This window comes from Heterocephalus glaber, unplaced genomic scaffold, assembly GCF_053883595.1.
Source record: "Heterocephalus glaber isolate CG9 unplaced genomic scaffold, H.glaber_assembly_v1.0 deba00001497, whole genome shotgun sequence".
Lineage (NCBI taxonomy): Eukaryota > Metazoa > Chordata > Mammalia > Rodentia > Bathyergidae > Heterocephalus > Heterocephalus glaber.
This window is the reverse complement of record NW_028258320.1, coordinates 13,234,681-13,295,628: the sequence shown is the minus strand read 5'-3', so window position 1 is coordinate 13,295,628 and position 60,948 is coordinate 13,234,681. Positions and strand designations below refer to the sequence as shown.

At 40.1% G+C, this 60,948-nt stretch overlaps 2 pseudogenes; both read left to right on the top strand.

Moving 5' to 3' along the window:
• The first annotated feature begins 7,490 nt into the window (after positions 1–7,490).
• On the top strand, positions 7,491–27,496 carry LOC101726747 (centromere protein H pseudogene; annotated as a pseudogene).
• Positions 27,497–33,238: 5,742 nt separating this feature from the next.
• Positions 33,239–34,126, top strand: LOC101725251 (eukaryotic translation initiation factor 4E type 2 pseudogene; annotated as a pseudogene).
• Positions 34,127–60,948: the final 26,822 nt, after the last annotated feature.

Here is a 60,948-nt window from a genome sequence, read left to right as displayed (position 1 = left end):
TTGTGGCTTCACATCTGTGCCTCTCTTGGAGCCACTCCTGGGTCTAGTTAAAAACCTCCAGAGGAGAAGTCTGGTTGTCTAGGCTGGGGACACATTCCTAACCTTGGCCCATTGGCTGTGCTGAGGAGGTGAAGTATGGCGATGGGTCTGGAGGCACTGCTACCCACTCTCATTTGTGGTTAAAGTGCTGTCTGGAGAGGATGCCACGCTGAGCAGGTGGAGGACAGCTAGGAATATGGGCACTGGTGACACGTGAGCCATGCTCACAGGGGCACTAGCTTCCAACATGGGTGATCCCAACCCACAGTCATGTTTGCAGCCAGAGGACAACCCATTTGTATATTATTTTTGTGAACCAGAGAGCCTATTGCAGAGTTTTGGCCAAAGTTCTACATGGGTGGCTCCAGCTGAGACTGGGCTAATGTTCCCATTATGGCTTAGATCTGGGGTGTCCTCTGAAAGCCTCACTTGATAGGAAGATGATTGGATCATGGGGGCCCTGTACTCATCCATGGATTAGCAGCCTGGGAAGGTGGATCTCTCTCTGGCTCCTCCAGCACTCTCTCTGCTTCTTGATCCCCATGAGGTGAGCAGTTATTTGCGCCTAGACCTTTCCGCCATGCTGCTTCTGCCTTGGAGCCAGCTGACTGTGGACTGGAACCTCTAAAACCTGTGAGTCCAGATTAACCTCCCCTCCATTTAAGTTGTAAGATTTGGATATTTTGTCTCAGTGAGGAGGAGAGTTACCAAGACTATTCCCCACCCAGGACTGAGTAGGTGAGACCAGGCCAAAGCAGAAAGACCGTGTCTGAGCTGGGGGCCTAGAGCTGCGTGATTATAATGGGACCTGGGTGCAGATGAGGCTCATGCTGGTGGGTACCGTGCTGCCCTGTTATGAAGAAGAATTCTGTTTATTTATTTATTTATTTTTGTGGTACTGGGGGATTGAACCCGCGGCCTTCACACTGAACTATGTCCCCAACCCATCTAGTTTTTATTTCGAGACAGGGTCCTGCTAAGTTGCCCAGGCTGGGTTGAAATTGGCAATACTCCTGCCTTAACTTCCCAGAGTGCTGGGATTATAGGTGAGCACCACCACACCCAGCACCCCCTGGAGAATGCTTGAGCCATTGATTTCTAAACAGGGGCATCAACAAGTCACCCAGTGATGAAGCAATCTCCTTCCTAAGGGCCCCAGGGCTTCAGTCCCACTGAGCTTTCCCTTCCTTCTGATTGGCCTGACATGGGTCACATGACCATCCCTGAGCCAATCATCTTAGGCAGGAAGATGGGATGAAATAAATGACTGGTGGTTCATATGTCATTTGCAGTGGCCAGGTATCTCACAGGTATCTAAGGGCAAGAAGTGGAGCAACCCGGCTGCAGGGGATAGGAACTGGCAAGTCAGGAATTGAAGCTATGCTGTCTCTCTTGGATCTAACTGGTATCTCATATCTACCCCTCCCCACTTCCTCATTCTTTTGCTCACCTTTGAACATTGGAGAATCTGATTGGCTGCAGGGATAGATGTTAAATACTGGGCTGATTGGCTGCGGCAAGGGTTACAGTTGTGTAGCACAAATGTGGCCTCTGCAATCTTTCCCTTCATCAGACCTAGTACTTGGGGACCAGGAGAACTGTAAAAACAACAACAACAACAAAAAGCAAGCCGTTGTCTCTGGCCTCAATCTAGCAGCTCAGGCAAGATGGTCTTCTGGGCTGGGGGGTCCTTGGCCATGAGAGGAGGGCAAGGCCAGTGTGGGCCAGGGCAGATGAGAGAAACTTCCTGTAGGCGGTAGGAATGACTTGGCCTTCCAGGTGTGCAGAAGGAAAGGGAGAGGCGCTCTCCAGTGCAGAGCAGGTGTCAGTAGACGGAGGCTTTTCTCTCATACTTCAGCTCGCTCAGCTGCACCAATGAGCAGAGGCACTTGAAGAGGCATGTTCACTAGGGGCGCAGCACTGGCCTCCCCGACCCCTTCATCTGCTTCCTGCCACTCCTTCTAACACCTCTGTGCTTGGGCGACCTCAGCATGGCTTTTCTCCCCTCTGCTCACTGTGTTTGTGTGTACATTGTTGGGCTTTTTTCACAATTTTATGGAAAGTTAAGTTTCTTTTTTCCTCAAAAGCCAAAGAATAGGGGAACCCCCTCAAATATCCCCCTCAATGAAACCAAAAAGTGTTGAAGGAAGAAAGAGAATGAATAACCTTTGCACTTGGAGAATATAAAGAGATCTGTAAGAGCCTTCAGGTGAGAACTTCTGTTCTCATACTGAGGTCCTGGAAGGTTCTGAATTTGCCCCATCTCATGGCTGGGACTCGAACCCCAGCTTCTGGTCACCACCTTGGGCCCTTCCATGTGCCCTCATTGGTTTTGGGGAGTGGGGCTGGAGGCAGGGATGATCCCTGTGTGGAAGGAGGGGGTATTGGTTCAGCCCAGGGAAGTGGGGCCCAAAGCAAGTCCAGAGAGTGTCACGAGGGTGCGGCGTTTGTTTCCTCAGGGCAAGGGCTGCAGGTCCACTCAGTTGTCTTATCTGGGCAGATTTCGTTTCCTGGTGGAGGAAAAGGAAGAGATCTTTGTGTTTCTCTGCTGTTTTTTCCCTTTCAGACAGACTAGAAATCAGATCCCATCTGATAAGTTCAGCTGAACAGAAAGAGGCCCAGCCCAAAGAAAAGGGGCTTCTTGCTAAAATCATGCAGGAAGACACCCAGAGAGACCCTCTTTGTGAAGAGATGGCAGGAGGGGGCTCACTGTCCCCCAGAGCATGGCTTTAGACTTTCCAGAATATTTCTAAATGAGCTGAGTGTGGTGGCACACACCTGTAATCCTAGCCCTTGGAAGGCTGAGGCAGGAGGATCATTGCAAGTTTGAGGCCAACCTCGGCTACATAGTGAGTGTAAAACCAGCCTGAACCACACAGTGAGAGCCTGTCTCAAAAAAAAACAAAAACAAAAATAAACAATTCCAAATGAGGTTCTACACACAGTCATTGTATTATTCTTTTGCATCCAGGAAAAGCCACCAATTGCTGAGTGTAAACTTCAGGCCATTATGGTTCCTGTCGCTGATGTGGGGTCTCCTCATGGTTTCACACAAGGGGTGCCTCACCAAATGGAAGTGGCTCAAACCTCACTTGACCTTGGAGAGGCCCTGAAGGCAGCCACAGGAGGCCCGGGGACTCAGGGTAGGGGAGAGGAAGGAGGGGAAGGAGGCAAGGCCACAGGGAGGGGACAGCAGGAGGGACTAGGGGGAGAGGAAGAAAGAGAGGAGACCCCAGAGGAAGAGGAGGGGCCCTGGGGAGGGCGAGGGTGGGTGTCGGTGAGGGGCCACTTGTCAAGCTTCTATCTGCACGATGATTGATGCGGGCCCGGGTTTTTCTGTCAGCCTGTCACTGCGCAGGAATGTTTAATGTTCTCATTATTGGTTACGCTGTTGTGTATATTTCTCTGTCAGCGCCACGGACCCAGCTGAACTGGCAGAGCACTTCAAAGGCCTGCGGGTCATTCATCATCCCCATGACGCTCCAGCAAAGCTCGGCTTCAGCTCCGTGCCAGGGATTTGTTATGACTTGAGAGCCAGCTGACAGACAGACAGGGACATGAACGCAGGCTCCAGCCCTTTTTGTCACTCTCAGCCACACCAGTGCCCCTGTACCTGACTGCAGGGTGGGTTGCAATGGGTCCAACCAGGAGGTGACTCCGGGGGACAGGGTACCCCAGACTCCTCTGCCTGCAGTCCCACCCTGGTCCTGGCTGGTGGCTGCGTCCACCCGCCAAAGTTGCACCCAAAACCCGGATTGGGGGGGCGTGGAGAGCAAAACTTGCAGCCATCAGGGTCCGGGGAGGGGTGGGCTGGGGCTGGGGTGCCAGGAGAGCCGGAGAATATCGAGCTTTGTTTCCTTTCCCAGGCCGTGACATGATTAATCGTTTTCTTCTGATCTAATTTTGGAACATGAAAAACAGCACATTTGTCTTGAAGAAAAATGATGTGCCGAACTGCGCAGATGGAAATTTCGAGCAATGAGAAAGATTAAAGTGAAACCCCACTCCTTAGACCTAATCATGAGTTGTAGATTATTCTGTCGGCCCAGCCAGATGGTAGCTCTGATTCCACAGCCCCTTCTTATATTAATGAATACTAGACTGTTATATTTGACTTAGGTAAGTGAAATGTCTATCAGAGCTAATGGACTGCCAACCAGCATAACACATGTTGTACCGCTAAGGGTCCTGGCTGCATTTTTCATGTTTTATACTAATGTAGAACATTTTGTTTCCTACTGTTTTTCATCATTGTCACTGTTTGCTAAATATTTTCACATGGAAGTGGGGGAGGGAGACGAAATCATGGGGAAAAAAAAAAAGAACCCCCCTCCCTCCAAACTTGTGTCCAAAGCTAATTTCCTTCCGTTGGGCTTGGCTGTAACTCTACAAGTAAAACAGTCACCCCAAGCAATGTGTACAGGAACTCAATAGTAACGTGATTAAGTTCCTAGTCAACAAGACTACGCTCCCCTGTATGTTAACAAACCTAATTAGAGGCCCGTGGTGATAGATTGGGAGGGGTCCTTGCTGCACATCTCTAAGGTCATGTCCAGAAGAGCAGTTGACCTTTTGTCTCCAGGGAGAGAACCGTCCTGGAGAGGTGGCCAGCTCAGTATGGGGGATGGGCTGTTCCTCCCTGCCCCAGCTGTCTAGCCCTTGGGGACAGCAGGCAGACACCAGGAAGCATTTCAGAGCAGAAGGACAAAGACATAAGTCATGGACGGTAGGCCGGAAGGATGGTGGCTTCTCAGCCGTTGGTCCCAGGGTTCCGATGTCTGGGAAGCCAGAGTCTCGTTAGAGCCCATTGGTTCCGGGGCTGATACTCACCCACCCCTGGCCCAGGAGAGGTGGCTGGGAGATTCCTTTCCTCCAGACTCCTCCTCTGCAGGCAGGGGAGACCCCAAGGAGCTGGCCATTCCCAAGGAAGTCCCAAGTTGCTTCTTTCCAGGGACCTCAAGCCTGGTTGGGGATGGCATCCTGGAGAAGGACCTGGAAGCTGGGGAGGTTGAGGGACATCTTTAAGGAGTGGTGTCTGGAGAGAAAAATGGAAAGAAATCCACTCACAGATCAGAGTTCCAGTCAGGAAAATACATGCAGACAGATGGAAGGAAGAGAAGAATTCAGAGAAAGAGACATAGAGGAGAGGAGATGTGGCACCAACTGAGGAAAGGGCCTCTGGGTGCAGGTGGGCCCAGCCCAAATGAGCTACCTACGCAGTCGCTTGACTGCATCTCTCAGCTGTGATCCCCCTTGGAGTCAGTTCAAGGTCTTGGCTACAGTGGGTGACCCACTCCATCTCCCCCAGCTTACCTCTGCCATCCCATTTCACACCTGTCCCCACCTGTGAACCTTGAATTTTTGCTACATGAGTCTTCTTAGTGTCCCTAAGAACTCTAGCTCTTTCAGGACAATGTGGTTTTGCCTATGTTTATTTCTGTTTCTCCCATTCCCCTGCCTTCTCTGTCTGGCGAACTCCTACACATCCTTCAAGGCCCAGCTCCCATGTTTCTTCTCAGTGACCCTCCCCAGAAGGCATTATTCATCCTCTGGGCTGCCTATGGTGTTTTTCTCCATATCCCTGTGAAATGTGAAAATGCTGGCCAGGCTGTGTTGAAAAATGTTAATGTTTACAAGTCTCTCCCTCTGCCCCTTCCTTCATCTACAGTCACTCCTCTCCTCATTTAAGAAAGATGTTTTGAGAACCTACTATGTACCAGCTATTGCTCTAGGCACGGGGGATTTAGCAATGTACCAAATTCCCTGCCCTCTTGGAGGTGACCTGTTGGTAGCTATATGTGTGGGAGTATTAGTGAGGATTTTTCATGGTAAGGAACAAATCCACTCAGCCTAGCTCTAGGGGTGGGAATTGTTTTAAGATGGTGTCAATAAGGAAGGCAGATCCCATGGGGACCTAATGGCCCCTGTACAGCTGAGTCTTTTGACTTTTGTAACTTGTTAATGGCTCAGTCATGGTCCCTCTTATCCTTTGGAGACTGGATCTGGCTAAATTGCCCAGGCTGGCCTTGAACTCTTGATCCTCTAAATCCTCCTGCCTCAGCCTCCTAAGTAGCTGAGATTACAGGATCATGTTGCCTTTCATTATGTACTGTACTAACAATCTCTGGATTGGTCAGCACCTTGGAGGGCTGTGTGTGCCACCACACACCATTCTTAATGCCATTTAAAAAGTCTGCATACAGAAAAGTGCACATATCATAAGTACATAGCTCCATGAATTTTCAAAAACTAACACACAACAAGGTCAAGAAACATAACATTCACTACCACTCAATTCCTTTTTTTTTATTTTAAAAAAATTAATTCCCATTCCAACTTTACCTCCACTGTATATTATAATTTGTTTTCAGCGAGCTTATTTTTTTCTTTTTTTTGAGACAGGGTCTCACTATGTAGTTCAGCTTGGCCTTGAACTGACTATGTAGCCCAAGCTGACCTTGAATTCATGCAATCCTCCTGCCCCAACCTCCTGAGTGCTGGGATTATAGGCATGCACCACCATACCTGGTTCAGTGGGTTTAAAGACAGCTTTATTGAAGTAAAACCTACATATCATAAAACCACCCATTGTAAATAAAAAATTCAATGATTATTCATAAATTTATAAAGTGCAACTGTGACCACAGAGTAGTTTTAGAACATTCCCAATGTCCCCCCAAATCCACTTCAGCCCACTTTCCATCAACACTTAGTGCCAAACAGCCCCAGCTCCTGGCAGCCAGCTTTAAGATTTAGATCATGGTCCATTAAAAAATAAGAGGTATACTTTGTAGTAGACTATAAAGTCTACACTTTAAAAATTTAAAATTTTGTCATTTGTAATGTATTCACAAAACTATGCAAATATCCCTTTTATCAATTCCAGCACATTTCATTGCCAAAAAGATACCCCATACTCATTTGTAGTCACCCTTTATTTCTCCTTTCCTCTTGAGATTACTAGCAACTTTCTATCTCTGAATTTGCCTACTCTAGAGATTTCATATAAATGAAACCATAAAAATGTGGCTTTGTATGTATCTGGCTTTTTTTACTCAGTATAATGTTTTCAGAATTCATCCATATTGTAGCATTTATGAGAACTTCGTTCCTTTTTTACAGCCAAATAACATTCCATTGTATGAATTCACAACATTTTGTTTATCTGTTTATTAGTTGTTGGATATTCAGGTTGTTTCCACTTTGGGGCTGTTGTGGCAAAATGGAACAGTTCAGTGTCACAGCCAAGTGCTATAGCTCAAGTGCTACAGCTCAACTGCTTACAGCTCCAGCAATTTGAAGACTCAAGAATCTGAAATTTACTCAAAGAGATAGAGAAAATCTTTATTAGCTGGCTGACTCAGAGAAGTTTACCCACTCTGATTTCTGAGCCTTGAGTTGAAATGGAAGCAGGCTTCTATAGAGATCTATGGGGTGAGAGATGGGCCCATATGTGGGGTAAGTACGCTCACAGAAGCAGGAGGGCGGAGTTACAGAACATTCTTGAAATATCTGTAGGAACATCATGCAGCTCAAACAATTTCATTGCTTTGATATATTAGGCAGGAGCACTGTGCAGCACAAATGGCTACATTTCTGGAACAGAACATCTTATGGAAAAAAAAAAACACGGAGGGGTGGCAAAGGCTTGCCCTGTTGTGTATTATTGCTTTATCAGGGCTACTAAGAATAATGTCACTGTGAACATTTCTGTACAAAGATTTTGTTGACATATTCTTTCTTTCTTTCTTTCTTTCTTTCTTTCTTTCTTTCTTTCTTTCTTTCAACTGTGACCCATTTGGAGTTAATTTATGTGTATGGTATAAGATAAAAGCACAAGTTTATTTATTTATTTTTGCATATGGATGTCTAGTAGACTCAGTATAACCTTTTTAAAAAAATTCCTGAATGACACTGAATTTTGCCAAATGTTTTTTCTGCATTTATTGATGAAGTATGGGAATTAATAACTGTTATTGTTGAATTATATATTTTTTCTTTCAATTCCATCAGATTTTGCTTTATATATTTTGGGGCTCTGTTATTAGGTGCACCTATATTTATAATTGTTACTTCTTAATGTAGTAACCATTTTCTTACTATAAAATGTCCTTCTTGGTTGCTAGTAATATTTCTTGTCTTAAAGTCTATTTATATGACAGCAACAGCCATCTCTCTTGTGGTTATTTTTTGCTGGAGATGTCTTTCTTCATCTTTTTGCTTTTGATCTCTTCATGTCTTTGACTCTATGATGTATATATCTTGTTGGTGACATTTGGCTGGATCTTTTGTTTTAAATCCAGTCTGATAATCTCTGCCTTTTGAATGCAGTTTTCAGTCCTATCCCTTTTTTCTTTTCTTTCTTTTTCTTCTGGTACCAGGGATCAAACCCAGGACCTTGTGCTTACAAGGAAGGCATGGTGCCACTGAGCTAAATCCTGGCTCCTGTCCCTTTTAATGTGACTATTGATATGTCTAGAATGACACTTGCCATTTTTCTGTTTGTTTCATATATTTTTATTTTTTCTGGTTCTTTTTATGGACTTATGTTAAATATATTTTTAGTTAAAAATAAAAAATAGACTCCTGTCTTGATTTTTTAAAATTATATTATTTCAAGCAATTTTCTTGGTAGTTGCTCCAGGAATTACAACTGCACTTAATTTATCACAATCTCTTTCAGAATAATAGTATTTTAATTCCAGTAAAATATAGAAACTTTGCTCAAGTATATTCCTTTTCTTACCTTCTCCTTTATACTATTATATATAAATATACATATACTATATATACACATACATTATACATATATAAATATGTGTTGTGAACCCAAGAATACAGTGTCATAATTATTTCTTATTATAAACTTGTGTTTTTTTTTTTGTTTTTTGTTTTTTTTGGTACCAAGGATTGAACTCAAGTCCTTGCTCTTTCGAGGCAGGTGGTGGAACCACTGAGCTAAATCCCCAGCCCATAAACTTGTGTTTTTAAAAGAAGTTAAAAGGTGTTAGAAAAAATATACACAAAGTCTTTTATATTTACTCACATATTTGTCATTTTTGGCACTTAGTTTCTTTTCATAGATTCATATTATCTTCTGGGTTACTTCCTTTTAACCTGAAAGACTTTATTTCATATTTCTTATAAGGAGGGCTGCTAGCAACAAATATTGTTAGTCTTTAACTGGGAATGTCTGTTTATTTCCATGTTGAGGGATTATTTTAGCTAGACACAGATCCTTCCTCCTTTTATTAGTACATGTTTGAGATTAATTCTTTTTTGTTTCTTTTTCTTTGAGACAGAGTCTCACCATGTGGTCCAGGCTGGACTTGAACTCACTCTGTAGCTCAGGCTGGCCCTGAATTTGCAGCAATCCTCCTGCCTCAGCCTTCCAAGTGCTGGGATTACAGATGTGCTCCAACATGCCTGGCATATATGGGCTATATTCATCATGGGGGAATTGTTATTTTACATATCTCATCTTGATTTTTTCTATTCTTCTTTTCCTCTCCTCCCTCCTGTCTTCCCTCATCCCTAGATCCCCTTCCTAATCTTTCAAAGAACTCTTTGATTTGTTGTTAATTTCCACTCTGATTTTTATAATTTCTTTTCTTCTATTAGTTTCAGATTTGGATTTTCCTTGTTTTTCTAGGACCCTGAGATGCATTATTAGGTTATTTATTTAGGATCACTCTATTCATTTTGTGTGCACATTCACAGCTTTAAACTTCTTTCTTGGAATTGCCTTCATTGTGTCCTATAAATTTTGGGATATTATGTTTCTATTGTCATTTGATTCTAGAAACTTCTTCTTCTTTGATCCATTGATTGTTAATAATGTATTATTTAATCTCCATGTGTTTGCATAGCTTCTGTGGGTGTTTTTGTGTGTGTGTGTGCTGTTGACTTCTAGCTTCATTCCAGTTTGATCCAATAGTATGCAAGGGATTATTTCAATTCTTTTTTTTTTTGGTACTGGGTATTGAACTTGAGACTGTGTGCTTGCAAGGCTGGCGCGGGAACCCCTGAGCTAAATCCCCGGCCCTTCAATTCTTTTGTATTCATTTAAGCAGCTTTATAGCCTCAGGTATGGTCTGTTATAGAAAAGGTTTCATTGCTCTGAGGAAAATGTGTATTCTGTTACTGTAGATGAAACACTGTTAAGTCCATTTGTTTGAAGACCATTTGTTTAACTTTGAGTTTCTTTCTTGATTTTTTGTCAGGTTGACATGTCTAATTTTGAGAGGGGGCATTGAACTCCTTCACTATGATTGTATTGGTAAGTGTCCTTTGAAGTTCAGTAGTTTTTGTTTCAAGAAGTTGGGTGTGTTGACATTTGGTGCATAGATATTTACAGTCATTATCTCTTTTTGTCTCTTGATCAGTCTTGAAGTTTGCTATGTCTGAAAATAAGATAGCTACTCCTGCTTGTTTTGGGGTGCCAATTGAAAGGAATGTGGTTTCTTACCGTTTCACTTTCAGTCTATGTACTTCCTTTTGGATGAGGTTTGTCTTTTGTAGGCAATATATGGTTGCATTTTGTTTTATTTTAGTCAATCTACTAGTCTGTGTCTTTTGGGGATTTCAGACCATTGACAATGAGAGTTATTATTATAAGTGTTTACTGAATCCTGTCATTACATTTTTTTCAAGTGCTGGGTAGTTCACTTTTTTCCTTTTATTTAATATCTCTTCTTGTCTCAATCCTGCCTCTCTAGGTGTGTGTGTGGGGGGGAGGGTTACTGGGGCCAGAATCCAGGGAGCACTGACCTTCATCTCTAGTCTATTTATTTATTGTTTGAGACAGGGTCTCGCTGTGTAGTCCAGGTTGGCCTTGAACTCACTATGTAGCCCAGGCTGGCTTCAAACTCACTGTGATGCTCCTGCCTCAGTCTCCTGAGTGCTGCATTACAGATGTGCACCACCACTCCTGGTGTATCCTTTTTATTTTTGAAACAGAGTATTGCTATATTGCCCAGGCTGGCCTGGACTTGTGATTCTCCTGCTCCAGCCTCCTGAGTAACTAGGCATGTAATACCATGCCCAGTCTAACTCTTGCTTGGTTTATCCTTCCTGTGTCGAGTCAGTAGATACTCTAGTGTTGAATAGAGGTCCCCACATTTGTTTCTGTAAGTATTCAAGCAGAATTTGTTCACCCTCTTTGTGTCAGATGGTGTGCTAGATATGGAGGATGTGGTGAACAAAGTCCCCCTGCTGCTTACCTTCCTCACAGAGCTTACAGTGTACTAAAGGCCAGGGATTCTTTCAATACAAAGAATGAGAATGCCTAATTTTTTACTTTTTAATTTTTTTGAGACAGGGTCTCCCTATATAGTTCAGGCTGGCCTTGATCTCACTATGTAGCCCAGGCTGGCCTTGAAATTTCAGTGATCCTCCTGTCTCACCCTCCCAAGTGCTGGGATTACAGGTGTGGGCCACCAAGCCTGCCTTCTAAATTTCTATAGACAGCTTGCATTACTATTTTTTGGTCTCTGGGAAGAAAATGTTTTGTTTATTAAGTAAATAGAATAGCATAAAAAAGATTGTGGAGAATATGTTTAAACTATTTAGAATAACTTACTGTGTCTAAAATCTCAAGTATTTTGTCAGTTTTCAAATTAATCTTCCAAGTTACTAACATGTATCATTATTCATTAAAATAGGCCAACAGAGAATTCTGTTTTAGCAAACTTGGCTATTAGTGAAAATATGATTTTCAGGTATGTAGTAGATGCTCTGTTAATTGACCTTCAATTTGATATTTCTGTTTTTTCTCTACAACAGATATGGAGTGAATCGTTCAGTACAACACACACTATCTGGTATGCTACTTTCTGTGCCCAGAAGTTGTGCTGTATACTTACTACAAATCAAAAGTGTGTGCTCCTAAATCTGTTTATGATAGTTGTACTTGTAATTTTAATTGCATAATTTATTTAAATATAACACAAACCATTAAAGTTTGACTATAACAAGAAATACACATTTTCTATATTAATGAAATGGAATGTTTGGAAAGACTGAATAAAGACAAGCAGCAAAATGAATTGGAAATGCATATAAAAACTAGGAAAGATTGGAGGGGAAAAAACTCACAAATGACCTAAAGAGGATTTTTATATTCTACTTAAAATTTATTTTAAAATTTTCAATGTACCTTAAAGAATTAAAAATTAAAGTTCATAGTTGATCAACTAAGGATTTAGTTTTATAGGAAGAATATGTAGAAGTCCAAGTGGTGAAATTGTGAAGGGGGAAAAGTGGCATTAGCTGTAGATTAAAAGATTGCTAAATAAACGGATAATTGTGTATTTTAACTTAAAATGTGTAAGATTATGTTTTATTTTCTGCTCCAACTCACTTTAAATATTTAAGTAAACTATTAGAAATATTTTCAAAATATCATATTATCATATATTTTATCATTTTGAGTAGGAGTCTTCCTCATTCCTTTTCATAGAGGATGCAAATGATGTCAGTTTCTTGTACATTTTTCCATAGGATCTGTGTTCAAATAAAATAAAAAAGGCCCCTACCTGTCTTGTAATAAACTAATGGATATCTTTGATGAACCAACCAAATACAAGTCTAAGTTATATGAAATATGAAGGGCTCGAGTGTCTAAAGCAGTGGTCCCCATCTTTTTGGCATGAGGGACTGGTTTTTTGAAAAATAATTTTTTCCATGGACATAGAGGGTTTTTTAGTTTCTTTAAAAAATGTTTTTGATACATAATAATGACATTCCCCAGCACTACCTCAGCTTTACCTCATATCATCAGGCATTAGGTTTCCACGAGGAGCTTACAACCTAGACCCTTCACACGCACAGTTCACAGTAGGGTTAGCCCTACTGTGAGAATCTAATGTTACTGCTGACCTGACAGGAGGCAGAGCTCAGCAGGAAATCTGAGTGATGGGAGCAGCTGTAAATACAGATCAAGCTTTGCCGCTCACCTACCGCTAACCTCTTGCTTCAGCTCCAGTTCCTAATAGCCCTGGGGGTTGGAGACCCCAGTAAAGAGCAGCATTTGATTAAGGAATTTTATACATATTGTACAAAAAAGTATTACACACATTACACACTTTCTATTTGACAAAAAATATCTATTTTGGCAAAATGCTCATAACATACAATTCACTACCTTAAAATTTAAAATTTTGTTTTGTTTTTGAGGTATGTATTCCAGGCTGGCCTTGAACTTTCAGTGTAGGCCAAGTTGGTCTCAAACTTGCAATCATAGTGCTTGAGCTTTCTGAGTGCTGAGATTACAGGCATGTGTCACCATGCCCAAGCATTTTAACCATTTGTTTTCTGGTAAAGGGAATCGAACTCAGGACCTTGTGCTTTCTGGGCAGGCACAGCGCCACTGAACTAAATCCCAGCCTGCATCTTAGCCATTTTTAAGTATACAGTTCAATAGTGTTAAATACATTTATATTGTTATGTAACTTTCACTCCATTCATCTCCAGAACTTTTCTCTCATAACTAAAACTCTGGATCCATCGAACAGTGTCTCCTTATTCTTCCCCTCCCTAGTACCTGGAAGCCACATTTTACCTCTTGTCTCTATGAATTTGACTGCTCTAAGTACCTCAAGGAAGCAGAATCATGCACTAGTTATGTTTTTTGATGAAGTCCCTGAAGTTCTGTTCATTTTTTCCCTATTTTCTATCTACTGTTCAGACTGGATAATCACTACAGTTCTATATTCCAGTTTGCTTATTCTTTATTCTGCCCTTCATTCTATTGTTTTCCTATCCATTCAGCTTTTTTATTGCAGTTATATTGTATTTTTTCATTCTAATATTTCCTTTGGTTTTTCCCTATAGAGTGGTACCTCTGTTCATGCACTTAATTTGTTCCACGATTCTGGGGAAGATGGTGACGTTCATGTTCATACAGGGAAGATGGCTGTGGTTGTCTTCATTACCCAATGTGGAGTTTGCAAATGGAAGCAAAATTTTGTCAAATGCTTCTGTCCACAAGCCAAACTGTTCACGAACAGTAGTATTTGTGAACCAAAGTATTATTGTATTTTCTATTTCTTGGCTGAAGCTTTTTTTTTTTTCTCATTTGTTTCAGGAATATTTGTAATTGTCTATTGAAGCATTTTATTAGGGCTACCTTCAAATGAGTCAGATAATTAAGAAGTGAGTGAACTTCAAACAGAATAAACACAAAGAAATTCAAGCTAATTAATTAGATTATAATCAAACTACTGAAAACTAAAGATAACAGAAAGATATTGAAAACAGATAAAAATACTTTACCTATAAGAGAAAGTAATTTGTGTGGTGGTAGCTTTCACGTCAGAAACCATAAGGGTAAAATAATTGCAGTGATTTGACAGAATAGGATATTTCTATAATCATGGCCTCACAGAAGCAGCAGAAGCATCTTATCCTAAACTTTGTGGAAGTCTGGGAGTCCAGTGGAGAATTTCTAGCACTCCATTGAGCAAAACAAATAAATAAAAACAAAAAAAGATATTTATTTATTTATTTGGCACCAGGGATCGAACTCAGGTCCTTGTGCTTGTGAGGCAAGTGGCGGAACCACTGAGCTAAATCCCCAGCCCAAAAAAAGATTCTTTGAAAGAGGTAAGAAGAACAGTTTCTTATCTTTTTTTCTTTTCCTTTTTGGGGATGGGAGACAGGGTCTCACTATGTAGTTCAGGCTGGACTTGAACTCACAGTGAGCCTCCTGCTCATCCTTCTAAGTGCTGCGATTACAGTGTGCCACCAGGCCTGCCAAGACAGCAGTTTCATTTTACTTGTTGTATCTTCCTGAGGTTCTGCTGTTTGGGACAGAGAGATCCTTTAAGTCTGTGACTTCTCAATGGGGGAAAGTGAGAGCACAGTGAGTGAGCACCTGGTTCCCTTAGCCATTTGGGCTGCTGCCCAAGCATCCCACTTCTTGGGATTCCAACCCAGAATACTGAGGTTATCAGCACATTTGAATGGTTGGGAGAGGATGGGAGAAAGAAAGAAAGGCTGCAGATTCTTAAATACTCTTTGGACCCCACCAAGGAGTCTGGCTATGCACCACATGAGAGTCCTTGGCTGTGGTCCCCAGTGGGCCCCTGCTGAAGGCACTACTTCCCCATGCTGGCTCCTGGAGTGTGCCCTGGCAGACAGCAAGTGAAAGTATTTTGTGCTGAGAGTGGGTTCCAATTGCAGTATTTGGGAGAAGGTATGCAAATGAGCTTTTCAGGGCATTGGCATAGTTAAAAGAAAGAGGAGGAACTCAGCACCTGGTCTGGCTTTGTAGGCTGGAGAGAAGGTATAGTCTTAAGACTCTCCACCGCCCCAAGAGGAACAAGAGGCAAGGAGTGAGGTTGCCTGTAGAAAGGGTCCGAGAGAGCCTTAGAATACCTGCTTGGGCTGTTTGGGTGCCCAAAGCCAGTCATTAAGAAGTTGGGGAGGGAACAACTTCTGCGAATATGAAGATGGCAATGCAAGACTTCAAAGAACTTGAAGACTCAAGGAAAGAAGACACTGTCAAATAACACAATAACATTCCAGTAATCAATCCAAAAGACATAGGGATCTAAAAATTGTCTGACAGTTTATAATAATTGTTTTAAGGAAGCTCAATGAGCTACAAGAAAAAATATATAGATAACAAATCAGAAGTCAGCCATGGTGGTACATGCCTATAATCTCAGCACATGGGAGGCTGAAGCAGGAAGATTGCCATAAGTTCAAGACCAGCCTGGGCTACATAGTTTGTTTAAAATCTGAACTACATAGTAAGACCCTGTCTCAACCAAAACCGAAGCAGACCAAAACAAATCAGAAGAATAATATAAAAACAAAATGAAAAGTTCAATAAGGGGAGATAGAAATCATAAAAATGTACCAAACAAATTCTGAGGGTGAATAACACAATGAAGGAATGAAAAATGCAATAGAGTTAATCAAATAGAATAAAAAAATCTATGAACTCAGATGAGTAATTTGAAAATATCCAGTTAGGAGAGAGGGAGAGGAAGAAGGAAGAAGAAGAGGAAGGAAGAGGAGGAGAAAAGAAGAAAAAGGAAATGAAGAAAGCCTGTGGAATATATGAGACACCAAGATACCTAACATTTGCATTATCAGAGTCTCAGAAGGAGAAGAGGGAGAGAAAGGTGCGAAAGCTTATTTAGAGAAATATGACTGAGAACTTGCCATATGTAAGGAGAGACACGGACAACCAGGTATGTAAATCCTAAAGGTGTTGATCAGATTCACCCCAAAGAAGAATTCATCATGTCACGTTATGATCAAACTGGTGAAAATCAAAGACAAAGAGAGAATTTTGAAAGCAGCAAGAGAAAAGAGGCTTGTTACATACAAAGGAAGCTCATAACACCACTATCAGTGGATTAATCAAGAGGAATCTTTCAGGGCAGGAGAGAGTGGGATGATATAGACTCAAATTACTGGAAGAGAAAGAAAAAAATACCAACCAAGAAAGCTTTAATTGGCAGATGTCTTTCCAAAATAAAGAAAAGAAGAGCTGGGCATTGTGGTACATGTTTAGTCCCAGCTACTCAAGTAGCTCAGGCAGGATTGCTTGAGACCCAGAGTTTTGGGATAGCTGGGGGGTCATAGTGAGACCCCACCTCTTGAAAAAAATGAAGGTAAGACAGAGACTTTCCCATACAAACAACAGCTGAAAGAATTCATTACCATTAGACCTACCTTATAAAAAAATGCTAAGAATAATTCTTAAAGCTAAAATGAAAGGATACAAATAAGTAAAATGGAAACATATGAAAGTACAAAATTCACCGATGAATGTTAGTCTATAGTCAAATTCACAATAATACTATAATGGTAGTATGTAACCTTCCAGCATAAAAGTTAAAAGAAAAATATTAAAAATAACTCTCACTTTAATAGTTTGTTAGTGGATGCAGAATATAAAAAGATGCAAACTGGGACATCAGAAACATAAAATTTCGGGGGGTGCAGTGAAAGCATAGAGTTTTTTTTTTATTAAATTCTTTTATTGGTACATTGTAGGTATACAACACAATTACATTTCTCATTGGGAATTGTACCTTTACACAATGCATCTTGGTTCTTATTTTTTCCCCATTCCTAGCCCTCCCTTCAAGCCCTCCACCCTTCCCTATTTACAAAGACTTTATTTCCATTTTTTCCATTTCTCAGCATTTTTCCTTTCCCTTCTTTCCTTTCCCCTACCCCTCCCACTACCCCTACCCCTTTGGACCTTTTCTTCCTGTTTTACATTATCGATTCTTCATTCTAATCATTGGTACATTTTAGGTATACAATATAATGGCATTCATCATTGGAAATGTGCACCTTTACATAGTCTCTCTTGGTTCTTAGTTTTCACCCTTGCCCAGCCCTCCCTTCAACCCCTCCATTCCTCCTTATTTACAAAGATTTTGTACCTATTTTTCCATTTTCTCATATTAATCCCATTCCTTTCTATCCTTTCCCCTAGCCCTCCCACTTCCTTCCCCTTTCCCCCTTTTCTTCCTATTTCACATTACCTATTATACATTTAGTCCTTATTACACTTTCAGTTTCTCACACCAAAGAAACTATTCGGTATTTATTCATGTGTGTCCTATTTATTCACTTAAGAGTATCGTCTCAATGTGCATCCACTTAGCTATAAGTGTCTCTAATTTCTCATTTTTTATGGCTGAGTAGTACTCCATTTTATAAAAAAACCCCACATTTTCTTTATCCAGTCTCCAGTTGATGGGCATTTGGGCTGTTTCCAAGTTTTAGCTATTACAAACTGCGCTGCTATGAACATGGGTGCACATATATCACTGTGGTATGATTCTTTTAATTCTTTGGGGAAGATCCCCAGCAGTGGAATAGTGAGGTCAAATGGGACTTCCAGTCCTAGTTCTTTGAGGTATCTCCATACTGATTTCCACAGTGGTTGCACCAGTCTACACTCCCACCAGCAGTGGAGCAGGGTTCCTCTTTCCCCACAGCCCTGCCAGCATTTGTTATTGGTTAATTTCATGATAGCAGCCATTCTTTCTGGAGTGAAGTAGAATCTCAGCATTGTTTTCATTTGCATCTCTCGAATGACCAGTGATGTTGAACATTTTTTCATGTATTTATTTGCTATTTCTACTTCTTTGTGTGAGAAATGTCTGTTCATTTCAGATGCCCATTTTTGGATTGGGTCTTTAAATTTGGGAGGTCTGATCTTTTTAAGTTCTTTGTAGATTCAAGATAGTAGACCTTTGTCTGAGGAAGAGCAGGTGAAGATTTTTTCCCACATTGTGGGTTGTCTCTTCACACTGCTGGTGGTTTCTCTTGCTGTGCAGAAGCCTTTTAATAAGAAGAGATCCTACTTGTTGATTGTTTGTGCTAGTTCATGGGCAACTGAGGTTTTGTTCATAAAATCTTTTCCTACACCGATGTCTTCAAGGGTTCTACCTAACCTCTGTTCCAACTGGTTCAGAGTTTCTATTTTAATATTGAGATCTTTAATCCATTTTGATTTTAGTTTAGTGCATGGTGAGAGATACAGGTCTAGTTTTAATCTTTGGCAAGTTGAAGCCCAATTTTTCCAGCACCATTTATTAAAGAGGCTATCTTTCCTCCAGTGAGGGTGTTTGGCTCCTTTATCAAGATGAGATGGCTGAGTGTGTCTGGAGTTGTTTCTGCATCTTCTAATCTGTTCCACTGGTCCTCAAGTCTGTTTCTTTGCCAGTACCATGCTGTTTTTATCACAGTAGCTTTGTAGTAGAGTTGCAGGTTGGGGATTGTGATACTCCCTGCCATGTCTCTGTTACCTAGAATTGCTTTTGCTATTCTGGGTCTCTTCTTGTTCCAAATGAATTTGTGGATTGTTTTCTCAAGGTCCATGAAGTATGCTACTGGGATCTCAATTGGAATTGCATTAAATCTATATAGCAGTTTTGGAAGTATGGCCATTTTCACTCTATTAATCCTTCCTACCCAGGAGCAGGGGATGTCTGTCCATTTTCTGATATCATCTTCAATCTCTCTTTTCAGAGTGCCATAGTTTTCAAAGAAGAGGTCTTTGATTTCTTTCTTTAGGTTGATTCCTAGGTATTTCAGTTTTTGGATGCTATTGTGAAAGGAATTATTTGCCCTATTTCTCTCTCAGTGAGTCTGTCATTTGTGTAGAGGAAAGCTATTGATTTTTGTGTGTTGACCTTGTAACCAGCTACTTGACTGAATTTGGTTATTAAGTCTAGAAGACTTTTGGTGGAGTTCTTGGGGTCTTCTATATAGAGTATCATGTCATCTGCAAATAATGACAATTTGATTTCTTCATTTCCTATCTTTATTCCTTTTATTTCTTTCTCTTGTCTAATTGCTGTGGCTAATGTTTCCAAAACTATATTGAACAGGAGTGGTGATAGTGGACATCCTTGTCTTGTTCCTGATTTTAGTGTGAAGGATTTCAGTTTTTGACCATTTAGTATGATATTGGCTGTTGGTTTTTCATAGATGGCTTCTATCAGTTTGAGGTAGAGACCATCTATTCCAAATTTTTGTAGGGTTTTTATCATAAATGCATGTTTGATTTTGTCAAATGCTTTTTCTGCGTCTATGGAGATAATCATATGGTTTTTGTCCTTGGTTCTATTGATATAGTGTATTACACTGATTGATTTTCATATATTGAACCATCCCTGCCTCCCTGGGATGAATCCCACTTGATCAGGGTGTATGATCTTCTTGATGATCTTCTGCATTCTGTTTGCCAGTATCTTATTAAGGATTTTTGCATCTATGTTCATTAGTGAGATTGGCCTATAGTTCTCTTTTTCAGTTGGGTCTTTCTCTGCTTTGGGGATCAAGGTGATGCTTGGTTCCAGGAATGAATTTGGGAGTATTGCTTCCCTTTCAATTTCATTGAAGAGTTTCAACAGTAGTGGCAGCAGTTCCTCTCTAAATGTCTTGTAGAATTCAGCAGTGAAGCCATCAGGGTCTGGGCTTTTCTTAGTTGAGAAGTTTTTAATTACCTTTTCAATTTCATTGGTTGATATTGGGTTGTTCAGAATTTTTAGGTCTTCTTCGTTCAACTTTGGTAATTCATATGTATCTAGGAATCTGTCCATTTCTTCTGTGTTGTCCATCTTATTGGCGTATAGGTTCTGGAAGTAGGTATTGATGATCCTCTGGATTTCTGTTGGGTCTGTTGTCATTTCACCCTTTTCATTCCTAATTGCATGGATTTGGGCCTTTTCTTTCCTTTTCTGACACGGTTGGCCAAAGGCTTGTCAGTTTTGTTGATTCTTTTGAAGAACCAACTCTTGGCTTCATTGATTTTTTGTATCGTTCTCTTAGTCTCCATTGCATTGATTTCTCCTCTGATCTTTATAATTTCCTCCCTTGTATGAGCTTTGGGGTTGTCCTGCTCTTCTTTTTCTAGAAGCTTGAGGTTCAGCATCAGTTGTTTAATTGGGCTTGTTCTGTTTTCCTAATATGCGTATTCACTGCTCTGAATTTCCCTCGTAAGACTGCTTTCATTGTGTCCCATAGATTCCCATATGTTGTATTGTTATTGTCATTTAATTGAAGGAACTGTCTGATTTCTTCTTTAATTTCCTCTGTGACCCACTGGTTATTCAGAAGTGTGTTGTTCAATTTCCACATGTTTATGAAATTTTTTGAGTTTCTTTTGCTATGGATCTCCAATTTCATCACACTATGGTCTGATAATATACAGGGGATAACTTCACTTCCTTTGCACTTTCTTAAACATGTTCTATGTGTGAGTATGTGGTCTATTTTGGAGAATGACCCATGTGCAGCTGAGAAGAATGTGTATTCTGATTTTGTGGGGTGGAAGACTCTGTAAACATCTGTTAAGTTCATTTGTTCAAGAGTTCGATTGAGTTCTAGTATTTCATTACTTATTTTTAGTCTAGTTGTTCTATCTATTTGTGACAGTGGGGTGTTGAGGTCCCCCACTACAATTGTATTAGTGCATATATGACTTTTCATGTCCGTTAGTATTTGTTTTATATAGTTGGGTGCACTAGTGTTTGGTGCATAGATATTTATGATTGTCATCTCTTCCTCTTGGATTCTTCCCTTTATAAGGATGTAGTGTCCTTCTTCATCTCTCTTAATCAGTGTTGGTTTGAAATCTACTTGATCTGCCAAGAGGATAGCTACTCCTGCTTTTTTTCAGGTTCCTGTTGCATGGAGTATTGTTTTCCACCCTTTAACTTTCAGTCTATGAGTTTCCTTTTGAATTAAGTGTGTTTCTTGTATGCAGCATATTGTTGGATTTTGCTTCTTGACCCATTCTGCCAGTCTATTTCTTTTGATTGGTGAATTGAGACCATTAACATTGATGGTTATAACTGAAATGTATTGACTTGTCATTGCCATGACTTTTTCTTTTTGTTGGGTTCTCCCCATTTACATTTAATTTCTTGTCATTCCAGATGGGTTCATTCTGCTTTGCTTCCTGCGGTTGTGATCCTCAATGTCTGTTTCTAGGATATTGTGTAAAATTCTTTGGAGTGCTGGTTTGGTATTCATGAAGTTCCTAAGGTGCTGTTTGTCATGAAAGTATCTTATTTCTCCATCCATTTTGAAAGATAGTTTTGCAGGGTACATCAATCTGGGTTGGAGGCTGTTTTCTTTTAGGGCTTGGACTATGTCACTGCAAGCTCTTCTTGCCTTGATGGTTTGTGTTGAGAAGTCTGCTGCTGATTTCCTTTGTATGTGATTTGTTTCTTTTCTCTGACTGCTTGGAGAACTTTGTTCTTCTGTTGAGTTTCTGGAATCTTAACAGTTATATGCCTATGTGTAGATTTTTTGATCAAGGCTATTTGGAGTCCTATATGCCTCACTTATCTGTACGTCAAGCTCTTTTCCCCTCCTTGGGAAGTTTTCTGCCATTATTTCTGTGACGAGGATTTTTTATGTCATCTCCACTCTCTCCTGTTTCTTCATTGAGCCCAATCAGTCTTATGTTATTCTTCTTTGCATCATCTAGCAGCTGCTGGATTGATTTCTCATGTTTCCATATAATTTTGAAGCAATTTTTCTTTTCCTGGTCACTAATTGCAATATTATCTTGTATATCTGAAATTCTGTCCTCACATTGGCTCATTCTGCTGTGTAGACTTTCAATGGAGTTTGTCATGTCCTGGAAATCTATTTGCATCTGTTTTATGGATTCCATTTGTTTCTTATGTTGGGATTCCATCATGTTCCTGAGCTCCTCTCTAGATTTATTAATCATGTCTTGCACTAGGGGCACAATTTCTCCTGTTATCTGAGAAATTATTTCTGATTTCATTTTTTCCAGATCCCCTTTTGTTGCCAGTTCAGTGGGTCCAGGTGGTTGAGTATCAGAGTGTTCCATCTCATTTCCCTTTGAGGTTGCTGTAGGTGATCTGGAAGTCTGGTGTTTTCTCATTTTGACTGGGGCAGGGGGCTGTTAGTGCCTGCATGGATTACCTCCTCTGAGCTGGGAGAGGTGGGACAGGGGCCAGGAGCAGCGGTAGGGATGGTGACCCCAAAGCCCTTTCCTGTGGGCTGGGAGCAGCGGGAGGGATGGTGGCCAGGAAGCCCCTTCCTCTGGACCAGGAGTAGTGGGATGGTGGCTCAGAAGCCCCTACCTCTGGGCCAGGAGCAGCAGGACTCAGTATCTTGGTCTGGTGGTCTGGTGTCCTCTGCGTCTTTGTAGTGTGGAACCAGGTGGCTGCCTGTCTGCAGCGGGGTAATTCAGCATCTTCCGTGTGACTGAAAGCATAGAGTTTTGCATGTGATTAAAATTTAGTTATACAGTTTTAGTTATATATATAATTTAGTTAGTTAAACTTCAGTTATATATAAAATTTAGTTATATAAAATATTTTTTGAGACAGGGACTCAGTGTTTTGCTGGTATTGAACCTTTGGGCATAAGGGATCCTCTGGCCTCAGCTTCCCTAGTAGTGAGAATTACAGGCACACACTACTGTGCCCAGCTTGTTCTAACAATATTTTATGTAAACTTCATAGTAAGCACAAAGCACAACCTAGAGTAAATACACAAAAAACAAAGAGAAAGGAATCAAAGTATAACACTATAGAAAGTAACCAAATCACAAAGGAAGATAGCAATACTAAAGTACACGTGAAGTGTGATCCTAAATATGGCGAATGTTTAAATTTTTTTTTTTTTTGGAACCAGGGATCGAACTCGGGTCCTTGTGCTTGTGTAGCAGGCAGCAAAACCACTGAGCTAAATCCCCCAGCCCTTGAATGTTTAAATTTTAAAAACAATTATTGCGGGCTGGGGATTTAACTCAGTGGTTCTAGCGCCTGCCATGTAAGCACACGATCCCAAGTTCAATCCCTGGTACCAAAAAACAAAAACACAAAACAATTATTGCAATAAGGACAGATTGCCATTAATCCCCGTCAAGATACTCCTCCTTACTTTGAACACATGTATCCCATTATTCTTGCTACTCTCTGAAAAAGTTCTGAAAGTCCCTTTTCATGAGTGTCTTTAATTGCACTGTCATGGCCATCTCAATATCCTGAATTGATTAAAAACATTTTCCTTTCATGGTCATTTTGACTTTGGGGAAGAACCAGAAGTTACATGGTACCATGTCTAGTGAATAAGGTCATTGAGGACATGCTACAGTAAGTCCCTGACTTAGAATAAGTTCCATTCCAGAGAACGTTCATAAGACAGATACATTTGTGAAAGTGAGTCTTACACACCTTTGACATACAGTTCTTTGCCTTGCGCTTCCTACCAGTCTCCTCCACATCACCACTGCTTTTACTCTTGCTTCTGGGCATCCTGGGCTCTGATTGAGTGCTGTACTCCTGTACACTATCACACTGTACAGTAAGCACACAGCGGCACAACTGTGACAATGTCTGGGGTTGGGGGCTGATCAGACCCTCAGATACCTGTAGGGGGGACGACCGAGAATAAAAAGAAACAGAGACAATGTTCAAGGTTAAGGGGACAGGGAGGAACCTGCCTCTAGTGGACAGACTCAATCTCTACAGTTGACCTGCTTTTATTAGCGGCAGGAAGCACAGGGGGAAGGGTAGTGTATTTTTCCCAGAACAGTGACTGCAGTAATAATGGGACAACAAAAAATAAGGAGTAAGTTAATCCTCACAAAGGGAACACGTTAATGAGGATTAAGTCCTTCCTCATACCTGGATTCCTGCATTTTTTGCATCGTCCTCAGCAGGTGTTATGTTGTTTTAGGAGTGCTGTGATTACAAGCTTTCCCCGCACAGCCAGGGAACATGCAGCCTCCCAGGTATTTCCCTGTTCCTAAAGCAAGGACTACCAGGACCCCTGTAGTCAGTTCCAGTACCCACCTGCCCAGTGTGTGACGCCGGCCTGAGAAAAAGAATACACTAAGACAGAACTAAGAGAGAGAAAGCGGGGGCTAGGACGACCACTGCTGGTGCAACCGACAAAGGCGCTGGGCAGTCCCAGGCACTGACTTATTGGCAATCAACTGGGGTAAAGGCAACTTGTGGTTTCTATGGAAATTAATGTGAATAAGGCTCATAAAGCTCAAGACAAAGCATTCTCGAATTAGGAACAGAATAGATAAAATATATGATTGTAATTAGAACATTGTCCTTTTAGTCTGAAGGTTTAGTTGTGGGAACAGAATATGGGTGCGAGTTACTCTGACCTTGGCATGGAGGCTTCGGCCAGACTCACTTCTCTAACAAGCCAGTTGTGAGGTTAACTCTTCACAGCCTGCCTTGGGCATAACCAATATTACAGTCCTCTGCAAGTTACACCATCTTAGGGACTGTGGGGCCTGTAGCCTGCCCCCTACCAATCTATACATGTCAAAGCTGGTCCTCAACAGTCTGACAGGCAAATGAGCTACTTCCATAATGTTTTTGCATCTATGAATATTTGTAATGTGAAGTCTGTTCATATCCGTGAAAGTTCACAACTCAAATGTTTGTAAGTTAGACTTACTGTATGTTTTTTATTTGATAGAAATTGCCATAAACATTTGGAACTGGCATTAATGACAATGTATCTTCTACTGTAATAATTTAAAAATTTTAAAATTTAAATATTCACTGTATTTTTTTCACACCCTTGTATATGCTGTCTACAAGAAACTCATTTCACCTGAAAGGATACATGTAGGTTTAAAGCAAAAGGATCAAAAAAGATATTGCTTATAAATGAAAACCAAGAGAGAGCAGGAGTACCAATACTTATGTCAGATAAAATAGACTTTAAGTCAAAAATGGTAACAGTAGTCATAGAAAGTCATTATATCATGATAAAGGGGTCCATTCATCCAAGGGATATAACAATTATATATGCAGCCAACATTAGAGCAATGAAAAAATAGTAAGAGATCAAAAGGGAAAAATAGCAATACCATAATAGTAGGAGACTTCAATACTCCACTTTCAATAATGAACAGATCATCCAGTCAGAAAATCAATAAGCAAATATTATATTTAAACTACACTTTAGACCAAATTGACCTAACAGACATAAACAAAACATTCCATCAAACGGAAGCAGAGTGCAAATTGTTTTTCAAGTGTACATAGAACATTTTCCAGGCTGAATCATATGTTGATCTCACACACACACAAACACACACACACACACACACACAAAACAAATTTAAGAAGATAGAAATCATAATTACACATCTTTTATGACCACAATACTATGAAGATAAAAATCAATAACAAGACATTTATATATTATATATGACATATATGTACATATATGAATAGATATACATAAAAGAAATCAATAACAAGAGAAGAGCTTGAAGATTCACAAAAATCTGAAAATTAAGCAACACACTCCTGAACAACCAATGGGACAATGAAAAAAATCAAAAGGGAAATTTAAAGGCCGGAGATTTGCCTTCCAAGCACAAGGTCTGGAGTTTGATCCCCAGAACCAAGAAAAAAAAAAAAGGAAATTTAAAATATTTTGAGATAAATGAAAATGGAAATATAACATATTAAAACTTATGAGATGCAGTAAAAGCAGTTCTAAACGAAAATTTTATAATGGTAATCCCCTACATGAATAAATAAAGAGAATATCAAATAAGCTAGCACTTCTTACATCTCTGGGAATTTGATAAAGAAGAATTAACTAAGTCCAATATTAATGGAAGGATATACCATATTTCCCCCTAAATAAGACCTAACCAGAAAATAAGCCCCAGCATGATTTTTCAGGGTGCTCATAAAATGAGCCCTACCCCCAAAACAAGCCCCAGTTAAGATTGCCAGCCAGGAGAGCAGCAGGCGGAGGACACCCCAGCCTTGGACCTGGGAGGGGCAGGCGGGCTGGTGGTGGTCGCAGAAGCCCGGGAAGCAAGCAGTGAGGACCTCATGGGACTGCTGCTTAGGCTGAGAGCACAAACAAAACAACAACACTTGGACTATAAGTTGATGATTGATGCAAAAAAAGAGAGAAAAAAACTACAGAACAAATCATACAAGAAAAAAAATTGAAGCTAAAGTTGAAGACTTGGAAAATGAAATTGAAGAGGTAAAAATTGCTTTTGAAATGAAAAGTCTTGGATTGAGCAGGATGCAACTTTCACCTTCACTTAAAAACGACCTGGAAAAAATTAACACTGGGAACAGTGTGCTCATGGATACCATGAAAGAGGTATTAAAGCTAAACAAATCAGTAATGAAATTATAGCAGGAATCTTGTGAATTAGAAGAAAATCTACTTGAGGTTAGAAAGAAGAGATTTCAATTAAAACAAGCTTCAGAAAGTAAGCTTCTAGAAATACAAACTGAGAAGAAGAAACAGAAAGAGGAGTTGGCCAGCATGGAAAATTCGGACAAGATAAAGACCATGCAACAAAACCTACGGAGGGAGATACAGATTGCTACAGTTATTCAACATATATTCCAGGTAGTCAAGCTACATCCACCATTAATAAGGTTCCCTGACAGAAGAGACAATCCTAAACCCAGTGTATCAGAAACTTTGAGATCAGCAGAGATCCCATCTCACTCTTCTGTAATTTCACAGCATTCTAAGGGAAGTAAATCACCAGAGTTGCTGATGCATCCGGGCCCACCAGACACTGCAGAAATACTAAAAATAGTACCTCAGAAGTACAGAAGGAAGCTTATATCTCAAGAGGAAATGGAGTTTATCCAACGTGGAGGTCCAGAATCATGATCGTGGCTGCTGTTTGTCATCAGACAAAAGAATTATTTTTACAATAAAGGACTTCCAAAATGACATGTGAAAAGTTGTATATTAAACAACCTCAATAAATCTTCTGCAAAAAGAAAAAAAGAAACAGAAAATTTAGATGGATACTTGTATCTTCTAATTTATGTATCTTGGTCAGCTTCTCCACAAGCTTACCTAATTGTTTATATACTTTATACTTATGAAAGTATACATTTGAAAAAAAAAGATTGTCAGCCAAATGGATGCATTTAGTAGTGGTATGTTCATAAAATAATAATAGTAATATATAATTAAATATATAGAAATGATATGGACATTAATACTTAAAATAAACACTAATATTTAATATAAATTATATTTTAATATTTGTAAATATCCAAGTGGATGCCTTTGGATGAGAGGTACGCGCCAATGTAAACAGATGAACCTGAGACTTATTGCTGAATGACCAATTGGAGTACAGACACACCACGCGAATAACGTGTGCACTTGATAACAAATGGAAGTGGTTGTGTCTAACATGAATCTTCGTAATTCAATATGTCATGTATTGTAATGGATGTACTTACTGCACTCTTGTGAAATAAACATTTCCTGAATTTTGGTGCCCATAATTTTTCCTTGATTTTGTGTGGACCATCATTCTTACCTGTCATCATTTTTGTTGCCACTCCTGTCTCATAAGTCTTCAATTAACACTTGATTTAATGGAAACTTTGTGAAGCCCAGCCTGCAAAATGTCATGACATGGGTGAAGAATTCACAGGATAAAATCACTGATGCTGTATTGCCAATGCACCACGAGCAAGCTGCGTGGACAAGAAGTGCTTAAGGAGAACTCTGTTGCTAGACCTGAGAGATTGGAATAAATGGTTCTGCAGGAAATGGAGTCACAAGAGATTCAGGCTGGATATTTTATAAAGAACACATATTTTATTTCTTCATGGTTCTAGAGCCTGAGAAGTTCTTGGACTTAATTTCGATTAAGATATTGGCATCGTAGATTGGGGAGATAGCTCAATGGTAGTGTGGTTGCCTAACATGTGCAAGACCCTAGGTTCAGACCCCAAGTAAAATACACACACACACACACACACACACTCACAATTCCCTCATCACCTCTTAAAGGTTTCACTCTTCATTCTTTTACAATAGCAATTAAATTTTAGTAGGAATTTTGGATCTAAACATTCAAACCACAGGAAGTAAGTTCTGGAGATCTACCGTACACCACAGTGACTATAGTTATTTATAATGCATTATATGTTGAAATTCAGTAAGACTGTGATCTTAATTTTTTTTTTGAGACAATGTCTTGCTATCTAGTTCAAGCTGGATTTGAACTCCTTATGTAGTCCAGGCTGGCCTTGAACTCATGGTGATCCTCTTACCTCAGCCTCCCAAGTGCTGAGAGATCTTAATATTCTTATCACTTACACACACAAAGGTAGTAAATATATTAATTAGTGAGATTGTAGGAATAATCTCACAATATCTGCATATATCAAAACCTTGTTGTACAACTTAAATTATACAATTTATATAGTTGTATAATTATATTTATACCTCAGGAATTCTGAGAAAGAAAAACAAAGCCATAGTGACCAAAAGGGATTGGGATAATATGAAGTGTTGCAAATAAAAAAAGTTAAATTAGAGCCAGGGATTCAATGGTGCTGCCACCTGCCTCACAAGCTCAAGGTCTGAGCTCAATCCCTGGTACCAAAAAAAAGTTAAATTAGAACCTTGTTCCCAGTAAAAATATTTTTTAGGAGTAAAAATATCAAAACAACTTCTTTCTCTTTTTTTGAGACAGGGTCTCATTATGTAGCTCAGGCTGGCCTTGAACTTGTGGTGATCCTCCTGCCTCAGCCTCTAGAGTGCTGGGATTACAGGTGTTCACCACCATGCCTGGCTCAAAATAATTTCTGATCAAGGAAAGGTGAGAGGACCTATCGGTAGTATTGTCCTGAAAGAAAAACTCCAGGAATTCTTTAAATAGGAAATGCTAAAATAAAGGAACTTGGCACATCTGGAAGGAACAAATAATACCGTATTTAAAAAATATGTGTAAATACAATAAGCTTTCCTTTAAAAAATTTTCTAAGATGTTTGATGATTGAAGCAAAAATTAGAATACTAGCTTAGTGGTTCTAAATGAATATAGAGAAAATATTTAAAACAATTCTAAGGAGAGAAAAGGAAAGGATTATAAAGGGAGGTGAAATCTCTATTTTTTATTTGAACTTGTAAAAATATGAAAATATGGAAGGTTATGTATATTTAGTGGAATGCTAAATGTTACAAAAATGTTACAATGTTATAAAAGATACTTTAAAAAACACTATAGGTAAATAAAAAAGAATTTCTTTTTTTTTAAGTCAAGTAATTTGCAGAAACGCAGAGGAAAAAAAAGAGAAAGTGAAAACAGAAAGAATAAAAACAAAACAACAAGGGCTGGAAATTTAACTCAGTGGCGCCGTGCCTGCCTCTCAAGTGCAAGGTACTGAGTTCTATCTCCGGTACAAAAAAAAAAAGAAACAAAACAAAACAACAAAATATAAAAGGCTGACTTAAATCCTAACATAAACAATAATTACATCAAATAAGAATGGTCCAAATACAGTTAAAAGACAGAGATTGGCCAAATGGGTTATAAAAAATTAGCCAACTGTATGCTATATACAAAAAAATATAATCATATACTTTAAAAAATAATCATATAGCTGGGTGTGGTGACATACACCTATGATTCCAGCACTCTGGGAGGCTGAGGCAGGAGGATCTCAAATTTAAGTGCAGTGTGGGTTACTTAGTGACTTAGCAAGACCTTGTCTCTAAATAAAAAATTTAAAAAGGGCTGAGAATATAGCTCAATGCAAAGGCCTTGTGTTCAATTTACAGTACCACAAAGAAAAGAAAAGAAAACAATACAGCCAGGTTAAAAGTAAAAGGCTAGAAAATGATGTGTCAGATATACATTAATCACAAGAGAAGGTGGTTAGGTTTAGCTTAGCTGAAATGGGCCAGTTTCAAGGAAAACACCAATTACCACAACTCACCCAATATAAAATATCTGAATAGTCTCATAACTATTAAGTAGGTGATATTTATGCTTTAAAAAACTCCCAAGTAAGAAACTTTCAGGTTCAAATGCTTTCATGAGAGATTTCTACAAAACATTAAAGTAACACTAATTCTTTATAGTCTCTTCTAGAAAATAGGTAGAGGAGAACCCTTACAATTCATATCATGAAGATAGTATTACCCTGTTATTAAAACAAGGCAAAGACTATACAAGGAAACAAAACCATATACCAATGTCATATCACTCATGAATATGGATGCACAAAAGTTTTGAAACATTAGCAAACAGAATTCAGCAATATATAAAAAGAATTATTCATTGTTTTTTATCATCACTGAATTGATAAACGCAACCCAACTATATGCTGCCTAAAAGAAATTCATTTCATGTAATTAAATTTTTGAAAATCAACTAGTGTAATCTGCCATGCTGACAAGATAAAGAAGAAAAAAATCATTGTAATTCTTGACTGTAGGAACTGAAGAAGAGGGCTGGGGATTTAGCTCAGTGGTTCCGCTGCCTGCCTCGCAAGTGCAAGGTCCTGAGTTTGATCCCTGGTATGAAGAAGAAGAAGAAGAAGAAGGAGAAGGAGAAGGAGAAGGAGAAGGAGAAGGAGAAGGAGAAGGAGAAGGAGAAGGAGAAGGAGAAGGAGAAAAAACTGAAGAAGAAAACAGTTCTTGGCAAAATTCAATATTTGTTTATGGTACAGTTTTGCAAGATGTTACCATTTGGAGAAGCTGGGTAAATGGTTCACAACATCTCTCTGTTTTATCTCAAAATACAAGTTTGGTTTAAAAACTTGAGTTCTCTTAGTCATCACTAGAGGTGTCAAATGTTATACATGAATTAGTAAAACATCATTAATTTAAAAAATCTATAATTATTGATATGTTCTATCAGGGGATACTATGTTAAAATAATTCATTATGGTATAGAGATGTCTATTTCTCCTGTCTGTTACTTTTAGCTTTATATATTTTCAGACTGTGTTATTACATGCATATACATTTAGGATTAATCAAATGTTTTGGTTGAATAGATTTAATCTTTACATCTAGTGATGCTTTTTGCCTGAAAGTCTACTTTGTCTAATTTTAGTGTAGATCCATCATCTTTCTTTTGGTTAGTATTTTCATGGAATTGTTCTCCATATTTTACTTTTATATTTTCTCCAACCTTATTTTTAAAGGATTTCTCTTATAAACAACATATGCAAGTTTTAAAATACACGATGATTTTTTTTGCCTTTTAATTAGAGTATCTTTTTCACTTACATTTAATGTGATTAATATTAATACATTTGGGATTACATTTACCATTTTTGTATTTTTTTCTGTTTTTCTCATATGTTCTATATTCATATTTCTTGCCTTGGTTAGATTAAACAAGTTTGTTTTTTTTGGTACTGGGGATTGAACTTGGGACCTTGTGCTTGCGAGGCCAGCAGCAGAACCACTAAGTTAAATCCCCGGCCCTTAAGCAAGTATTGTTATTATTGCATTTCTTCCTATTATTTTGTAAGTTATATATTCCTTTACTATTATTTTAGCAGCTATTCTAGAGCATGCAATACACATCTTTGATTTATTAAAGCCCATTATGAAGTAATACTTTTACCTCTTATACCATGCAAAGACCTTGAAATACTTTATCTTTTTTTCTTGAAATACTTTAATTCCTTTGCTACCATCATTTTTTGGCTTTTGTTTCCATGTATTTTAGTTCTAGACATATTTGAAACCATACATATTATAACTGTTCTATAGGAATAGTTTTAAGTTTTTTTATGAGACAGAGTCTTTCTCTATGTGGCCCAGGCTAGCCTCGAACTCACAGCAATCCTCCTACCTCAGCCTCCCCAGTGCTGGAATTACAGGCATGCACTACCATGCCTGACAAATTTTTAACTCATAGTTAGTATTTCACCTTGGATTTCCCTATATTCTTGTTGCTTTTTGAAAATTTACACACAGTGAATTTCTTTTTTTTGGTACTGGGGATCGAACTCGGTACCTTGCGTTTGCGAGGCAGGCACTGGAACCACTGAGCTAAATCCCCATCCCTACACACAGTGAATTTCATTTGTCATGCACTGTTCTATGGATTTTGCCAAATGCGTAAAGTTGTGTATCTAGCACCACAGTCTTGATTCAGAAAAGTCTATTACTCTAAAAATTCCCTCATGTTGCCCCTTTCTAGTCAACTCTTTCTTCAGATGTAACCCCTGAGAATTACATAGTTGTTTTTCTATGTAGCTTTATGGTTCTGTCTCCTTTCACATAGCAAAATGGATTTCAGATTCATGCATGTTGCTGTGTCAATCCATAGTTTGTCCCTTTTATTGCTGGGTAGTGTTTAATTGTATAGTTGTGCTGTACAGTGTATATCATTTGCTGAGACATCTGGGTTGCTTCCAGTTGGAGTAATTATGAATAAAGCTCTTATAAACATTCATTTATTATGAGCATAAGTTTTCATTTATCATAAATACCTAGGAGTCAATTGTTCATTCATATTGTGTTTATGTTTAATTTTTGAAAAAACTAGCATACTGTTTTCCAAAGAAGTTGTGCTTTTTTTACATTTTTACCAGCATATTTGAGGTTTCCAGTTACTCCACATCTTTGTCAGTTCTTGGGATTGGTAGGCAGTCTTCTTAATTTTTGCCCCTATGATAATTGTAGAATCTCATAGTTGTTTTAATTTGCACATCCCTCACAACGAATGATGTTGAGCATCTTTCCATGCACATATTAACCATCCATATATCTTCTTTGATGAAGTGTGTGTTCAGAACTTTTGCCATTTTATAAATTGGCTTGCTTGTTTGCTTATTATTGAGTTTTGCATGCTCTGTACACATTTGATGAGGAAGTCTTTGTAAGAAATATGATTTGCTGGATAGAGCGGAAGTCACTCCATGAGGCAGTGGCGACAGTGGTGGCGAGAGGATGAACAACAAATTCGACGCCTTGAAAGATGATGACAGTGGAGACCATGATCAGAATGAAGAAAACAGCACATAGAAAGATGGTGAGAAGGCAAAAATGGAACAAGACAAGAGTCAGAGCAGCAGCAGAAGGAAAGCTGTTGTCCCTGGACCGACAGAGAATCCCTTGCAGTACAGCTACACTTTCTGGTACTCCAGGAGGACCCCAGGCCGTACCACCAGCTCCCAGAGCTATGAACAGAATATCAAGCAGATGGGCACCTTTGCCTCTGTGGAGCAGTTCTGGAGGTTTTATAGCCACATGGTACGTCCCGGGGACCTGACAGGACACAGTGACTTCCATCTCTTCAAAGAAGGAATTAAACCCATGTGTGAGGATGATGCAAATAAAAATGGTGGCAAGTGGATCATTTGGCTACGGAAGGGCTTGGCCTCCCGGTGCTGGGAAAATCTCATCCTGGCTATGCTGGGGGAGCAGTTCATGGTTGGGGAAGAGATCTGTGGGGGTGTGGTCTCTGTCCGCTTCCAGGAGGACATCATTTCCATATGGAATAAGACTGCCAGTGACCAAGCAACCACAGCCCGAATCCGGGACCCTTCTGCGCGTGCTTAACCTACCTCCCAACACCATTATGGAATACAAAACTCACACCGACAGCATCAAGGACAATTCAAGTTTTCGAAATACAAAAATCACATTGTGAAAGTGCACAAGCTGGCAATAATCCTTTTCTGCATGTGTGTTTGTCCGGATGGATGGGAGGCCTCCCGCCAGCCCTCCGCCTGCTCCCGGAAGGGACATCCTGAGCCGTGCTCCCCTTGGCACTCCTTCCCGGAAGATGGAAGCTGCCCAACACCCTCGCCCACCACGGGCCTCATGAATCGAAGAACGGAAGACATGACTTTGTAACAGACTGTTTCCTGCCCACCTCCGTGCGGGGCTCTTTGCTGGGCTCCCTGTGGGAGTGCAGCCTGCCCATCTGTTAAGGGCATGTGTGCGTGTGGAGACGCTGAGTTATCAGTATGACAGGTGCCAGGGGACCTGGTGCCTCTTCCAGCTCCGCTGCTAAGTTGTCGGCACTGTCTTGTTCTCCCTTCCCCAGGCCCGCCACTCTGAAAATGTGTTATTGGTGCAGTGACTGCCTAGAACTTGGTGTCCTCTCCTGCCTTACGCCTCAGCTTCCCTCCCGAGGGGCTCCGCCCTTCTTAGGCATTGCTGCACTTAGAACTGGAATCGGTGAGACACGAGGCTCCCTGACCCTGCTTCGGGGGTTGCCTTGGTGATGAGCTGGAGCAGAGCCAGCCTGTTAGGCAGCAAGGCTGTGATGTGGGTCCGGGGCAGGAGAAGATCGAGGGCTGTGACCGGAGCCACTGTCCCATGTGACCGGGGCCTGTGTGCCAAGCTTCAGTGAGGAAAGGAGGGACATCTGGTCCTTGCCAGCTACTAACGCTTAGTTTGTGAATTCGACTGGGACAGCTGAAGACAAGGGGCTGCTGGGTGGCTTGGCTTGTGTGTCTGTGCCTGTGGGCAGTGGCTGGGAGCGCCACCTGGAGTCTCCGTCACCCTGTGTGGATGGGAACAAATGTATGCTGATCGCTGATGCCCAGCGACCCCAGACAGCTCCCGTGGGCAGGCTCCAAAGGACCAGTCCCTCGGAGAAGCCAGGGGTCTGGCTCCGGAAGTGCGGAGTCAGAGGTCAGAAGAGCACCTGGCTTCGAGGGCTTTGAACAAGCAGCCTCCAGGCTGTACTCTGAGCCAGACGGCACCACAGGACCTTCATCACCGCCTGCCCTTGGAACACCCCCGGGTTGGTGGGTGTCCCCGGCCGAGGTGTGGAGGGATGAGAATAGCGGGCGTCCCTCCCTGCATTTGAGTCACTACCTTGGGGGCACTTTGGCTGAAAGAATCAAAGTGCAGGGGCCAGGAGGGAGGGAGGCGCTCAGGTTGGAGAAGAAACGCTGGTGCCGGAAACTGCAGAGAAGGAAGAACTCGTGAGCAGACAGAGGGCTGTGAAGGAGGAACAGCAAGAGTGGTGACCAGGGATCTAAGTGGACCCGGCCCAGGGGGGCTTCACTTTCGCCCAGTCTTGGATTGCTTGAGAATTCCAAAGACAGCAGACAAAAAAAAAAAAAAAAAAAGAAATATGATTTGCTGAAGTGTTTCCCCCATCCATGGGTAGCTTGTGATTCTCCTCACAGTGTCTTTTGCAAAATGAAGGTTTCTAATTTTAATAAAGTTCCATCTTTTTACGAATAATGCTTTATAGATTGTGCTTTTGGTACTTAAAACTCTTTGCTTTTTTGCCATTATCTCTTGCATTTTTGGTAAGGTCTTACGGTTTTTCATTGTATGTTTAAGTTTGTGATACATTTTGAATTTATTTATTTATATATTTATTTGGTACTGGGGAACGAACTTGGGACCTTACCACAAGGCAGGCGGCGGAACCACTGAGCTAAATCCCCGGCCCTTGAATTTATTTTTATTTTATGATATATAAGTCACATAACATAGAATTCATCCCCCTTGTAAATGCAGAATTTAGTTGTTTTTTAATATTCACGGAGTTGTGCAAACATCCATATCTAATTTCAGAGCATTTCATATATGAAAAAGAAGCCCCATCTGTATTCAGCCTCAGTGGCTCCTTGTTTTCCTACTCTTAGCCCTAAGCAACCACTAATCTGCTTTTTGTCTCTGTAGATTCTTTCATTTTAGCATAACATTTTCAAGGTTCATTTGTTGTATAGCATGCATCTGTACTTTGTTCCTTTTTATGGCTGAAATCCAAAACATTCCATCATGTGGGCATACATATTATATTTATCCATTCATCATTTGATGGACGTTTGGGATGTTTTCACTTTTGGTTATTGTTAATAATAATGTTTTCCCCTTGTACATAAATATCTGATCATTCCAGAACCATTTGTTAAAATGACCATCTTCTCTCTTTGAATTGGCTTTACATCTTCATAAAAAATCACTTGACTCTATCTGTGTTGGCCAAGTTCTGGACTCTTTATTCTTATTTCATTGATCCATCTTTTTGACAATACCACCTGTCTTGATTACTGTAGATTTATATAGGTCTGGAATTCGGTAGTTTGGATCCTTCAACTTTGTTCTTTTCCCCTCTCTCTCTCTCTCTCTCTCTCTCTCTCTCTGTCTGTCTCTCTCTCTCTCACTGACAGAATCTCCCTACATATTTCAGACTGTCTTTGAACTCATTATGTAGCCCGAGCTGGCCTCGAACTTGTGGCAATCCTCCAGCCTCAATTTCCCAAGTGCAGGCATTAAAGGTGTGAAGCACCACACCTGGCCAACATTGTTCTTTTCAAAATTGTTTTGATAATTCTACATCCTGTGCCTTTCTTGTATGCATTTTAGAATCAGTTTGTTACTAGTTATTTTTAGAGTATGCTGAGATTTTGATTGGGATTGTATTGAAACTATAGATCAATTTGAGAGAATTTGTCTTCTTAACAATTTTATCCTTCCAATCCATAAACATGGCATAAGTTTCTATTTAGATCTTTGATTTCTTTCATCAGTACTTTGTAGTTTCTAACCTATAGATCGTACTTATCTTTTTGTTGTTATTATAAATGATATTGCTTAAAAATTTGCTAATCTACATAAATGTAATTAATTTTTAAATATTTGTATACTTTGTATCCTGTGATTTACTAAACTCTTATTTTAGTTCTAGGAGCTTTTCTGGGGGTAGATTTTTTTGAATTTTATACATAAACAGTATTCATGTTATCATTCCTATTAATCTTCATTCCTTCCTGAATAACTGTGATATTTATCTGGTATTATTTTCCTTTTGCCAGTAGGCCTTTCTTTAGTTTTTATTTGTAAGGGATAGTTTAGCAAGGTATATAAAGTTAAGTTGGCAATTATTTTCATTTAGGACTTTGAAGATATCCTGCATTCTTCTGGTCTCCATTGTTTGGTAGGGAAGTAAGTTATTGTTACTTTGAAGGCAATCTTTTCTCTCTTTCCCTCCAAGTGTTTTTAAAGTGTTTCTTGCTGAGTGTAGTAGTGCATACCTATAATCTCAGCTATATGGGATACTGAGGCAGGATTGCAAGTTGGAGCCCAGTCTGCTTAACTTAGTGAATTAGTGAGATCCTGTCTCAAAATGAAAAATAGAAAAAGGGGTAGGGATGTAGTTCAGTGCCAAAGCCTAGGTACCAAAGCAAACAACAACACCAATAAGGAAAAAACCCCAAATCCTCACAAAACCCCCTTTTTCTTTTGTCTTTGTCTTTCATCCGTTCTACCCTGGTGTACTAAAACTATGGTTTTTGTAGTTTTCTTTGTATTTATCATGCCTGGGCTTCTTAGCACTCTTAAATACAGAGTCTGATTTTTTTGTTTGTTTCTTTTGGAAAATTTTCAGTTAATATTTTTTCAAATATTGCCTTTGCTTTCTCTCTCTTTTCCTTTCTGAGATTCTAGTTACCTATACATTATGGCTTTTCACCAGTTATGTCTTTAATTTTTTTTGTTTATTTTTCTGCCTTTACTTTAGTCTGTATACTTTCTCTTGATGCTTTTAAAGGTTTCTAGTTCTTCCTCCAGTTGTGTCTGTCTGCTATTTAAACCATCTATCTAGTTCTTAATTTCAGTAATTGTATTTTTCAGTTTAAATTTTTCTACTTGATTTTTTTCCTTGTATGCCTAGTTTTTTGCTGACATTCTCCACTTGCAATTAACTTTCTTAAGCATATTGATGCCAATTATTTTAAAATTTTATCAGATAACCAATTCCCTGTATAAATCACCTGTAAGTTGTTTGTATTACTTTGTCTCTGTCTGGTTTTTGGTCTTTTGGTCTTTCTCCTGGTAAGTCTGGCAATTTTTGATTGGATGCTGAGATTTGTGAATAAAAAATTATAGTGAAGATTGAGCTACTAGATAATATCTTCCTCCAGGGAGGATTGATTTTGATTTAATTAGATCAAGGTCAGATTATCTTGATCTCATTTTGTACTAAGCTGGTTTAAATGTGGGTTTTAGCTTTAATTTTTAAATTTTAAATTTTTTTTTTTTTTGAGACAAGGTCTCACTATGTAGTTCAGGCTGGCCTTCAACTCACTATGAAGCCCAGGGTGGCCTTGAACTCAGCCTCCTGAGTTCTGGGATTACAAGTGTGTGCCACCATGCCTGGCTTGGTTTTAGCTTTTTTTTTTTTTGTACCAGAGAACGAACTTGGGACCTTGTGCTTGTAAAGCAGGAGGCGGAACCACTGAGCTAAATCTCCAGCCCTGGTTTTAGCTTTTATAATGAGTGATCTATTTATATATCCCAGAAATAAGATTAGGCCTTATTTTGCTACAGCCTATCAGTAATTGTTATTTAAATGAGATATTTTCAGCGGTGCAGTGCCTGCCTGGCAAGCAAGAGGCCCTGAGTTTGATTCCAGGTACCAAAAAAGAAAAAAAAAGAGAGATTTTTCCAGGGTTCCTCCACTTACCATATCCCAGAACTCCATTACTTTTTCCTCCAAGTGCCAGAGGATGGCTGAAATCTGTACTAAATTTCTGGATCCATCATTTATTTGTACAGAAATCTGAAAATGCCTTATGGAGAAAAATGTAGTCCAACATCCGATCACATGAGTGAATTTATTTTTCTTTTCATGATCTTGGCCTCTCAAGTTGGTAACATTTTTCACATCCAAGCCCTGCTTTCCTAGTTTTTTTAGGTAAAGCAGTTCTTAGTCTGATACAAGTCAATCCACATGGCCAGAGGTAAAATAAAAGGATGGACTTTGGAGTCAAACTTCCAGGGTTAAAAATCTGTTTCGTTATTTAGTTGTTCTGTGATCATGAACAAGATAGCAATTTTTCTGAGGCTCGGTTTTCTTATCTCTAAAGTGTGGGTAATAGAAGAGCTACTTTATAAGGATTTTGTGATGATTTAGAAAGTGTGTATGAATTTAGAACAGTGCCTGGAAAATTGGAATACACACACAAAAAATGCTGTATTGGTGTTTAACATTACTATTTTTACTTGAGTGAGTCTTCCTTCTGATTGTTTTTCATTGTATGAAGTCATCCATATATCCCTAACAAGGCTTCAGTGGCTACTGGATAAAGCCCAAACTCTGTATTTGTAATTCTCAACTTATAGTGGGACATTATAGGAACTCTTGAGGCCAACTACATTAGAGTTTTGTTTCATGTGCTTGTCTCATGGATGCAAGCAAAGCACATCAGAATTTTTTTTTCCATTAAGTTTATTGGTACATTTTAGGTATAAAATACAGTTACATTCATCATTGGGATCTTATACCTTTACATGAGTATCTTGGTTCTTATTTTTTTCCCCTTCCCCTGCCTTCCCTTCACCCCTCCACCCTTCCCTATTTGCAAAGATTTGTTTCCATTTTTTTCCTTTTCTCATATTTTTTCTTTTCTCTTCTTTCCTTTCCCTTACCCCTCGCACTTCCCCTACTTCTTTAGACCTTTTCTTCCCATTTCACAATATCAATAATTCATTTTTAAAATTACAATATCAAGATCTAGAAGACATTACCACAGATTTTACAGAATTTAAAAGGATATAGAAAGCATATTACAAAAATCTTTTTTGAAATAAATTGGACAACTTCTAAGAAGTATCTTCAAAGACAAATTAATGAAACTAACTCTGGAGGAAATATAAAATTTGAATAGCACGTATTAAAGAAAGTATATTCCTAGCTTGAAAACCTACCTATATGACAACAACAGGCTCATATACATTTTAACTGATAAATTATATCAAACATTTAAAGCAGAAAGAAAAATCCATATGATCCTGTCAGTAGTTGGAGAAAAAATGTTGGACTAAATTCTACAGCTGTTCACGGTAAAAGCTATCAGGAGACTAGAAGTAGAACAGAACCTTCTCAACAGATAAAAGACATATCGCTTCTCAGCCTTTTGGCTAAGATCAAGTGCAGATAAAAGACATGTACTCCATACTTCCAGGAAAAATGCCTTATATGAATGGAGAAGATACAATGCTTTCTCCCTAAGGTGTGGAACAAGGGCAGATATGCCTACTCTTCATCTGTCCATTAAAGTTTGAAACATAGGCCCAAACCAAAATAGTCTGGCTATAAAATGACACAATTAGGATAGGATTGGCAAGGTAGAAGTAAAATCTTTATATGAAGATGAAATGATCATCTACAGAGAAAATACTAAGAAATCTCGAGGAGCCCTTAGACCTTGCATTTGAATTTAGCAGGATTAGAAAGCACAAGGTATATATAAAAATTCAGGTCTTTGTATACTTGCTATAAATGAAGAATTAGATATTGAAATTTAAAAGTTATGTAGGAGTACAAAGGACCTAGAAAAGAAAAAGAAAAAGAAAACAGTGTTGGAAGACATATAGTACCTAATTTTAAGACTTCCTCTAAAGCTAAAGTAATCAAGGCAGTGTTGGTGTAAGGAAAGACATACAGAACATCGGAACAAAACAGAGAATCTAGAAATAGAACCACACATATATGGTCCACTGAGTTTTGAAAGATTATTTAACATTAACATTTTATAGAACATAAACTCAATTCAAGAGCAGAGGAAAAGATAGTGTTTTCAGCAAATGGCACTAGAACACCTGGTATCCGTATATAAGAAATTCATCTCAACCCTTTATTTCCATACATAAAAATAACTTGAAAGGATCTATGAACCTAAATATGAAAGACTAAAACTATAAAACTTTAAGAAGAAATTATAAAGGAAAATGTTTATGGATTTAGGGTAGGCAAGAATTTCCTAGGACACAAAAAACATGATCCATAAAAGAAAAAAATTGATAAATGAGATTCCATAAAAATTTAGAACTTTAAATGACATCATTAAGAAAATGAAAAGTAGTCCTTAAAAAGACCATATTTGTAATGCATATAACCTATGACCAGAATATATAAAGAACTCTTACAACTCATTAATAGACAACCCAATTAAAAATTAGACATAAGAAGATGATAAATAGCCAGTACAGCACAAGGAAAGGTGTGCAACACTAGAATCAGAAAAATACTAATCAGTACAATAACAAGATTGAATTATATACTCATTAGGGAGATGAAGTTCATGACTTTTTCTTTTTGTTGGATTCTAGTCCTTTACATTTAATTTCTGGTCACGCCCAATGGATTCATTCTGCTGTGCTTCCTGGGGTTGTGATCCTCATGGTCTGTTCCTAGGATATTATCTAAAATTTTTTGGAGCCCTGGTTTGGTATTCATGAAGTTCCTAAGGTGGTATTTGTCATGAAAGTATCTTATTTCTCTATCAATTTTGAAAGATAGTTTTGCAGGGTATATCAGTCTCCGTTAGAGATTTCCTTTAGGGCTTGAAACACATCACTCCAAGCTCTTCTTGCCTTGAGGGTTCGACATTGAGAAGTCTGCTGTGATTCTGATGAGCTTTCCTTCATATGTGATTTGTTTCTTTTCTCTAACTGCTTGTAGAACTTTGTTCTTCTGTTGGGTTTCTGGAATCTTAACAATTATATGCCTATGTGTAGATTTTTTTTGATCCAGGCTAGTTGGAGTCCTATATGCCTCACTTATCTGTATGTCAAGTTTTTTTCCTCTGGTTGGGAAGTTTTCCGCCATTACTTCTGTGAAGAATTTTTTTTATGTCATCTGCACTCTCTTCTGTTTCTTCATTGACTCCAATCAGTATTATGTTATTCTTCTTTGCATTGTCTTATGGCTGCTGGATTGATTTCTCATGGTCCCTTACAATTTTGAAGCAATTTTTCTTTTCCTGGTCACTAATTGCAATCTTATCTTCTATATCTGAAATTCTGTCCTCACATTGGCTCATTCTGTGTAGACTTTCAATGGAGGTTTTAATCTCCTGGAAATCTGTTTGTATCTGTTTTATGAATTTAATTTGTTTCCTATGTTGGGATTCCATCATGTTCCTCAGCTCCTCTATTTTTTTTTATCTGTGTCCTCTCTAGATTTATTAATCATGTCTTGTACTATGGGCACAATCTCTGTTCTTATCTGAGAAATTATTTCTGATTTCATTTTTTCCAGATCCTCTTTTGTTGCCAGTTCAGGGAGTCCAGGTGGTTGAGTATCAGAGTGTTCCATCTTGTTTCCTTTTGGGGTTGTTGTAGGTGATCTGGAAGTCTGATTTTGAGACTTGTTTATGTGTCTTCTCATTTCGATGAGAGGAGGGGGGGGTGCTGTTGGTGCCTGTGCCGCTCATCTCCTCTGGGCTGGGAGTGGTGGAACGGCGGCCCGGAAGCCCCTTTCTCTGGGCTCCCACATCTGAATTTTTGAGGTGGGATTAGATTTCAGTATTTTTAAGAGAGTCTCAGGTGATTCCAGTGTTTATCCAAGACTGAAAACCTAGAGGCCTTCACAATTACGTATGGTTTATCCCCAACCTGTCTTTCTAACCATAATTCCCTTCAACCCCCGCAGAGGCATTCCTTTGTAGAAAGCCTATCTCTTCAAGGTCCACATTTTATATCTAGACCTACATCATCTCCTGGTATCTGGAACAGGGCTCAGTGACTGATGGTTTATCTCTTCCCCTTCCTTTCTATGGTGGTGTAGGTGGGGCACAGGCATGAGCCTCTATCCTTACTTTTTTTCCTGTTTTTTTTTTTAAGTTCAAGACTAAGATCCCACATTCCTCTAAAAAACACACACTTTTTATCTATTTTCCTGGCATATCAACTGCGTGCTTGGCACAGTATTTAGTTTCCAGTCACAAGGCTGGAGAAACCTGAGCTGCCCTCATGAACCAGCACTAGCTAACATAATGCTCATTCCTACGTCTGTTCCTGCATGTATCCCAACTATCCCTAACTCCCCTTTCTTTGCTAGTTTTCAATCTATCCAGCCTCCAGATTTCATTTCTTCCATGAAGTCCACTCAGCATCTCCAGTGCACACTCTTCTTCCACTTTTCACACATTCCTCCTGCTCTGCTAGCCCAGGTCACACAATTTTAGCTCTAAATTACATACTGGCTTCCAATACAGAGGACCTGGGAACACAGCAGAAATCCAAAACTTAATTTCTCCTTGTTAGATTTACATAAAATTGTCAAAAAGAAGCACCACCTAAAAATTCCCCAAACTGATTCTCAACTCTTCCTCTTCCTCTTCCTCCTCCTTCTCCTCTTCTTCCTCTTCTTCTTCATCTGCTCTAGAAGTGAGGGCCATGTTGCCATTCTCACTGGCCAAATGTTAGGGAGCTCTGGGGAAGGACATGTGTCAGTGGGAATAGGATAAGGCACTGTATTCATTTTTTACTGCAGCATAACAAATTACCACAATGATAGTAGTTTAAAACAACACATAATCTCACAATTCTGAAGCAGGAGATTAAGGCATGGCAAACAGTTGGACATTGGGCATGATCTGTCAGTTACAGAGACCGTTACACCCAGAACACATATGCATAGAAGTCTTGGAGTCCAGTGTGGGATGGCTTGGATCTGACATCAGAAGGGGGATATAAAGGATGACAACCATTGGCCTCCTTGCCACTGTTTTCTTGCTTATGCAATTGTGTGCAGGGCATATTTTCTCTTCTCTCTCCTTTTCTTCAGAGCCTTTCTTTTACCTTTAATCAGTTCCTCCTCTTTTTTTTAACCTTTAATTGATATCAAACTTTTAAAATTCTTTGGCTGTTCTGTCCAATTATTTGATAGGATAACAAGAGCCTGGGAAGGACCCCTGGGCACCCCAGCATTGGGTAAGAGTTTGGTAGGTCTTAACTCCAACTGGCTCAACTGAGCTCTTTGCTCAGGATCTCACAAGGCCAAAATCAAGATGTGTTGTTGACTCAGCTGGTATCTTCTTGTAGCCTCTTGGAATTATACTTCTATGCTCATTCAGGTTGTTTGTGGCTTCAGTTCCTGCCTAGTAGCTGCTATAGGACTGAGGTCTTCATTTTCTTTCTGGCGATTGGTTGGTGTATTAGAGTTCCCTAAAAGCAGCATGAAACATATGTATAATTAAAGAATAAGTTTTATTAAGTAGGCTTACAGGATCACACACAGAAAAGTTACAGTAGCATTTGCAGGATCAGAGACAGGAGAATCCAAAATGGCTGACCATGTGCTGAAAGCCAGGGAATCCAGTAGCAGTGGAAGGTTGAAGGCCTGGAAGCTCACTGTAGAGGCACAGGTGTGAGTTGGCTGTAGAAGACTGAAAAAACTGGACACTCATATTCAAAGGGAGCAGCAAAGACTGGAGCTCTTCCAAAAAAAAGGAACACTTTCTTCTTCTTTCCCTTTTTACTCTGGCCAAGCTACAAGATTTGTTGGTGCTCCTCACATCTGGGGTGAGCCTCCCCCTCCAGGTTGCTGGACTACATGTTAATCACCCACAGACACACCCAGAACTTTAGTAATGTGCTTGGTGGTTCTTACACAAGTCAAGTTGACACATCACAGATGACAATCCCAGTTGGAGTCACTCATCTTGTCACTCTTAGGTCCTTCCCTGTGGCCCTGTCCATCTCAGTAATAGAGAACCTCTCTTGCATTGAATTTCCTCTCACCTTGAATCTCTCTATAACTTCTTTCTTTGCTGGAGAGAACTCTGCTTTTTAGAAAAAGATTGCTGTCTTGGGGAAGCCCAACCAGATAATCTCTGTATCTTGATGATCTGAGCCTTTAATTACATCTGAAAAATCTCCTCACAACAATACCTGGATTTGATCGAATCGCCATGGAATAGCAACTTTGGGGACCTGTATTCAGAATTCTACCTACCATAAGAGTTGAAGAACCAGGAAGTCAAGAATCAATAAGGAGGGGCAGGGATTTAGCTCAGTGGTTCTGCCACCTGCCTTGAAAGCTCAAGGTCCTGAGGTCAATCCCCAGCACCAAAAAAAAAAAAAAAAAAAAAGAATCAGTGAGGACACGACTCCTTAGATACAATGGATCAATGTCTTGCAAAGCACAGGGAGCCTTTCAAGACCATTTAGTCCAAACTTCTTCTTGGCCTGATGGGGTCACCAACACTCAGAGGGGGGAAGGAAATTCACAGTTCCTCTTTCACACATCTATTCTGGAACAGATGCTGTACTAAATACTTATGCAGAATATAAAGATGAATAAGATCCAGGATGTGTCCTTAGCATTTTATTACCTATGCACCTAAGGGCCACAGAATTTAGTTTTCCCTCAGAAAAGAACCTAAACACTGGAGGTTCTGGAATTAGGTCCAGAAAATAACCTCATAAATCAAGTGTTTCAATATTTCTCTAATGTAGAACCCATAACTTTAGATGACATGTAGATCAAAATTTAGTAGTACTCACGAATTTATTTTAATGTTACCCTCTATTTGTGATAGATGACACTCCTTTCTTTGCATGACAGTGATTCTGTCATTCTCTCTTTCTTCATTCTGTCTCATTCACTTCTCTTTGTCATTCTGTCTTTCTCTCTTCCTCTGAACTGATGGTTCATCAACCTTCTGTCTAGAGACAATTGAATGTGATAGAGCTTTAGACTCTGGAAAGAGATTTGGATTCTGACCCTGAGTTCTCTTACTTAGTAAATCTTTATTTAAACTCTACCAGGCTCATTTTCTTTCTCATTGGTTAAGTATGAAAAAAAAATTTATTTAAGTGAGATAATGTGTGTATAGTACTTAATGGACGGCATGTCACATTGTAAGGATTCAATAGGTGTTAGCAATGATTAAAATTACCACTACTCTGGTCCAAAGAGAAGGGATTTCTACTAAGGCAATCCAGAGTTGTTTCCTTGACCTTTCTTGGTTGTGGGGAGCAATGTCTGAGATTCTTTTTTTTTTGTCTAACTCGGAACCTTGTGCTTGCGAGGTAGTCGGCGGAAACACTTAGCTAAATCCCTGGCCCAATGTCTGAAATTCTTATCCTTCCTCCTTTCTTCTGGGACTTTTGAAGGTCTGGAGAGGTCCCTGTGACCTGGCACTTTCTGGGGAAAGAGAGGAAATAGAAAAAATAGAGAAAGTAAAGGAAAGATAACAGAAGGTGTCACTATACGGATATGCCTGGGAGAATCATCTATTCTTTAGAGAAATGAGTTGAGTGCCAGCTGTGGCTCTGCCTTGGGGTTCTCTTTTGGGAGTGAGGCCACTTCAGTGGCCCTCATTCTATCTGTGCACCAAGACTTTGCCCAAGTCACACTCACTGTTTGCCTCCCTGTCTTTACTCAAAGAGTTGTTGGAACATCTCTTCCATTGAGGAAAGCTTGTTTTACTTGGAGAAGGAGGGTGATTCTCACATGCTGTGGCATGGATATGGTTTATCCCCACCAAAACTCATGTTGAAATTTGGTTTAACACCAATAAAATGGTGTTGAGAGGTGGTGAGCCCTTTTAAGAGATAATTAGGGGGCTCCACCCTCATGAATGAATTAATGTCTTTCATGAGAGGCTGGATTAGGACTGGATCAAGAATGAGTTGGGACCCGAGTTCGATCCCTGGTACCAAAAAAAAAAAATGTTTACAAGAATGAGTTGGGTCTCCAGGAACTGAATTTGTCACCATGAAAGCAGGTTGTAATGAAGCAAAGAAAAGTAACTCTGAGTACTTTGGCCTCTTCTGCATGAGCGCTCATTGCCTAGAATACTCTCCTGCTATGTGATGCCATTTGCTGTATTATGACACAGCATGAGGCTCTTAACAGATGTTGCTATCTGAGCTTGGATTCTTTGACCTCTAAAACCATGAGCCCAAACAAACAAACAAAACACCCAAAACTAACCAGACGCAGGTACTTTGTTATAGTAACACCAAGCAAGATGAGACACATTTAGTGAAAAATCATTCCAAATGGCCTTGGCAGAGGAAGGGGGAGGGATAAGGTAAGCAGACTTGGCAGTAGGGATGGCATTACAAAAGAGATAGGTGAGCCTCAGGAAAAACTAATTAAATCATCAACTGCACCTAGACTAACCTCTGAATGTTTAGGAAACTGCTTTGTGTATGACACTGGTGGTAGAATGTGAGGCACTATGACATGCTGGTGGGGGAAATATTTTGTCAAGGGCTAAGGAGAGAGCCCATAAATATCTATTTTGTCAACACACGTGGGAGACATCTGCCAGTGCCGAACCAAGTCATATGTGCCACCCTGGTGATTCTTTAAGGAGGCCGAATCCTTGAGTTGAAAGGAGGAGATTGTGTGGAAAGAAGGACGCTGTGGTGGAGAATAGTTTTAAGCATTTAGATGCTGTTCACATCAGGAAGACATAGCCTGTTGGTCATCATGACCCACCCATGTTTCTCCCAAGCCACTGGTAGATGGTGAAGTTCTGTGGGTCAGAAAGCCTTTCTGGGCCACTTCTTTGTTAGATAAGGAGTGAAACAAGTGACATGAGTTTTAAATTATAAGAATTGTATACAGAGCAAGGAAACATGACAGAGGAAGGGTATAAATGTGTATACTCCTTCTTGAGGTATTTGGGTAGAATCAAATCTTAAAAATGCTCAGAAATTTAACCGGCAATTCTATTTCTAGGACTATGTTCTAAGGAAACATCTGGACAAATGCACAAAAACCTATGCATAATGACATTTATTATAGTTTTGCTTGCAGTAGTTGTTATGGCTTGTGTCTAGATGTCCCCCCAAAGCCTCATGCAGTCAAGGGTGGGGCTTTTCAGAGGCGTCTGGATCTAGAGTGTGTGATGCTGGAGTGATGCTGGGATTAAGGGTGTGTGACTACTAAATTAGTCCACTGATTGGTTTGACATAGTTCTGGGTGTGGATAATGGGAAGGCCGACCCTGTGTGTGAGTGCTACCCACCCTAAGGGGATATAACCTGGATAGAATATAAGGGACAGAAAGGGGGCTGCTGTCATCATTTGCTGTTCTTTCACTTTCACTACTTTGCTGCTTTGCAGCCTTCTGCCCGTCATGGATTGTTTCTCCTCTGTGATGCCCCTCTTCTATGCCACCCTGTCTTGGACCCAGCCAACTATGAGCTGAAACCTCTACAAACTGAGCTACAATAAACCTTTTCTCGTTTAACTTTGGGTGTCAGATATTTTGTCTCAGGAATGAGAAAAGTAACTAAGATAGTAGTGAACAACTGAAAATAACCAAAATATACAACAATTAGAGATTGGATAATAAACAGAAGGGTAACTTCATGGCATATTATGCATATATATGCTGATACTGATTTATGTTTATTGATATGGAAAATTGGTTATAACATTTTTAAGTGAGAACAGCAGAGCCCAGAACAATATATTCACTGTGATTACATTTTCATGGCAAAAAGTAGATATGTTTATTTATTTGAGTATTTTTTTTTTGTCCCTGATCATTATTTCATTGCAGGTGACTTCAGGCTGAGACTCTGCCATGTGGGGGCACAGCATTACAGAGGTTACCATCACCAAGTGGGTTCTTAGTCCCTTGTGAAGATTAAAGGTCATGACTGTACATACTTTTGCATAGTGTTGGACACAGGGTAGGAGGTAGAAAAAGTATTTCAGGAAGTCTCTTAAATTGTTTTTTTTTTGTATATCCTTTTATTGGTACATTTTAGGTGTACAATATAATGACATTCATCATTGGAGATATGCACCTTTACATACTTGTTTGGTTTATTTTTTTCCCCTTCCCCTGCCCTCCCTTCAACCCCTCCATCCCTCCCTATTTACAAAGACTTTGTTTCCTTTTTTTCATTTTCTCATATTAATTCCATTCCCTTCTTTCCTTTTCCCTACCCCTTCCACTTCCCCTTCCCCTTTGCCCCTTTTCTTCCTATTTCACATTATCTATTATACCTTTTAGTCATTATTTACACTTTCAGTTTCTCACACAAGAGAAACTATTTGGTATTTACACATGTGTGTCCTATTTATTTCACTTAAGAGAATCATCTCAATGTGCACCCATTTAGCAATAAATGTCTCTAATTTCTCATTTTTGATGGCCAAATAGTACTCCATTTTATTAAAAAACCCACATTTTCTTGATCCAGTCTCCAGTTGATGGGCATTTGGGCTGTTTCCAAGTTTTAGCTATTACAAATTGTGCTGCTATGAACATGGGTGCACATATACCACTGTGGTATGATTCTTTTAATTCTTTGGGGAAGATCCCCAGCAGGAGAATAGCTGGGTCAAATGGGATTTCCAGTCCTAGTTCTTTGAGGTATCTCCATACTGATTTCCACAGTGGTTGCACCAGTCTACACTCCCACCAGCAGTGGAGCAGAGTTCCCCTTTCCCCACAGCCCCACCAGCATTTGTTATTGGTTGATTTCATGATAGCGGCCATTCTTTCTGGGGTGAGGTGGAATCTCAGCATTGTTTTCATTTGCATCTCTCAAATGATCAGTGATGTTGAACATTTTTTCATATGTTTATTTGCCATTTCTACTTCTTTGTGTGAGAAATGTCTGTTCATTTCAGTTGGATTGGGTCTTTAAATTTGGGAGGTCTGATTTTTTTAAGTTCTTTATAGATTTGAGATAGTAGATCTTTGTCTGAGGGATGGCTGGTGAAAATTTTTTCCCACATTGTGGGTTGTCTCTTCACACTGATGGTGGTTTCTCTTGCTGTGCAGAAGCTTCTTAGTAAGAAGAGATCTCCCTTGTTGATTGTTTGTGTTAGTTCATGGGCAACTGAGGTTTTGTTCATAAAGTCTTTTCCTACCCCAATATCTTCAAAAGTTCCACCTAACCTCTGTTCCAGCTGGTTCAGCGTTTCTGTTTTTATATTTAGATCTTTAATCCATTTTGATTTTAATTTAGTGCATGGTGAGAGATATAGGTCTAGTTTTAGTCTTTGGCAAGTTGAAACCCAATTTTTCCAGCACCATTTATTAAAGAGGCTATCTTTCCTCCAGTGAGGGTATTTGGCTCCTTTGTCAAAGATGAGGTGGCTGAGTGTGTCTGGAGTTGTTTCTGCATCTTCTAATCTGTTCCACTGGTCCTCAGGTCTGTTTCTTTGCCAGTACCTTGCTGTTTTATCACAGTAGCTTTGTAGTATAGTTTCAAGTTGAGGGTCGTAATACCCCCTGCCATGTCTCTGTTACCTAGAATTGCTTTTGGTATTCTGGGTCTCTCCTTGTTCCAAGTGAATTTTTGTATTGTTTTCTCAAGGTCCATGAAGTATGATGCTGGGATTTCAATTGGGATTGCATTGAATCTATATAGCAGTTTTGGACGTATGGCCATTTTCACTATGTTGATCCTTCCTACCCAGGAGCAAGGGATGTCTGTCCATTTTCTGATATCCCCTTCAATTTGTTTTTTCAAAGTGCTGTATTTTTCAGAGAAGAGGTCTTTGATTTCTTTTGTTAGGTTGATTCCTAGGTATTTCAGTTGTTTGGATGCTATTGTGAAAGGAATTGTTTGCCCTATTTCTCTCTCAGTGAGTCTGTTGTTCATGTAGAGGAAAGCTATTGATTTTTGTGTGTTGACCTTGTATCCAGCTACTTTACTGAATTTGGTTATTAAGTCTAGAAGGCTTTTGGTGGAGTTCTTGGGGTCTTCTATATAGAGTATCATATAGAATATTGTCATCTGCAAATAATGATAATTTGACTTCTTCATTTCCTATCTTTATTCTTTTTATTTCTTTCTCTTATCTAATTGCTGTGGCTAATGTTTCCAAAACTATATTGAACAGGAGTGGTGACAGTGGACATCCTTGTCTTGTTCCTGATCTTATTGTGAAGGATTTCAGTTTTTGACCATTTAGTATGATATTGGTTGTTGGTTTTTCATAGATGGCTTTTATCAGATTGAGGTAGAGACTGTCTATTCCAATTTTTTGTAGGGTCTTTATCATAAATGCATGTTTGATTTTGTCAAATGCTTTTTCTGCATCTATTGAGATAATCATAAGGTTTTTGTCCCTGGCTCTATTGATATAGTGTATTACATTGATTGATTTGCATATGTTGAACCATCCCTGCATCCCTGGGATGAATCCCACTTGGTGAGGGTGTATGATCTGGATGATCTGCATTCTATTTGCCAGTATCTTAGTAAGGATTTTTACATCTATGTTCATTAGATGAAATTGGCCTATAGTTCTCTTTTTCTGTTGGGTCTTTCTCTGCTTTGGGGATCAAGGTGATGATTGCTTCCAGGAATGATTTCGGGAGTAATGCTTCCCTTTCAATTTCATTGAAGAGTTTAAACAGTAGTGGAAGTAGTTCCTCTCTAAATGTCTCGTAGAATTCAGCAGTGAAGCCATCAGGACCCAGGCTTTTCTTAGTTGAGAAGTTTTTAATTACCTTTTCAATTTCATTGATTGATATTGGGTTGTTTAGAATTTTGAGGTCTTCTTCTTTCAACTTTGGTAATTCATATGTGTCTAGGAACCTGTCCATCTCTTCTGTGTTGTCCATCTTATTGGCATATAGGTTCTGGAAGTAGGTATTGATGATCCTCTGGATTTCTGCTGGGTCTGTTGTAATTTCATCCTTTTCATTCCTAATTGCATTGATTTGGGCCTTTTCTTTCCTTTTTCTGATAAGGTTGGCTAAGGGTTTGTCAATTTTGTTGATTCTTTCAAAGAATCAACTCTTGGCTTCATTAAATTTTTGTATTGTTTTCTTAGTCTCCATTGAATTGATTTGTGCTCTGATCTTTATAATTTCCTCCCTTGTATGAGCTTTGGGTTTGTCCTGCTCTTCTCTTTCTAGAAGCTTGAGGTTTAGCATCAGGTTGTTTAACTGGGCTTGCTCTGTTTTCCTAATGTGAGTATTCACTGCTCTGAGTTTCCCTCATAAGACTGCTTTCATTGTGTCCCATAGATTCCAATATGTTGTGTTGTCATTTTCATTTATTTGAAGGAACCGTCTGATTTCTTCTTTAATTTCCTCTGTGATCCATTGGTTATTCAGAAGTGTGTGGTTCAATTTCCATGTGTTTATGAAGTTTTTGCAGTTTCTTTTGCTATTGATCTCCAATTTCATTGCACTATGGTCGGATGATATACAGGGGATAACTTCAATTCCTTTGCACTTATCTAAATATGTTCTATGAGAGAGTATGTGGTCTATTTTGGAAAACAACCCACGTGCAGCTGAAAAGAATGTGTATTCTGATTTTGTGGGGTGAAACACTCTGTAAACATCTGTTAAGTTCATATGTTCAAGAGTTTGAGTTCTAGTATTTTGTTGCTTGTTTTTTGTCTATTTGATCTATCTATTTGTGACAATGGAGTATTGAGGTCCCCCACTACTATTGTATTAGTGCTTATATGGTTTTTCATGTCTGTTAGTATTTGTTTTATACAGTTGGGTGCACTAGTGTTTGGTGCATAGATATTTATGATGGTCATCTCCTCTTGGATTGTTCCCTTTACAAGGATATAGTGTCCTTCTTTGTCTCTCTTAATCAGTGTGGCTTTGAAATCCACTTGGTCTGCAAAGAGGATAGCTATTCCTGCGTTTTTGGGGGTTCCCGTCACATGGAGTATTGTTTTCCACCCTTTAACTTTCAGTCTATGAGTTTCTTTTTGAATTAAGTGTGTTTCTTGTATGCAGCATATTGTTGGATCTTGCTTCTTGACCCATTCTGCCAGTCTATTTGTTTTGATTGGTGAGTTGAGACCATTAACATTGATGGTTATAACTGATATGTGTTGAGTTATCATTGTCATGACTTTTTTCTTTTTGTTTGATCCTCCTCCTTTGCTTTTTGTTGTTGTTGTTGTTGTTTTTTGGTACCGGGGATTGAACTTGGGTCCTTGTGCTTGTGCAGCAGGCAGCAAAACCACTGAGCTAAATCCCTAGCCCTTTTTTTTTTTTCCTTTTGTACCGGGGATTGAGCTCAGGTCTTTGCACTTGCACAGCAGGCAGCTATATGCCTCACTTATCTGTATGTCAAGTTCTTTTGCCCTGATTGGGAAGTTTTCTGTCATTACTTCTGTGAAGAGTTTTTTTATGTCACCTGCTCTCTCTCCTGTTTCTTCATTGACTCCAATCTCTTTTATTTTATTTTTCTTGGCATCATCTAGCAGCTGCTGGATTGATTTCTTGTGGTCCCTTACAATTTTAAAGAATTTTTTCTTTTCCTGGTCACTAATTGCAATCTTATCTTCTATATCTGAAATTCTTTCTTCACATTGGTTCATTCTGCTGTATAGACTTTCAATGGAGTTTTTAATCTCCTGGAAATCTGTTTGCATCTGTTTTATGGATTCAATTTGTTTCCTATGTTGGGATTCCATCATGTTCCTCAGCTCCTCTGTTTTTTTTAATCTGTATCCTCTCTGGATTTATTAATCATGTCTTGCACTATGGGCACAATCTTTGCTGTTATCTGAGAAATTATTTCTGATTTCATTTTTTCCATATCCTCTTTCGTTGAGAGTTCAGGGAGTCCAGGTGGTTGAGTATCAGAGTGTTCCATCTCATTTCCCTTTGGGGTTGCTGTAGGTGATCTGGAAGTCTGGTTCTGAGGCTTGTTTACCTGTCTTCTCATTTCGCCAGTGGTGGGGGGGTTCAGGGGGTGGGGTGGGTGGTGGGTGGGCGTGTTCCTGGAGCCGGCGCGGCTTACCTCCTCTGTGCTGGGAGCTGTGTCGGAAGTCTCTTAAATTGTTAAAGAGAATGTTTCTCTAGAATGGTTTGGCCAGCTGTGTGTGTGTGTGTGTGTGTGTGTGTGTGTGTGTGTGTATGTGTGTGTCTGTGTATGTGTTGCTCCAGACTGAATCCAGGACCTTGAGCTATTACTGCCTCACTGAGCTACACCACCTTGGCATTTTAGCAGAATAGAAAGTATACAAAAATTGTCAAACTTTGGTGTCCAGAAATCCTGTGATTGGATCTCAATTTTGAAAAAAACAGTACATGTGCCCATAATGAAAGCCTATGAAGATATACATAAAAATGTTAACAGTGCTTGAGTAACGTGGGAATATGATTTTTATGTCTTCTTTTTTATTTAACATACCCAACCTCATGTGTGTAGAACAGACAAGTCTTCAGAACTATCTTCCTCTTCACTCAAAGTTTTTAAAAAAGGCTTTAATTACTGATATAAAGTAAAACAATTACTTGTTGGTTGCCTGGGAATTGCTAGAAATTAATAAATAGTTTGGAAATTATTTAGTAAATTCTAATTACTTAGCAAAAGTAATTAAAATATTTATAAGCGAACACCCATAAAACACCACCAAGCAAATACATTACTCAATAAATGGTTTAATTAGTATTTCATTACCAGAAATTAATCTCAGTAACCAAACATTACTACAAATTACATGTAGGATGGGCAACTTATTTTACTGCTGTTAATGATTTCAATTCCTAAGTTTGTACAAGTCTTATTCCCTCCCTTTCCCCCCACTCCTCCTGCACCCACCAAGGCAAGTTCCTGTGTCCTTGGGCCTGAATTTGGGACTCTGCCAGCTGGTTTGATGCCTTCCACATTGTTGGGAATCACTAGCACACAGATTAAGAATTTTCTTCTGTTTATTTCCCAGTTGTCTTGCTGAAAGAGAGGGCCTGGGTGTCTTTTAAATCAACTGGAATCAGCGTGCCCTGGGCGGCTGGGCTTCTCATCTCAGATATACTCTCCTCTGGAGTCTTCTAAATCACTTGGACACAAGGCTCAATTCCTTCCCTTCACTGGTGCCAAGGGCTTTCTGGCAGTAGCTTGGATTCCTGGTTCACCTCTCTGGTGGGATGGTGGGGGTTGGGCTGGGCTCCTGCTAAGTCATCGAAGGGCGTCTTCATGTACCTTAGAGAAAGGAGACTTTCCTCTGGCACGAGACAGTCATACACCAGGGTGGATTTCAGCTCCTGCTTGTCCTTCGGTCAGGTTCTCCCAGAAAGAAACTCTGAGACTGGAGATTTGCATGCAGCAGTCTTACTTGGGAACACACTCAGAAATGAATAGTAGATATCTACACCTGTACTGGAAGGAGGGAAACAGGACTGGGTGGAGGGAGAAGCTGTCAACCTGGCAGAAAGCTCTGAAGCAGGGCGCAGTGTCCTGGATTGTGATGGGAAGCCAGGCCTTTGTCTTCTCAAGTGACCAGACATGAGCTGGGGGCTAATCTGGGGGATGATGTATCTCTCTTTAGCTGATGACAATTCCTGGAGAGAGACTCAGCAGCCAACTTTTAACAGCAACATTCCCTGCAGCTTGAGGAGTGTCTGGGCACTGAAGGAGGAGTACAGGTAACACACACCAGCATCTACTACAGCCCTATTGTCATAGACAACCTGAGCAACCATGCATGGAGGGCTCTGGCAGGGTGGCTTGAGGGCTGTGGTTCCCTGTGGACATAGCACTAATGCATGAGTTGTGGAACTGTTCTTCTGGGGCTGGGACTGTCTCACTCTTGGTGTTAGGGTGGACCCTGGCTTAGGTACCAGTTGCCACTTGTAACTTATGCCTAGACCACAAGATCCATGAAAGTAGATTCGTGTCTCATTATATCAGAATTTTGACAGCTTGGGGCTCCATTGTATTTGTTGGTTGTGTGCATAGTAATAAAGACAATCACTTAAATGCATTAACAAAAATTATGACATGCTTGTCAAAGGGAAATATGGAGAATCTCATCTATTTTTTTTTTCAAGACAGGGTCTCGCTCTGTAGTTCAGGCTGGACTTGAACTCCCTGCATAGCCCAGGCTGGCCTCAAACTTGCAGTGATCTTGAGTGTTGCAATTGCAGGTGTGCACCACCATGCCTGGCAGTCTCATCTAACCTTGAGGGGTCAGAGGGAGCTGATCCCTGAAGAACAGAGAGGAGTGAAGCAAGATGGGGGAGGGGAGGGTACTTCCCAAGCCTCCCTCCTCAGGCATTGACCTTTGTTACCCTCTGTGATGCCTCCTGGGAGGAAACTGAGACCTGAGAAGTCACCCTCATTGAATTTCTCTGTTATCTGTTGCTGAAATGCATCCTTTGTCTTTATCACAGCCTTATCTTGTACAAGATTCATGTGTCAGAGAGCTTATTTGCAGCCTCAGCTTGGGCCACTGTAGGGTGACTTCACTTGCACCTGGGTGCTTTCTGGTGTAGGAGATACAGGGGGTAGCCCGGCCAGAGGCGGAGTGGGGCTAACCCTGGGTGACCAGGGGCACCTTGCATGTGGATGGCATGTACTGTGGAGAAACCAAGGCTGAACACAGATGGGCTGCATCATACCTAACCTCCTGTTTCCCATCTGTCCTTACCTCTGTCTTGTCCTGCCCCACCTACTGTCTCCCTGGCCCAGGACTATTCTCTGGACATTTTTCTCCCCTCCTGTGCAGAGCCTCCTCTCTCTCCAGGGTCCCCTTTGCACTCATGAAACCCACCCCAAACCCCTGCATGGAACCCTGTCCAGTGACTCCAAGTCATGCTCTACTCAGCCCTTTCTGGACCTTTGAAGATCAGCTGTGGATTCTTGTGTTTTTTTGGTACTGGGGATCGAACTCGGGTCCTTGGACTTGTGCAGCAGGCAGCGAAACCACTGAGCTAAATCCCCAGCCCCAGCTGTGGATTATTTAGGGCAGAGACTCAGTTTGATTTGGAGATCCCACAGCTAGTACCATGCCTGCCTGGTCCAGAGCACAGATCCTGTATGCCCACTCCTGCTACCACGTCCTGATTGGTGCTAGGTGGTGGGAACTATGATGGATGTTCCGGACCACTCCAGGCAGGCAGACTGTAAGCACTGCCTCAGACCTGGCTTCTGCTGGTGGTGGCAGGATGCAGGCGGAGGGGGGAGAGGAAGATGGAAAGTTCACATTTATTGTGTCTGGGACTTTGCCTGCTGTGTCCTTAATCAGTCCATAGCTAATTAGCTGCCTCTTCCCCAGCTCTGCAGAGCATCATTAATCACCACAGGAGCATGCTGACTTTAGCGCCTGCTGGCTCAGGGGAAATACCAGCTCCTTGGGTGGGCCTTTCTTGCTTGAGGCCCTGGGAGGTCTGAAGGATTGCATAGGTTTCTATGTGAGGTCCCTAGGGTAGTTAGGCAGGAGCTCTCGGGTCTTGGGGCAACTGAGAGGAGTGTAGGAGAAAGGATGTGGCATCTTCCTCTTCCTCCTTGCTTCAACATTCCAACTTAGTTCATGGTTAAAACGTGCCTGACTCTGGACGAAATAAGTTCCCAGACTCCCTTGCAGCTAGGGAAGCCCACATGACTCTCTTATGCCCAAAGAAGCATAAGCTGAAGTGTTTTGGAGGTGCTAGAAAGTCTTCCTTTTTTGATAAAGGACATCAGATGCTACCAGTGCTGACCTTTCTTGCCTTTTCTGTCTTGAATGAAGACCTGAACAACTGCATGATGGAAAAGCTGAGATTTGTAGTGATCCCCACCCTGACATTGTTCAGCTAGTAAATCAATGTCACTATCCATCCTATTTCTATATTTCTATCCTGTGAAAAGAATACATCTCTATTTGTTTGGGCCACTTTAGGTGGGGTATTCTGTTGTCTGCAAGTGAACATATATTTAAAATGGAAAGGAACTTAGCCTTGACTGCAATGAGACCCAAGGTACTGAGAGTAATCTGGACATTTCCAGATGTCACTAACTACTGGGTATGAATGAGTAAAATTATAGTGGTATGAGTGGTAAAAGTAACCTATATGTCACTAGCTCTGGTCCTACTATCCATGACATACCTCCAACTTGTCATCCTTTAAAGTCTCATTATCCAACCCTTCTTAGCCACCTATGGCATTGAGACAGTATCTAGGGATGACATTGATGTAACAGTGGTGTTAAACTCTGTAACAAAGCACTTTTCAAGGCAAAACTAGATTTTCTGGAAGATAAGTAACGTCTCTCCTTTTAGTCATGCAGTTATGAGGTAAGTAGATAAACACTTTGCTCTGGGAAAGGGGTGCAACAAAGAATGTTGTAAGAAAGTTTTGATGTGTGGCACTAGTCACGAGCTCAGAGTTAGGGGCTAGGCAGCCTCCTGAGAGGACTGAACTCCAGACCCTGATTGACACTTTTCTTTTGAGGTTAAGGGTATTGGTACCTTTCTGATCAACTAAATTGGTTTTCTTGGAGATCTTCTGATGGGAAAGATAAAAGGATCTTGAGGGAAAGCTCACTTTCAGAAAATAAGGAGTTGGAATAAGTGAACTAAGTTAATATCAGGTGCTTGTTAAGACCCTGGTGCCAACCCAGCAGATGGTAGAGACCCCCTTGGTCTTGCAGTTCTGGTGGTGGTCATGCTGTGCCTGTCCAGCTATCTGGGCCAGCAAGGGCATCCTTTCAGCTGTGGCCATGGAGGCACTGAGATGCTCAAGTGATCCCTTGTTGCACCCAACAGGTGAGACCATTCCTTCTGTCTCCACTTGGCACCAAGTAAGCACCTCTGGTTCTTGGAAAGTCACTGGTGAGGGGAGGAAGATCCTATGAGTCAGAGAGGTATAGAACTGCACGGTGTTAGGAAAACAGACTCTGGGGTCAGGCTGCTTAGGTTCAATTTTCCACTGAATTGCCTGCTGGTTATGGCGAGTACAGGTCTGGCTTATGGCTGTGGGGACCTGTGTGGTATCACAGATCGGTCCCCTTAAACAGGCTCCAGACTTGGATTGATGCTTGATGTCTTGAAAGTCTTAGTAAGTTTTGAACAAGGCTTTCACATTTTCATTTTGCACTGAGTAGTGCAAATGATGTAGCCAATCCTGCTTGGGAAAATTACTTTTTAAAATGTCTTGAGCCTGTTTCCCCGTCTATAAAATGGGTAAAAAATATCACCTGCCTCTGAGAGTTGTAGTAAATGAGTTAAATACATCATATACCCAGAACAGAGCCAGGCAGGTTTTAAGCCCCATGTAAGTGTCAGCCCTGGCTATCATGCCCGTTCATCGAGGCAAGTGAGGACTGCAGCAATTACTGATCTGTAAGACAAGAGCAGGGACTGCTCTGTCCCCAGCCAGAGAAGCTGATACGATCCAGTACATAGGGAACAATACAAGGAGCAGGAAATGTGACCCCTTGACTTATTTTTCACACAAGATGAGATGCCTCATTAATCCCACACCCATCTGAGCCCATGGGGCTGACACAGAGAAGATTGGGGCCTGAGAAGTGAGGAGTCAAGGCCACCCTGCCCTCTGAGGGGCTGGCAGCAGAGTCAGGCATGGATTGGAGGGCTGGCTGGGGCACCTCCTGGACATGTCCTTTGTCCTCCTCAAGGAGCCAGGCTGAAGGCCAGGCTGGCATCAGACTCAGGCCCCACTGCCTACCCTGCTGGAGATGGGACAGTGGTCAGGGAAGGGACCCAGCCTTCCCTCCAGCCTCTGCCCTGGCCTTGAGCCCTTCCTGCATTTACAGACCCAGATCAGTGGGATACGGTGCAGGCTGCTTTATTGTGATGATTATTCCAAATAAACACATCCATTGCACATGCCATACAAGCAGACAAGAGGAGAAATCCAGCTCAAAAATTCTCCTAGAGTAAACACATTCAGTTCAGGAAGTAGGGCGTTCCCTGCATCCTGGACACTTCCAGCAGGCTCCTCTCAGTTACTCCTCCTGCCCAAATCAACTAGTATCCTGCATTTAACTTTTGTTTGTTTGTTTGTTTTTTTGAGGCAAGGTCTCGCCATGCATTCCAGGCTGGCCTTGAACTCACAGCAATTCTCCTGTCTCAGCATCCTGCATGCTGGGATTCAGGCATGTGCCAACACACCTGGCTTACATTTAACTTTTAAAAAGCCATCACTTTTCACTTTTCCTACTTTTTATTTTTGGAAGTCCCTAAGAACGGAAATACCCATATGTTAACATAATATATCAATGAACACGTTGCTACATGTTCTATGTATCTCTCTCTGTCCTGTCTCTTTTCCCTCCCCATTCCTATACATGCAATTTTCTACAGCATTTGGGAAGTATATGTATACAGCATGACACATTGAGTCTAGCTTTTGTTGTTGTGCTGGGAATAGAATCCAGGGCCTCCTGCATGCTAAGCAGGAGCTCCACCACTGAGCCATACCCCTCAGCAATGCTTTATCTTTAAATATTCAGCATATGGCTCCTAAGAATGAGGGCGTTTACATAGTGTAAGTATCACGCTCAAGAAATTCAACATTCTACAATGTTATAGAAGTTAATATTCATGTCTCCCTTATTATCTCAATAATGTTCTTTATGGATATATGTTTTTAAAATCTAATACAAAAGCTAAAATCTAAAATATAATCCAAACTTGGAATACATTTTGCATTTACTTGTATGTCTCTTTCACCTTTTATTTATTACTATTGTCAGGTTTTTTTGTTTGTTTGTTTGAGACAGGATCTTGCTATGTAATTTAGGCTGGTCTTGAACTCATTATGTAGCTCAAGTTGGCCTTGAACTCTTGGTGATCCTCCTACCTCAGACTCTGGAGAGCTGGATTTATAGGCATGTGCCACCATGACTGGCTTTTTCATCTTTTAAAATCTAAAAGAGTTCCCTACTTTTTTTTTTATAACACTGATATTTTTAAAGAGTACAGGGTAGTTTTCTAGAATGTCTTTGAGTAGATTTGTCTCACAATTTCTTCATGATTGGGCTAAGTTTAAACAATCTTTGTAAAAGCATTACATAACTTTTATTATTAATCATATATTCATAATAATTTACTGTCATAATTTATTATAATAATAATGGCTGCAACTGAGTGCCTATCATGTGATGTGGGCATACTTGTGCCCATTATACAGATAAGGCAACCGAGGCAGAGAGTGGCTAAGTATTTTTTTCCCAAGGC